General features: G+C 50.0%; 5 protein-coding genes across 10 annotated transcripts; 2 read left to right on the top strand and 3 right to left on the bottom strand.

Moving 5' to 3' along the window:
• Nucleotides 1-871: 871 nt before the first annotated feature.
• CDIPT (CDP-diacylglycerol--inositol 3-phosphatidyltransferase) lies at nt 872-9,230 on the bottom strand. Of its 2 annotated transcripts, XM_003418847.4 has the most exons (6): nt 9,051-9,230; nt 8,819-8,953; nt 7,939-8,092; nt 7,372-7,453; nt 6,927-7,008; nt 872-6,795 (listed from the first exon to the last, which is right to left on the bottom strand). In XM_003418847.4, the coding sequence occupies exons 1-6, from the start codon at nt 9,091-9,093 to the stop codon at nt 6,650-6,652; spliced, it is 642 nt and encodes a 213-aa protein (XP_003418895.1). In that variant the 5' UTR covers nt 9,094-9,230; the 3' UTR covers nt 872-6,649. The 2 variants fall into 2 exon arrangements, with proteins under 2 accessions (XP_003418895.1, XP_023414688.1); XM_023558920.2 differs by lacking the exon at nt 9,051-9,230 and having other exon boundaries at nt 7,939-8,106; nt 8,819-8,916.
• A 221-nt stretch (nt 9,231-9,451) lies between these two features.
• Nucleotides 9,452-13,605, top strand: LOC104846745 (putative protein T-ENOL). Of its 5 annotated transcripts, none has more exons than XM_064295819.1 (6): nt 9,452-10,053; nt 10,486-10,570; nt 10,966-11,113; nt 11,372-11,405; nt 11,592-11,649; nt 12,590-13,605. In XM_064295819.1, the coding sequence occupies exons 1-6, from the start codon at nt 9,791-9,793 to the stop codon at nt 12,623-12,625; spliced, it is 624 nt and encodes a 207-aa protein (XP_064151889.1). In that variant the 5' UTR covers nt 9,452-9,790; the 3' UTR covers nt 12,626-13,605. The 5 variants fall into 5 exon arrangements, with proteins under 5 accessions (XP_064151889.1, XP_064151888.1, XP_064151892.1 ...); XM_064295818.1 differs by having other exon boundaries at nt 10,963-11,113; XM_064295822.1 differs by having other exon boundaries at nt 9,452-10,233.
• A 645-nt stretch (nt 13,606-14,250) lies between these two features.
• Nucleotides 14,251-35,023, bottom strand: SEZ6L2 (seizure related 6 homolog like 2). The gene is made up of 18 exons (XM_064295817.1): nt 33,656-35,023; nt 32,601-32,732; nt 31,603-31,902; nt 30,478-30,617; nt 30,008-30,209; nt 25,615-25,800; nt 24,724-24,892; nt 24,015-24,178; nt 20,837-21,037; nt 20,242-20,380; nt 19,274-19,470; nt 18,937-19,131; nt 16,207-16,398; nt 15,900-16,091; nt 15,348-15,386; nt 15,077-15,194; nt 14,854-14,950; nt 14,251-14,362 (listed from the first exon to the last, which is right to left on the bottom strand). The coding sequence occupies exons 1-18, from the start codon at nt 33,732-33,734 to the stop codon at nt 14,333-14,335; spliced, it is 2,772 nt and encodes a 923-aa protein (XP_064151887.1). The 5' UTR covers nt 33,735-35,023; the 3' UTR covers nt 14,251-14,332.
• A 129-nt stretch (nt 35,024-35,152) lies between these two features.
• ASPHD1 (aspartate beta-hydroxylase domain containing 1) lies at nt 35,153-38,977 on the top strand. The gene is given in 4 exon segments (XM_010598509.3): nt 35,153-35,713; nt 35,716-36,600; nt 37,884-37,997; nt 38,722-38,977. Coding segments are annotated over 4 exon segments (1,182 nt in total). The 5' UTR covers nt 35,153-35,640; the 3' UTR covers nt 38,832-38,977.
• Nucleotides 38,888-53,852, bottom strand: KCTD13 (potassium channel tetramerization domain containing 13). The gene is made up of 6 exons (XM_003418848.4): nt 53,428-53,852; nt 51,831-52,000; nt 43,156-43,245; nt 43,014-43,066; nt 41,867-42,062; nt 38,888-39,911 (listed from the first exon to the last, which is right to left on the bottom strand). Exons 1-6 carry the CDS (start codon nt 53,669-53,671, stop codon nt 39,675-39,677), a joined length of 990 nt encoding a protein of 329 aa, XP_003418896.1. The 5' UTR covers nt 53,672-53,852; the 3' UTR covers nt 38,888-39,674.
• Between the last annotated feature and the right edge of the window lie 2,775 nt (nt 53,853-56,627).

The raw sequence follows: 56,627 nt of genomic DNA, 5'->3' as shown, positions 1-56,627 counted from the left end.
ATAGTCCCTCAGGCTTCCCTAGTGGTGTTCATTTTTCCTGACTGATCCTTTGAGGATGGGGTGGCAGATAGCTGCAGTGTCAGATAAGAGTGAATGGAAGCCTGTCCTAGAGAGGTAGTCACGGAGATGAGGGAAGTGGCCCCTTGTTCTCATCCTCCTCCTCCATCCTTCTAGGTAAAACTACTCCAGAGCCTGAACCTGAAATCAGCCTTCATCACTGACAGCTCCATTCCCATCAGTCTCTTCAACACGGCCTTGGACTAGCTTGGGGAAGAGTCTCAGGTTCAGCCCCCAGCCGAGAAGGTAGCTGGTGGGCGTAGGCCCCAGGAAAGCTTGCTTCTCCAGTGCCCTCCTGCCTCTCAAACTCTTGAGAACACCCACACCGTGCCTTAGCTCTGTATTGCAGTGACTAATAAAACTAAACATTTCTGGGCATTTAAACCTTTTCCTATTTCCTTAAGGTGAAACCCAAAACTAACTCAAAGGGGAATTTAGTAGTGGGGAGTATCCCTGTAATCTTGAGACAGTTACTAGGAACTACTGTCATTTGTAAAGTGGAGAGGAAGCTGAGGCAGGGAGAAGACTATCTTGAAGCCACACTGATAGAAATATGATTCCAAAGCCTTACCAACCAAGCCAGACCTGTCCTTTTGTTAGGTACTCAGCTTTCCTGGACCTTAGGTGGGGGAGATAAAGCCACAGGTGGGAAAATGGGGCCTGCCTGGCCAGCCCAGCCAGCCCCTCGGGTCGGCTCCTGCACTAGCAACATCTCTTCTCACTGCCAATTCCTCCTGCTGCCCAGCCTGGCCAGGAAGTCCTCTTGGAGGTCTAACCCTCCAGCTGCCAGTCATACATCCCTGCCTTCCACCTCCCATCCTTGGGGAGTTTCCCCTTGGCACCACCTGCTGGTCGAATTGTGCAACTTTCCGGCCTGTTAGCTTGTCCCTTCTCAGATCAGGGAAGATGACCTTGCCCAGGGGCAGTAGGAGCCAGAGTAGCTCCCTAAGCTTCTGGTCTGGGCTCTTTGGAAGCATGGAGGGAGGGAGCTAACATAACCAGTTGTTGTTAGCTGCCCTGGAGTTGACTCTCGACTCATGGTAACCCCATGTACAATGGAACAAAATGCTATCCTGTGCCTTCCCCATGATAGGTACGGATTGAATTATTGTGATCCATAGGGTTTTTATTGGCTGACTTTTGGAAGCTGAATGTCACGTCTTTCTTCCCAGCCTGTCTTAGTTTAGAAGCTCTGCTGAAAGGGGAAGGATCCAGCCTCGATCAATCTGGTTGCACAAGTGGGTGCTGCAAGGTGCACCAGCCCCTTCCAGCCAGTAGAGCTGTAAGTGCTAGGCCTGCCTGGTTGGTGCTGAAGGAATGAAAAGATTCCAGGGAAGGAGGGAGAAGCTTGGGCTTACTCACTGTGTGGTTAGAGCAGGCAACTCAACCTCTCTGACCTCCTTTCCTTGTCTATAAAATGGGCCAGCAATTCTACTGGGTAGGGTTGGTGTGAAGGTACAAATGTAATGGATGACTCTTTCTTAGGGTCTAATTCCTTTTTCCCTACTGGGGCCTAATACCATGGGCCTTCTCTCTTTTTGAGTTGAGTTGCATTTGTGTGGTCAGTGGCTTTACTCAAGCACGAGCTTGTTGAGGCAGGGTCCACAGCACTCAGTGGTGCTGGCTCAGTGTTTGTGGACTAGGCAAATGAGTCCGCCTCCACCCTCCCAAAGCTCTCCTGCTTTTCCCCTTACACTGTGCCGTCAAGTCGAGGAGAGGCAATTAATTTAAAGTTCTTCATCTGGTTTCTGGTGCATATTAAGTGTTAAAAGTTAGCATTGTTTATTACCAAGGGCCTCTGGGGATGAGTGACAACTAGGCAAGATTGGCCCAAGTGGATATGTGGTAGGTTCCTTCCCATCTCAGTCCCCGCTCCTATGGGCATCCTTTGACCTTGTCATTGCTAATAACCACATAACCTCTAAAACCTCAACCCTTGCTGTCTCATCCTCAGTTTCCAAGTAGCCATTTCTCCACCTCAAACTTCAATAATGTTGACCCCAGCCATTTTCTTATCATCTACAACCTCCTTTTCATTTCCATCTTTGCCCGGTTTAGATGGTCTATCAATGTAATCACTGACGTGAAACCTCCTTTAACTCCTTCGCCCCCTCCCCACCATGACACTTAGTGGGAAAAGCCCATACCTTCTTCTATCAACTAGCCTCTGGAGGCACCTGCAGCCTGCCCTGGACCTGACTAGCCACATGCTGTTGGAAGAGAAATATGCCACCTTGCTGATAGATCTCATTTGAAACTCATGGTAGCAAATTTCAAGGGAGGCGTAATAGGTCCTGACTGCAATTCTCTCTCGTGTGAGACTCCTCTTTCAGAACAACCATTCACACCTCCTCTTTTCACAACTCTCTTCACAACCTACACCTCTGCCCACTTTCTCTGACCTCATTGAGAAAATAGAAGCAAATTGGGCAGGAAGGCCCGCCCCCTCCCAGCAGCAAATCTAACAAACTGTTGGCATCTGGACTCCCTGTCTTCTCTCCTGTTCCCACAGAGGATGTGTCCCAGCGTCTCACCTCCCCCCGCCTCACCCCCCACCCCCATAGATCTCACCCCTTCAACGCCTTCAGGGCTGCACTCCATAGCATCGCCTAGCCTAGCCTGACTGCTAAATCTACCTCACAGGATTGTGAGACCCGATAAGGTAACATGGGAAACTGCTCTTTTATTGTATATATGAAGATGGGACAGACAAGATACACGCCAGTGACAGGCAAACAGACCTTGCTGGAAATAGTGGAGCTCGGTTTACATCAGAGCCAGATTCCAAGTTGGTCCCCACTGGGAGGAACACTTGTTACCAAACTACCCTTGAAAGTCTCTTAAATTGTCCATAAAATACAGTGCTGTGTGATCTCTGATTAAATTCAGCACAGCCTGTTTTTCTCCAGCACTGAGCTTTTGTTTGGTTGAGTACCAGGTAAAATAATTGATTTAAGGACTCGTTTTAAAAGAATCTATGTCTTTAAAGGGCAAAATCACATTCAGCATGGTCAGACGCTGCTTATCAAACCTATTTCCTCTTCTTAGGCCCACACACGGATCTATATTTCACAACCTCCTTGCACTTTGATGTGTTCCTGTGACTGAGTTGTAACCAATGAAATATGAGTGGAAGTAACACGTGTGAATTCCATGCCTTCCCAAGCCTCGTGCAGTTCTCCATACCCATCTGAGGGCATGATGCGAACAGGCAGGGCAATCTTGGAAGCCATGTGCTAACAATAGTGGAAACCTAAGATGGGAGGAACCTGAGTCCCTGAATCACAGCTTGCAGGAGATGCTTCCTAGTCAGGGGCACCTGACAGGCCTTTACATGAGTTAGAAATCAACTTCTACCAGGATAGAGCCAGTATACATTTTGGGGTTTGTTACAGCAGCTAGTGTTACCTTTAATCACACTATGAGACCTAAGACTACCTGAGAGAACAGCAGTTTTGGTACCCATTTCATGCCCTCTCTGAGGTGCGCGCTTATTGAGTGGAATGAGCAGATGGAATTTCTGCATGGTAGTTATTCCTTCTGTCCATAAGTGTATAGTTGAATTCCAAAAAGTTACACTGCACATACAATGTGACTCCACTGTGTTCCGAAATCAAAAATAGTGCCTCCAGGACCCAGTTCAGCGCAGACTTCCCCTATTCCCCACTCCCTACCTGAAACCCCCAAGGGATCACAGGTCACAGGTTCTGGGCTATAAACACAGGGTCTGTGCTCTGCAGGTTCCTCTTGAGCTCAGGCCAGCTACTGGACATGGGACAGAAGATAGTAGACCAACCTCCAGACCTCATGCGTGGGAGAGGGACTAGAAAGTCCTTCCCGGGGCCCTCAGTGCCTGAGGAGCCCCAGGGACACATTCTACTGGAGTGGAAGGTGCTCACACTCTCCTCCTCACTCCTAAAAGGCTCACATATAGTTGGATAAGTTAGAGACTTCTGATGTCACTGTAAGCACTAAGGAGCCAGTCGGGGCTGTGGGAGCTGGCAGGGCAGAGGACTCCCAGCTCTTGGGCCTCAGCAAGTGCTCAGGGGGTCCATCTGGCTGGAGAAGAGAGCTGACTCACAAAGGACTAAGGGAAGGAAAAAGAGCTCCAGAGCAGGAGCTGGGAGGACATCTTTCCCACCGCCCTCTCAGTGAGCAAGGTGCCCCTTATTTGGTCTCCCACCTTGACTGGGAGCAGGAAGCCAGACGAGGGCACACTAGAAGTTGGAGAGACAGGTCCGCTTTGTGCAACATCTTTTTCAAGCACAAATCTTTCCTTGCTACTGCCCTGCTTATAGCCCTTCAATGTCCATCCTAACTGCCCCCCCAAAAGAGGTCAGAGATGATTTGCTGAAGCATTGTTCAGAGTAGCAGGACTTTATGAAGTCATTAATGGAATACTATGCAGCCATTATGAATATTATGCTTATTATATTGATATGGCAGTGCTGAGTATTCTCAGTGTTAAGTGTGCAGGCTCTGGAGCCAAACTAGCCAGGTTGAAATCCTGTCAGGGACCACAATTTCCTGTCTGTAAAGTGAGCACAATAACAGATTACTATAATGTATAGTATATAACACAGTTCTGAGATAAAAGAACACAAAAAAGCACTTAGAACAGCGATAGCTTGTTAGCAGCAGAGCGGCGAATCTATAGAAGAATTTTAAAATATGGAAATCTGTTTAGATGTAAGGGATTTATTTAGACAAACACACAAGAAATTAGTAGTGGTTGCCTCGGGGGAGAGCGGAGAGCTTGAGGTGGGAAGAGACTGTTTTGTCATCCTTCTGCAGTGTTTGAAGTTTTATGTGAATATTTTACCTATTTAAAACAAAAATCCCTTTAGTAGCTCCGTGTGGCCCGTGCCCTACCAGGCTCCTCAGGCTGCCCTGCTGGCTTCTTCTGCCTTATCTCTCATCACCACCCCACCTCACCCCCAGCAGAATCTATCTACTTCCATTTCTGGTTTCCGAGGGTGATCTCTGGCCTCCCTGAGGTTGTATGCTGTTCCCTCAGCTGGGAATTCTCTCCTCTGCTAGCCCTTCCCTCCTCAATCCCTATGCAATTTAGGCTACCCACCCCCTTCTCCAGAACCTAAGTGAGGTTTCTACTCCCTAAGCCATCTGTTATCACTCCTGTGACCTCCAAGGGGGCTGGGAAGCTGGCTGCAGAGCTCCACACTGAGTCCCTGTGCCCAGTACAAGAGTTGAGGCTCAATACACATCGGCTAAGTTTCAACTCTTCTGGACACTGACTGCCTCTTGGCTGAGCTTTATGAAGATTAAATGAGTAACATCTGCAAAAGACCCCCAGTACAGGGTCTGACAGATGGGAGGCCCAGTATAGCTTTCAAAAGAAAGCAGGTGCCAGGCAGCAGAGAAAGCTCAGATAAATAGTAGGAGTAGCTGCTAGGGACCGATGCCCAGAATGATGCCTGGTATATGGCCAAAAAAAAGAAAACAAAACCTGTTACCGTCAAGTTGATTCCAACTCATAGCAACCCTATAGGATAGAGCAGAACAGCCCCACAGGGTTTCCAAGGAGTGGCTGATGGATTCAAACTGCCTACTTTTTGGTTAGCAGCTGAGTTCTTGACTACTGTGCCACCAGGGCTCCTCAAAATTGTTTAAAATTGCAGACTTCTGGGCCCATCCCTAGAGTACACTTTGAGAAACCAGCTGATCTATTCACAAATATTTACTAACCAGCTACGATATGCCAGGTTACGGTTAGTCTTCATTCGAGGCGTAGAGACGGAACAGAAAGTCTGTGCCCTCATGGAGCTTACATTCTAGTGTGGTAGAAAATATCAACTATACAAATAAATGGAGGCAATGTTATAAAGAAAATAAAGCAGGTGGGTAGAGAGGACATGGCATGTGCTTGGGTGGCAGAGAAAGCCTTTGAGGGCACCGTGGAATGGCAGGAAAGAGCCATTCAGCAAACTAGGGGCCCAGCTCCATCTTCCCTTTTTCCCTAAGGATCCCCTGGACCCAGGCCTTGGTCCAAGAGTATCGGCAAGGAAACAAAGTCCAGATAGTGAAGCTCCCGCCTTTATTATCAAGGCTTCCAGGTCCAGGGTAGATGGGAGAGAGGAAACTGCAACAGAGAAGGACCTAAAAGGCTCCTTCCCTCCTGGGTGTGGCGTCCCCAGGCTGCCTCTGGTCAGGGGTGGAAGCCTGAATCTCCTGCCTTTTGTGAACCTCGGCCCCTACATCATCTCCCTCACTCAAGTGTCCCTAAAATATCAGGCCAAGCCAGACCCCAGGGCTGAGTCAGCAGGGCGTGACAATGCCCAGTCCTCAGATAGGCCTCCTGGGGCCCCAGGGGCATCATCACCTGTATGGGTGGGGTCCCCTGAGTATCCTTCCTCAATTGAAGCCCAGGTCCTTGGTGCTTACAGGGGTGGGACCAGCCCTCAGGAGTTTGGAGAAGACAACATCACCAAAGAGAAGCTGACCCTCATCCCAGTGGGTTGGATAACACATTAGGAAGACATGAGACTGGGACCTCCTAGGAGGGGAAAGGGAGCCGTGTGGCACAGTGAGACTCCCAGGGCAAGTGGGCGCTGGGGGACTGGAAGATCCAGAGTCACTTTTTTTTGGCACGGTCTGCCGCGTCCAGGGCAGCCATGTTGCGGGCAGCTGTGATCAGGTGGATGATACTGATGACAGACTTCAGCAAAGCAATGGGGGCGGTGATCCAGAGGCCCATTCGGAAAAGACCCACGGAGCCAACTGCAGGAAGGAAGCAGGGGAGAGACAAAGAAAATGAGATGTGGGGATGGGCCTAGGAGTCTGAGGCCTTCACTTCCCTTGGCAGGCCAGAAGCCCCCTCCCACCCTCCTGCCCAGCCCCTTAGCTCCTACCTAGTGGTCCCTCGGAGAAATTGAACAGATAGAGGAGGCAGTAGAAGAGCTCATTTCCAGCACATAGGACGAAGAGAGCAGGCTGCACAAACAGCAAAAAGGCTGCTTAAGCCAGAGGGCAGGGCCATGTACCCTTCCCGCCTCACTCAGGGATAGGGAGCCCAGACCTTTAGGCAGGTAGGTAGTAGGAAGGGACATATGGGGAAAAAGGGGTGTCACAAGGGCCTCATTTCCATTTGCTGCCTGGAACAATTCATAGTCCCTTCCCACAAATCGTACTCTTTCTTCATGCCTCAGCTCACAGGCTGCTCCTTCCCTGGGAGACTGGGCTGGTTGTCCCATTATGCTCGCTGCCTCTCCTAACCTGGGACCAGGCCTCGGGCCAGGGCTCAGCAGAGGATCTGGCATCAGCTAAGTGAATAAGGGGAGGGGTGGAGATGCTCACTCTGGAGGTATAGTAGATTCGAAGCACCGGGTTTCCAGACAGGTCGATCATTTTGTGACTTTCACTGCCTCGGACCACAGAACTTGGGGAGAAAGTAGGACGAATCCATGAGTTTACATTACCACTAACATCCATCTATCCCTCACATTGATCCCATGAAGTAGATACTGGGAATGCCTCTATTGTACAGATGAACTGGGGCACAGATGAGAACCAGTATATCTTGTCCAAAGACACATGATTACCTAGTTAGGGGCAGAGTCAGGATTCAAATGCCACATTTGAAGGTTCTCATACCCTTCCCATGAGTTATTACCCATTTGAAATCCTGGACTATGCAGCCAGGAGGGTCTTAGGAATTGCCTAATTCAACTGTAAACAGGACTCAAGCTGATTCAGAGAGGAACAGGACTTGGCCTGGGTCCTTCAACAAAGCAGAGGCTAAAAAATGGAGACCTCTCAAGAAGTCTGAAGCCATCCCAGACACCCTCCCATCTAGTCTCACCCCTTCCCACCGTAGTGTCTTCTTTAACCTGTCTATCCAGGCAACCCAGAATGGAAGCAGACCTGTGGAGGTGCAGCCAGTGGCTGGCCACATCCAAGCTCATACTGAGCTGAAAGAGAAGGGTTGCTCGAGGGTACAGCAGTGCCAGGTTGACTAGCAGACACATGGTGGAGCAGCGGTCCGTCAGCATGTCCAGCATGGCCCCAAACCGGGTCCCTGAAAAATCAGGGCTATTAGATGGGAAGGTGCTGTTAGGGGCAGTGGACCCAAGATAGATGTCATAGTTGGTATATCACTCTGATGTAGCATCTAGAAGATTGAAAATGTTCACTATTCACTGTCTGGGAGAATAGCAGGCTGCTATCAGTGGGGTGAGAGGTCAACGGGCAAGGGTGCCATGGTATGAAATGAGAACGCAGGGGTGTGTGGAAGCAACAGTGTAGGAATGGGGGTGGGAAAGCTATCTCTACAATGCATCAATCCCAGAGCCAAGGCTCCAGGTCAAGACAGACTTGAAGTCTTAGCAGAAGTCTTAGAGGTGGGTACAGAGAACAGATTGTAAAACATCAGTCAATCTTCAGAAGCCATGGTTTCCCTCTCCACCCTTCCTCTAAACATGCCTTCCAGAATCCCTATTGCTTGTGTCTGCCACACAGTAGGCCCTCAGAAAACACTTGATGGATTCACATTCAAAGAGACTTTTAGCACTGCCACAGCCGTCCAGTCTTGCTATCCGACATCCCTCACAATCATTAAGTGCTTCTCAAGCACTAGCTTAAATCTCTTCTGATACGAAACCGGGCCACTCTGTTCTGACTTATATAGAGATGGGAATGACAGAGCCCTTCAGACTCCCGAGTTCCGGCCCACCCTGAGGTCCTGAGGAGGCAGGGGACAGGGAGTTGCTGGGCCCCAACGCTAGCTGGGAGGGGTGTCTGTCACCTTGATTAAGGGCTCGAGCAGCGTGTCCATCGAAAGCGTCCAGAAGTCCGCTGAGCAGGTAGAAGGATGAGGCCGTGAGGGGGCAGCAGGGCATGAAGTAGAAAGCAATGATGGCGAAGACGATCCGGGCATAACCTTGCAATGGTGAAGGGGGAAACAGACAGTGGGGTTCATGGAACCACCCCAGGCTCGTCGCCCTACCGTTCGCCCGAGCGCCGCGAGCAGCACTTACCAATGAGGTTAGGCACGAACAGGAAGATATTTTCGCCTGGCATCGCGGCAGCTCCCTTGCCGTCCCGGGCCCGTTCCAGAGGGCAGAGCTGTTCCAGCGCCACCGCGCGACCTCACCCTCCGGTTCGGCGCATCCGCCGCGCCAACTGCGTACAGTATCCCGCTTCCCCGGCCCAGCCCCAGCTGCGAAACCGCTCAGCCGGCTCGATCATGGGCCGGCCCCGATGTGCGCGGGGCGCAGGGGGCGCGCACACTCCGCCCGTCCGATGGGCAGCCCCGCGGGCGGACCCGCTTCCTGCCGTGGTTCTAGCTGCTGCAGTTGTGCTCAGCTTCCGGGAACCCACCGCTCTGCGCTCGTAGTTGCAAAATTAAAGAAAACAGCCTTAAAAAATGGCTGCGGCCCCTTTAAGATCTGGCCGCTTCCTTTTCCTCTTCTTCCCTCCGCCCCTTGGTGGCTCGTACCAAAGTACAGAAGGAGGAGGGGGAGAAAAGAACCATCGCCGCCTGGCAGAAGAAGGAACTGCAAAGGCGAGGGCAAAAGACAAGGAGGCCTAGATAAATATCTATATTTTCCTTTATACGGGGTAAGTGTTTTCCCGGAGACGAAGAGAAAGAGAAAAGATTCCTTCCTCTTGAATCTTGGCATCCCGAAGAGACGAGGTTATTTGGTACACTCCACAGCTTTCCTTCCCTGCCTCCTAACGCTGACCTCATTTGCTCTCGCAGCCTACAGGTTACGAAATGACGGCTAGAGAGTGGTCTAGGGCGGGGTTACTTCTTTGCGCGCCCCTAGTGGTAGGAGGGTTAGGTCCAAGGCTCCACTCTAATCTTTTCCATCTTCTCAAGCGTCTGGCGCTGGGGTCGCTGCCCTCAAGGAGGGACCTGGAGGGTGGTGGAGGAGAGGAGGGAACGGGGCATGCTGGGAAAATGACCCCCACCTTTGGTTCTAGAACCTTTAATACATCTCCTGACAACGGGCCTGCGGAATCTTCGCAGACACCAAGGTTTTTATAGCAACGGGTAGCAGTGCGGCCCTGGGTCCCTCTCTTTCCAACCTTCTTCCCCATCTCCGCCTCCCTGTCTCCTCCCCGACACCCCACCCGCCAACAAGCCCTGAAACAGCCGCCGCAGGGGTCCCGTCTCCCTTCGTGCCGAGTAGCTCAAGATTTCAACCTATCTGCCAGGTCCGGGGCGGCAAGTCGGCTGCCTTGGCTTGGGAGGGAAGAAGGAAGGAGAGCCCTGCCGGGAAATGGGGAGGGGGATTGTTACGCCCCCCAACTCCCCCGGAAGAATCTGGGACAGTGGGGACTGAGACAGCGGGGCGATTCATCTATAAGCCCTGTTTAAATCTGGGCGGGGGAATAGCGGTGGGATGAGTTTGGGGGTGGGGGAATTGGGCTAGTTTCTCAGTAAAAACAGGCTTCAACTGCTCCCAGGGGCATGGCATCCACTCCTACCAAGAATGAGGAGAAAAAGGGCAGCCGGCCGACCCAAGCTGCATCCTCCTTGGGTGGAGGTCAGGTGAGCACTGAAGGGAAAGACGAAAGGTGGAAGTGTAATGAAGTGGAGACCTCCTAGGTGGAGGCACACACCCCCAGCTCTGAGCCATGAGCCTCCAGCCCTAAGACCCCACCTTAGAGACCCTCGACCCAGAGACTCCCCAGTCCTGAGACCCCCACCCCAGAGACCCCCCAGTCCTGAGCCCTAGGCCCAGACCCATAGCCTCCATCACTGACCCTGAGGTCCCCAAAGACTGCCCCCAAGGTCCAGGGCCTTCTAGGTTAAATATGAAGGCCCAATCTTCCACTAGGAGACTCTTTAGACCCATATCCCCCAGCCTGCTAGCTCCCAAACCCAGAAACCCCAGGTAGGAGCTCTCAGGCCCAGCCCCTCTGACTTCTTCTTTTTCCCAGAAGGCTTCCTTATCCCGTTCGGAGGAATTTCTGACCCGGATTAGCACAGAACTCACTGATGAGGCCTTGTTTATTGCTGGCTGCCACATGAACCCTGTGCCCACCAAGGAAAAGCAGACACAAGACCAAGGGACTCAGATATCTAAACACGGTGATTCCCACCCCAGGACCACTGTGTCCAAAGACGCTTCCACACTCCTAATTCCAATCCCTGATCTCCCTCCCAACCATGGCTGACATCTCCCCCATCTTACAGCCAGCCCTAGGACTTACATACTGCCCTCTACCCACTAACCCAGTCCTTGCTCCTCACTGCCTGGCCAGCAATCCCCTAACCCGTTCTGCCCTAGCCACATCGCCTTCTGGCCATGGCGATAGTCATTTCTCTGACTGGGGCCTCTATTTCCAGTGTTCATCACCAAGACCCGAGGCACAGATACCCGGTGAGTGAGGCTTCAGGGGAGATCCCCTTTGTCCTGGGAGAAGGATGAGGAGCCTGTAGGGGAGAGAGCAAGGGTTTGACAACATCCCAGCAGGGTAGGGGGATTTTAAGCCATGCAATCCTATTCTGCCCTGACCCTTGAATTCAGAGCTTCTCAGCTCTCTCCCTTCTCTTCCGCCATCTCTAGCTCTGACAGAAATCGTACCCGTACCAAGGCACACCTCTTGCCATCCCCTCGTGAAAAGGTACATATATAATGTCCACGGATGACAAGGCCATTCAGTTATTCACCAAACATTTACAGCTCCCGCTTTATGCCAGTCCCTGTTTTAGGAGCTTGAGACACAGAAATGAATGATACAGTCTCTGCCCTTGAGGAATTCACAGTTTAGTGTAGGAACAGGCAAAGAAATGGCCAATTACAATATTATAATAGAAATGGAAACAGAAGAGCACTTATCCGAGCCTTTGTTGGGACAGGAAGGAAAAAGATCATGGAAAAATTCCTCTAGGAGGTGACACCTAAAGAAAGAATTTACTAAGAAAACAGGGTTGGTAGGGATATTCCAAGCAATGAGGATTTATGAGCAAAGGCACAAAGGTGAAACTCAGTAGAGTGAGTGTGTGTAGATTGGGGAGGGAGGGATAGGGGCATAGGTAAATGGGTGGATGGATAAATTCATTGAATGTCTATTAAACACTTTTACTGTGTGTCAGCACTGCTTTAGGGGCTGGAGTACAGCAGTGAACAAAACAGACTCCCTGCTCTCAAGGAGTTTAAATGGGGGGTGGACGATTAGATGAAAGAGAGATGAGTAGGTGGGTGAATGGCTGAGGGATAGATGGATGGCTCAGTAGAAAGATGGATGGGGAGTGGTAGTTAGGTGTGTGGATGGAGATGGATGGGGAATGGTAAATGGATGGGTAACAGGAGAATGGTGGGTGGATGGATGGCAGGCAAATGGTGAATGGAGATGGAGAATGGTGAGCGAATGGGTAAATGGATAGATGAATGAGGAATGGATGGGTGGAAAAAGAATGGTGGGTAGAAAAACAGATGAGTGAATTGGTAGGAAGGTGGATGGATTGGGGGTAGATAGAGGCTGGCTGACTGGGTAAAGGATAAAGGATAGAAAGACATGAACCTTGGATCTAAATAGACAAAAGATTCTTATTCTTTTCTAGGGACCTCTGCCTAGCAACTTGACATCTGGTGGATGATCCCGTCTCTTTGGTGCTGCTCTTGGCCGCTCGTTCTCTCCCCCATTTTGTCCCCCTGGAAGATGTCCCAAAGCTCCTCTTTCACAACTCATTGAACACCTCAGTTTTGGGGGGACTCCTGGTTGTGAGCAGCACCAACTCTGAAGCCTCCAAAGTGTTCCAGAACCAGCATGTATCTCTTCGCACTCAGCCAACAAGGATACCACCAGGGATCAGAGACTTTAATAAAGAGGGATCCTGTCCTCTCCGCAACTCGGGCAGTACCCAGTGTTGCTTCTCTGGAAGGCAGCATAACCTGGGGTAGAGAGGCCGTTTTTTGCTGGGGATGGGCAGATTATCGGAATAGTTCTAATTCAGGCAATTATCTAATACCCTGTTGGCAGAGGCGAGCTCCTGGTTCCAAACCCAGTCTCCTAGCAAACGCCAGCCCCTTAGGGTCTAGGCCTGTGGCTTCTGGAAGGGTCCACCCTTGCTTCCAAGGGGCCACCACTGCCACCAACATCAGTTTTGAGAACCCTGCGCCTTCGATCTCTGGGGCTTATGCTTATGGGAACATCTCATACCAGATTCAGTTCAATTAATTCGAAGAAGAGTTCTTTAGAGAAACGGACTATAAAGTCCTTACCATGTTCAAAAGTAGATGAAGTAGAAAAGGACACCCACGAGGGCACAAAACAACCCCATTGTTTATGAAATGCCGCAAATCTGTGCAATACTTGGTAGAAATGTAACAGTAAATATGCTTAAAATGCCAAAACCATGAAGGGAAAAAAAAAGGAAAGAAATGGTACACTTAAATTTTCAAATGGGGGTTGTATTTTAGGTAAACTGGTCAGGAGACAAACTGAGAGCTTTTGCCTCGTGCCAAATAGGGAGGGAGGAACTGCAGTCAGCTGTTTTCCAGCTACAGGAGCCTAGTTCTAGCCCATCAAGTCCTGTTGAAGAGCCAGCCGAGGCCCAGAGAGCAGCTTGTCCCAGCTAGCCCTTCACAGAGGCTGAACTGAAAGCCAGGCCAGCCCACTTGACACTACGCTGTGTCCAGTTTTAGATTTCCATCGTTTTTCCAAATTGTTCTCCTTTCCCAGCCCTTTCTCCAGAGAGGACACGATCAACAACCCTGACACCATTATTTGCCTCCCTACACCCCACCAACCCAGTTACAAAAGGTGATTTTCTGTTTATTGTTCAAAAACAAAAATCCAGAAGCAAAGATGGGGAGACTGTGAGTTGGGGAGAGCATAGGAAGGGGGCAGGGGATTGTCCCAGCTTTCCCCTTCATCCCTGGTCTTCTGACTCAACAAGGCCCAGGAGTCAGGCCTGGGGCCAGGGCATCTAGGAGTGATAGAGACTTTGTGCTCAAGGGAACTTTGGTGCTATCAGGTGGTGGGGCAGTTCTTGTAGAGTGCCTGGGCTGGAGAGGCCCCAGGAGTTCCAGGGGGGCTGAGTTCCCCTCCCAGGGTCCAAAAGCCAGTGATGGGCACGCAGGGTGGGGGCAGGCCCCTTGTCGGCAACTGAGAAGATGAGGCTTTGGGCGGCAGGATGCTGGTTTATTTACTGTAGGGTCTCCAGGGCCATCAGAGCGCCCTCATGGGACTGGGAGACTATTTACACAGGGAGGAGGGGAGCCAGAAACCAGGTCCTGAACTGCCCCCTGCCCAGAATCAGGAGGGAGAGGCGTCCTGGATCCTGTAACCTCCGTCTTGGGATTCAGATGGAAACTTCATACTCCCGTGTATCCTGGAGACAGAGAGAGGGAATCAGTTGCTGGAGTCTAATGGGGGCAGAGGAGGCAGCAAAATGGAAAGAAGCATCCAAAAGAGTGAAAGACCCACCCAACGCTGGTCACTGGAGATTCGGAGTCATGGGGTGGGGAGGGGACTGAATCAGGCCAATAGATGTGTTTGGTTTGTTCTGCAGTATCTTAAAATCATAAAAATCTAAATTTCTGGACTGTCTTAAACGATTGGGAGATCTTGCAATTGGGCCTAAGTTTCCACTTGACAACAATGGGCTAGAGGCGCATCCTTTAGATGGAGCACCAGTTCTCCAGTTAGCTACAGTACTCCCTACTCCCTGTCATTCACACCTGACTTGCTTTGTTCACGGACACAGCATATGTAGGCAGCTGAGTCTGAAATTCTCAAGACAGAGATTGCAGAGACCCTTGAGCGGAAGTTATGGAGTCCTGGAGCTGAGAGTTGTGCCCCAGGGGCAGGGGAGGGACTCACCCCAGCTTCATACAAAGGGTTGCTGAAGTCCGACTCCACAGTGATGGGGCTATAGGAGTGGGAGCCCGAGAAGCCAAAGAGGGATTTTCCCTGCAGCCTGGAAAAGTGAGGAATAGAGGGCTTAGCAACAGGTGAGCCCCTGAGCTCCTCGTATCCCCAGGATCCTGGGCCAGGCAGGCAGGAGGTCTGCTCCAGCCCGCAGCTCCCCGAGTAGGGTACTTACTTGGTATAGTATATATAAACACCACTGCCGAGTATAATGACCAAACCTAGGGGCAGAAGGATGGCCAAGGCAAGGTTCCCACCCTCCAGCTGCCGTGATGGGTCTGTGGTCTGGGTCACTGGTGGGGAGGAAGAGAGGCCAATGAGACAGAGCTGCCCTGGGCCCTGAGCCCTGGGCCTCACCCCTCTGGGGCCTGGCCTCCTACCCCCAGCCTCTGCCTCGCCCTCCCGACCTGGCCAGGGCCTGGGTCTCCACCTGTGCCTTCACTGACCTTCCAGTTTTCGGTTGTCCAGGAGCTCCTCATAGGCCACTGCAGGGAGAGGAGGGAGGGGAGGGGGACGGGGTCTGAGCCAGGGAGGGGAAGGATGCTGGGTAGAGGGCCAGGAGCCCGGTGGGGCTGGGCTGGAGAGCCTGGTTCTCTCTGCCCTTTGCTCAACCTAAACTTTCTCCTTCCCTTGGTGGGGGGAGGCAGGGGAGTAGTCAGAGCAGGGCCTTCTACCTCCTCCTCCAGACACCTAAAATTTCTGGGGGTCTGGGAAAGTCTGAGCCAGATTGTTAGAATTTGGGAAACAAGTTGACTCAGAGAGGGCAAGGGACTTCCAAACCAAGGCTCCCTCTACTACGTCCATTAGCATAATTCCATGACACTGAATTTCCCTAGGACTTCTGGATGCACCCTTGAGGATGACTACTCACAGGAGGTGAATGGGGAGCTCAGCAGGGTCACCCATTGGTCTCAAATCTGCTACCTGATTTTCCCAGTCCTATCACTCCCCCAACACTGATATGCCCCTCTTGCCTCCAGCCCTGTCTGCCCAGGCACCTTTGCAGAGCGGGGGCTGGCTGGTCCACTGCGAGGGGTGGCCAGGCACACAGGTGATGGTGACCTCGCCGATGAGCTCAAAGCCCTCATAGCAAAAGAAGCGCAGGGATTCGCCAGCCTGGTAGTGATGCTTGTATAAGGTCTGGTAGCCATTCTCTGGAACTCCGGGGTTCAGGCACGGCTCGTACTTCACTGCAGGGGAAGTGTCAGTCATGTGCCAGCTGCGCTATGGGCAGGTCCGATATGTGGCAGACAAGATTTCCCCAAGATCACCCACCACCTTTCCCAGAGTGTCCCTCAGACTCACAGGCGCACTTGGGTACGCGGTCGCTCCACTTGGGCGTGCCTGTGTCCCGGCTGTAGCAGGTGAGTACAGCCGCCCCCTCCAGGCTATATCCTGGCAGGCAGCGGTACTGGACGTGGGAGCCAACAGGGAAGCCAGCATCTGAGGCGGTGCGGTGCCCATTGGTGATTTCACCAGGGTCGGCACAAGTCATGACTGTTGGTGGGAGGGCAAGATCAGCTAGAGCCTTAATTCCTCAAAAGGTCTCCCAGAAGCTGAGAGCCTTGGGCATCTCCCACCTTGCCCACCACTTCCTCAGAATGAAGAGAGCAGGAGTTAGAAAAACAGAATTCAGTACATTTTATACTTCAGACTTCTCCCAGAAAACATGATGATTGGGGCAACCACAGACCCCTACCCTAGGGTAATATTCAAAATATTCAACCACTGTACCAGAGTGGAGCAGCTGAACACCAGCAGTGTTTGCCTGAATGGCAGATGGTCCGGGTCAGAGCAGCTGCTGCCCTCTTTAGACGGGCACATGGCGCTCCTGTTCCCCATCGTTCCTATCATGCCCAGCCACTTCGATCGTTTTACTGTCCGTCTGACCCCTGCAGGCATTTGAGTTTACAACTCCCCTGTGGGAGAGTCATAATCATAGCCACTTTTGTATCTAACTTGTGCCAGGCACCCTGCTAAGCATTTTATAGGCGCGATACCATTTAACCCTCATGATTCCAAGAGGGCAATGTCACTGTCATCTTCTTCTAACAGAACTCACAGTGGTCAAATGACTGGCCCATGGTCACTCAGCCAAGGAGTGGCAGAGCTAGGCCCTGCTCAGGGTCATGGCCATAGAGCACAGGACTGAGATTCAGCAGACTCGGGGCTCAGCTTAGCTTCAGGTTCAATGTGTCGCCTTGGGCAAGCTCCCTCCTGAGCCTCAGCTTGCTTCCTCCTTTGGGCCAGCTGAACTCTCATCAGGCCTGACATCCTATGAATCCTTCCAGGGATGGGGCGCTCATTCCTTCCTCAGGTGTCACCTATAAAGTTTTCTTTGTGTCCAGCCCAAATCTGGCTTCCTAAAACTTTCCCCCCATTGATCCCACAGGGCCACGTGGAAGACTGACAGTCCCACATCCCTCTGGCAGGGTTTCTAAAACTTGGAGAAAATGACAAGATGCCACCCCTTTTTGCTCTTCTAAAAGATAAATGCTCCTAGTTCTTTCAAATGCTGCCTCCTCTGTGAAACCTGCTGCCCCATACCAGAGAGAGTGAATCCATCCCTCTTCCCACTCTTCTTCATACATATAGCAGCTACCACTTACTGTTTACCTGCATCAGGTGCTGCAACAAAAAAATTTTCATGTTTCTCACAACCCCCGTTCCTAATTCACCTATGAAGCTGAGGCTCAGAGGTGTTAAGTACCTTGCCTGTAGTCACCCATTGGTTACTATTCTGTATTATCTGTAGGTATGTGTCCTGCTCACAGACTGTGAGTTCTGTCAGGGTGGGGAGGGGTCTGAACTCCTTCACTTAATCCCAACCTAGCAGGAGGCTTCAATGCCTGCCTTAAAATAAGCTAAGTTCTCACATTTTGAAAAAAGATTCTATGGAAGAATTCTGACCAAAAGGGGGAAAATGGAGAAAAGAAGTTCAAATGTCATGGAATCCAGATTTGTTGGAGCCATGGAGGCTGGGTAAACTGCTGAAATTAATGCCCTGAGATAATATTTAAACCTTAAACCAAAAACATCCCCTAAAGTCTTCTCAAAACCAAACAATAGTTAAGCTTAACTAGTAAAGAATGTCTGTTGCTTGAGCACTGAGCTGTTGTAAGACCTATCTATATGGGGTCAATCTGACAACCAAAACCAAAAACCAAGCCCCCTGCCACCTCGCCGACTCCGACTCATAGTAACCCTATAAGACAGAGTAGAACTGCCCCATGGAGTTTCCAAGAAGCACCTGGTGGATTCGAACTGCTGACCTTTTGGTTAGCAGCTGTAGCATTAACCACTAACACCACCAGGGTCTCAACAGCAACCCAAAAAGATTAGACAGGAAACTTAGGGGGCAGTGAGTTTTTGTTAATGGCGGAGGTACAAGCCTGAAAAGGAGGGTGAGAACGGTGGCAAAACTGGAAGAATGTAATCAATGTCATTGAATTCTACATGTAGAAATTATTGAATTGGTGTATGTTCTCAACAACAAAAATAAACTTAAAAAAATTAAAAGGTAAGTTCTCTGACGAGCCCTGGCCTTAGCAAAGTGACTCCTCAGAATGTCAGGGGTTGGGAGACTCAGAGATTGGGGCGGGGCCTAGAACGGGAAGGGCGGAACCAAGAGTTGATGGGGCGGGGCCCAGTGGGATGGGGGCAAAACCAGGTGTAGAGAAAGGTGGGACTCAGAGCAGTGGCAGAGGCAGGAGGGGTGGGGCGGGGCCAAGAAAAGACGAATCGGGACCCCGAGGAAAGGCAGACAGAGCCCACAACCATGGAACACAGAGGGAGGCAGCCGAGTAAGACGAGAGAAGGGCCCAGAGGGGACAGTTGCGGGACACGGAGTGCAAGGATGGAACCCAAAGGGCACAGGGAGCCTGAAGAAGACCCGGGCAGGACCCAGAGCGAAAGGATGGAACCCAGAGAGGACCGGGGCAGGGACAGAAAAGGACGAAGACAGAGCCCAGAGGGGATGGAGGCGGGACCAGATGAGATGGAGGCGCAGCACAGACCCGCAGGGTCCCAGCTCACTCTTTTGGCAGGCAGGCGGCGCAGCGCTCCAGGACAGGTCCCACTGGCAGGTAAGAATGTCGGACCCAAGCAGTTCATAGCCAGGCTCGCACTGGTAAGTAAGCACTGTGCCCCGGATCAGGTCCCCATGGGACGCCGTCCTCCAGCCCCACTCCGGAGGTGGCAGCTCAGGGCATGTGTCGTTCCTCGGGACCTCTGCAGGGAAAGACGGTGAGTTTGGAGGCTGTCTTTTGACTCAGGGCGCCCTTCCAGTCTCGCGGGCCTCGCCCCGGGGCGCCTTCCCGGGCTTGCTGGCCTGCTGGAGCCCTGCCCATCTCGGGACCCTAGCCCCCAGTACCTTTGAAGTGTAGCACGAACCCCTGGCCCAGGCCCGGGTTTGGGGGCCCGGGCGGAGCCTGGAACTGCAGCGTGAGGTCGGGCCCGGAGGAGAGGAGGCGGCGGCGCGGCTGAGGTCCCCGCAGTTGGGCTAGGACTCGGGCACTGGGACCATCCCCGTCGAATAGCGTCAGCATGTCCCCTTCACGCACATTCAGGCTGCAGAGAGTGGGGTCAGTGGCTACAACCGGCCCCTCCCATCCAGTTCTGCCTAATCCCCAAAGCGGTTCATTAGTAAACCCACCTACTCCCCAGCCCCACTTCGTACATCACAGATTTCTCGCCTTTGCTAGTCACTCCTAGTTCCTCGCGTTCTTTGGCTCCTCCCAGTTCCTGCTGCCCAATCCCCAACGCTACCCCTTACTAATTCTTGTCCTCTCCAGTCCCTCCTCCATCACCACGGATCCCAGCCTAGCCCAGCTCCAGCTCTGGCTAATCACAGGCCCGGCTAGTTACCACCTGGCACAACTCCAGGCCCTCCTGTTTTTTGGCTTGCACACTGTGGCTCTGTCCAGGCACATGACCACCTCCTACCAAATCAACTCAATGGATTCCCTGGTCCCCACCCTCACCTTGAGTGCTGGTGATGATGAAACAGCCTGGGCTTGGGTCCCTGGAAATCGCTCCAGGGGCAGCCACAGAAATCACCAAAGGCCAGAGCCCCTTTTTCATAAAAGCCCCTAAGGAACACTGCATTACCCCCACTTACTTGTCCAAGGTCACCTGACTAATAAGTGATTTGAACCTAGGTCGACTGGCCACCCCTTCTGCCCATCCTGAATCTTTTGCCCCCTCTTTCCTCAGACCATATATTCACTGAATCTTGTTTAGAAATAGAATAGCCAGCCAGGCTCAGGATGCAGGCTGGTCATCCATCATACCACACTTGGCTGAGCCCACACCCACACCCTCTACAGAACACACACATACATCTCAACTTGGAGCAAGATGCGCTTCTCCTCCTGGACGTGCAGGCCCCAAACGCAGTCCTGGCCAGGGCTATAGCTCTGGGGCCAGTCTGGAGAGAGGACCACACCAGCAGGCTCAGATAGCTCCCCTCCACACATGGCTGCGGTGGAAGAAGTGTCAGATTCAGGACCCAGGTGGGCATACAGCCTCCATTTCACCACAGTCCTCTCCTCTCCCAACCGTTCGCACCGGTGTGCTTCACATGTTTCCCATTATCTATTATCCACCTGTTTCTTGCTACTCCTAGGTCCTGTTGTGCCCAGTCCTTAGCCCTGCTCTTAATGAGCCCCACCGACTCCCCAGCCTGCCCATCACCACCATCCATGACTTAGCCCAGTTCCAGCTGCACCTCTTGAAGGCATTTGGGTTTGTCATCCCTGAATTCTGTAACAAGCCTACTAATTATTCAGCTAAGAAAACTGCTGAGGCTCTGAAAGGAACAGCATTTACCCAATGCTTAGATATGGAAGTCTGTCTCCTGAATGACCTTCCTAGTATCCCCAGTCCAGGAGGTAGTCTTTAGTCTGAAGGATGCCTTGGGAGATGGAGGACTCACCCTTACAGGCTGGCTCTGTGTCATTCCAATGGGGTTCTGTGGAATCCACACATTCGATGGCATTGGGGGGCCCAGGGGGCTCCAGGGCATATCCTGGGAGGCATGAGAAGGTGGCCAGTGCCCCTGGGCGATACTCAGGGTCCGTGGTGCTGACATTGCCATGTGCCAGGAAGGGGGCGAAGCAGCGATCCTCCTCAAAGGCTAGAAAGGAGTCAGTCACAGAAACTAAGTGCTGGGACAGGTCCCAGGGACCTCAAACTGGACCTCAGGCTGAATTCAGATGCGGTTTGGCCACTCAGTGGGTTTTTTAAAAGTTGATTGCCCTTGGACTTAACTTACACTCTCCATTTTGCCAAGACCCCAGACACTCCCCATTCTCACATTTATGTTACCTTCTTGGTCTCTGGAGGGAAATCCCTAGGCTAATCCAAACCCCAGCCACCATTCTACAGATGTGGGGACTCATCTGTAAAGCCAATTGACCAAGGTCACTTAGCTGGGCAGTGACAGAACCAGGCCTCCAACCTAGATCACTTGATTTCCAGTCACAGACACACGGCTCTGGAAACTGCAAAGTGGGGAGAAAAGGTGTCTTTGGAGAACTGGCTTGTGTAGGTGTGTTCTCTTGAAAATAACAGATCTGACCATCCCCGATTATCCATGCTGTTGCTAGAATCCAAAATTGCGGTGAATTCAAAAGCTACTCAGTTTTGACTTTGGGCCAAGCCAACAAAAATGAACACTTGTGTCCATCTACGGATGAATGGGTAAATAAATTGTGGTATATTCACACAATGGAATACTATGCATCGATAAAGAACAGTGACGAATCTGTGAAACATTTCATAACATGGAGGAACCTGGAAGGCATTATGCTGAGCGAAATTAGCCAGAGGCAAAAGGACAAATATTGTATAAGACCACTATTATAAGATCTTGAGAAATAGTAAACCTGAGAAGAACACATACTTTTGTGGTTACGAGGGGGGGAGGGAGGGAGGGTAGGAGAGGGTTTTTTATTGATTAATCAGTAGATAAGAACTGCTTTAGGTGAAGGGAAAGACAACACTCAATACATGGAAGGTCAGCTCAATTGGACTGGACCAAAAGCAAAGAAGTTTCTGGGATAAAATGAATGCTTCAAAGGTCAGCGGAGCAAGTGCGGGGGTCTGGGGAACATGGTTTTCGGGGACTTCTAAGTCAATTGGCAAAATAATTCTATTATGAAATCATTCTGCATCCCACTTTGAAATGTGGCGTCCGGGGTCTTAAATGCTAACAAGCAGCCATCTAAGATGCAGCAATTGGTCTCAACCCACCTGGAGCAAAGGAAAATGAAGAACACCAAGGCCACACGACAACTAAGAGCCCAAGAGACAGAAAGGGCCACATGAACCAGAGACCTACATCATCCTGAGACCAGAAGAACTAGTTGGTGCCCGGCCACAATCGATGACTGCCCTGACAGGGAGCACAGCAGAGGACCCCTGAGGGAGCAGGAGATCAGTGGGATACAGACCCCAAATTCTCATAAAAAGACCAAACTTAATGGTCTGACTGAGACTGGAGGAATCCCGACGGCCATGCTCCCCAGACCTTCAGTTGACACAGGACAGGAACCATCCCCGAAGACAACTCATCAGAAATGAAAGGGACTGGTTAGCGAGTGGGAGAGAGACGCTGATGAAGAGTGAGCTAATGATATCAGGTGGACACTTGAGATTGTGTTGGCAACTCTTGTCTGGAGGGGGGATGGGAGGATAGAGAGAGAGGGAAGCCGGCAAAATTGTCAAGAAAGGAGAGACTGAAAGGGCTGACTCAAGAGGGGGAGAGCAAGTGGGAGTAGGGAGTGAGATGTATGTAAACTTATATGTGACAGACTGATTGGATTTGTAAACGTTCACTTGAAGCTTAATAAAAGTTATTAAAAAAAAAAAAAATGAACACTTGTCAGACATTTTCGTTCTTGGCTACCTGATCACGCCTTAGCTGCAAAACTACCTGAAAGGTTAAGACTTAGGTTCCTTGTCTACAGATGAAGAATCTGAAACCCACAGAGACATAATACCCACAACTATGGAGCCAGGCCTCAAACCCAGGAATTCTTATTAAAAGACCAGCGCTCTCTTTCCTTTAGCACTCTTAGAATCTATCAAACAATTTACTTTTGCAGATCTACTGTCCTATTTCACTGCTACATAACCTGATGAGGTGTTATGTCAAAATCCTGCCCACCCTGAATCAGGACCTAGTGCAAATTCCATTTCTCCCATGATTCATACTAGAAGCTAACCCTTCCCATTTCTGTTTTGCTTGCTTTATCTCTTTCCTGCTACTGTTTGCACAAATCCTCTGCTCTAGCCACGCTCAAATTCTATTTCTCAAAATACCAGAAATTTCTATAGCTCCTCAACTTTGCTCACACTGTTCCTTCCACCTGAGATGCTCTTCCCCAATCTTTCTCTTTTAAAATATTCTCCTTCCTTTAAGACCTGGCTCAAATGCCTTTTCTCCCATCATCACTGACCTCTTAGCAGGAAATGACTTTTACCTCCTCTGAATGAACACAGCTTTCTCCATCTTGTCCACAAGCTACCTTTATTTTAGCTCATAATGGCTATAGCACATGGCTGTTGTTTCTATCTGCCTGGCATCTGTTTCCCCATCTTTTGGTCACAACACCTCTATTTTTCTTTTGGGAGACACATCAGGTATGACAATGTGATGTGGGTCTGACAATTACAACACCACCTGCCCCTAGCTTCAGTGATTGTTTCAGGCATAGGCATATGACCCAAGCCAGACCAATGAGAGCCTTTCTTGGCATTTTTGCCGATGCTGTCAGAAAAAAGATGTGCTTTCTCCTTCCCTCTCTGAGAACCTGCCTGAGAATGGAGCCAACACAGAGGAAAGAAGAACCAAGAGATTGAGATAACTGGTCTCCTGACTATGTACCTGGATCCAGCCATACCTGAAGCTTAATCAGAAAGACCACCTCAGGGAATTAGAAGGCAGCTGTATGAAGTGATCTTTGTAGTTTTAGGGTGAGGGAACAATTCAGCTTTCACAGATTCAAAACAGATGAGCAGTAATGGAGCATGCACTTGTGACTATGCCTGGCAGTCAAAAGGAGAGGAAGGTGCAAGGGTTAGGGCCTGGGAGGGGGAGATACACTTACCTTCAAATCGGAGGCTCAGCAGCAGGGGGTTGGCAGGTGTCTCTGAGAGCAGCTCCACGTAGAGGGACTGGGCATCACTAATGAGACCCCGTTCTGGAACATCATCCATGTCTGAGTCATAGATCACCGGGGATAAGGGACCACCTCCCGAGCGCACCATCAGCCTGGAACAGACAGAGCAGTGATTGGAGCTCTCCTCACTTATTATTATGTGCCATGCACCCTTATAAGAAACCCTTTACATGTTTTATTTCATTTAATCCTCACAACAACCCTTGAGGCAGATATTAATATTCCTCATTTTAGAGATGAGGAAACCAAGGCACAGAGAGATCAAGTAACTTGCCTCACATCACATAGCAAGTAGTGGCAGAGCTGGGATACCAGCTTGTTAGATAAAGAGTGATAATGCTGCTGCAGCTGGAAAGACTTTTAGAGCACTTACCATGTGCTAGGCACCGTTCTAAGCACTTAACATATCTTAATTTATCCTCACAGAAACCTTAAGAGGGAGATACTATTATCTCTGTTCTACAGAGGAATAAACTGAGGCACAGAGAGGTTAAGGGACTTGTCTAAGGTTGCCCACTATACTGCCTAAGAAAGGGGAAGAATTAAACTGTTTGACCCCTAGCCCAACTGGGATCTAACCCAGGTCTGTCTGACCCCCACTGTAACTTTCCTGCTGTCCTGAGGCCCAAAACTTCACCTGTCATTGTCCTCATCTAGTGAGACCCTTTCGAAGTGCAGGTGCAGCCGGCGTCCCTCGGCTGCTTCAATGACCCAGCGGCAGGTGAGGTTGGGCCCTGCTGCTCCCCCGGGTTCGGGGGACACAATGTGGCCCAGTGTAGCGTTGTGGATGGTGCCACCACAGGATGCTGTGGGCAGAGGGGGTAGGTTAAGGCCAGTCTGGGGTGACTTGTCCTCCTTGGAGCCCCAGCCCTTCTCAGACCCATTGTTGGAACTGTTGCATCCACCACCTTGGTTGGGACCTGGCCCAGGGATGCCTCTGCCTCACAGGCTTGCCCCAGAGGACAAGAGCTTCTCCAGGTCACCACCCATGAGGGGAATCAGCCCTGGAGTATAAAAGCCCCAGGATGGGCACCCCGCACAATGGAGATTCTGCTAACATGAAGACTCCCCAGATAGGGATAGCCTGCATGAAGACCCCCCGTGATTGGGACCCCATGATGGAAACCCCAGTTATAGGGATACCCAGAATTGAAACGCTCAGGAGAAAACCGTCAAGATGGGGACTCCCAGAATAAAGGCTCCATAGGATGGAATTCCCGAGGATGGAGACCCTCCAGATTATGGACTTGAGAATGGTTTTTCCTAGGATGAGGATGGCCTTAGGGAAGGGACCCCCAAAAATGATGACTCTCAAAATGAAAACTTTCCAGGTGGGACATCTTAGGAGATCCCCTGAGGACAGCAGCCCCTAGTACAAAGGGCTTCAGATAGAGACACTGGGATAGAGACTGTTCAGGGTAGAAACCTTTCAAGATGAATTTTTCCCAAAGATGGAGGTTCCCAAGATAGGATTCTCCCAAAGGGTCTCTGAGACAGACATCCCCACCCATGGTGGCAGAAGACTCACCCATGCAGCTAGGGGGTTCACCGCTCCAAGCTGGCCGGGTGCCATTGAGGCAGATAAGGGTCTCCTCACCCTGCAGCTGGTAGCCCGAGTCACAGTGGAAGGTGGCAGTACCTCCAGGGTGCAGGTCCGTCACACTCACGTCCCCATGGGCTGGCCGGGGAGGGAAGCCGCAGCTCAGGAGATAGGCTGGACCAGGCAGAGCAGGGAGAAGGAGGGCTTATTTTCCCATGCCACCCCGTCACCAGTCCCCCAGAGCTTGCTCTCCTTCTCCAGATTCCCAGGGGGGCACAAGCTAGCTCTATACTGGAGTCCACACTGAAGAATGAGAGCCTGATACGGGCACACCTCCTCACAAGAGGTAATATCAACATCCCTTATCTCTCCTAATCTTTGTCATTTACCCACTTTGGCCTCCATTTTACAGATGAGGAACCTGAGGCTCAGAGAAGTTATTCGGGATCCTGGCACTCATTTGCTTTGTGACCACAGGCAAATCAACTGATCACTGAATTCCGTCCACCTCTAACAATAACAAATAGTATTTGCAGGGCTTGTTCAGCTTCCAAAGTAGGTTCACTCAGTGCTTTTGAGGTAGGCAGAGAAAGACTCTGTGACCCATTTTCCAGATGTAAAAACTGAGGCTATTAAGTAATTAAGTGCCTCACAGCAATTTCTTCCCTCCACACACACAGACTTTCCTCCACTGAGGTGCAGTGTGATATTGTGCCCTTATCTCTCACCTAGGGAAGCCACATGAAGCTCCTTTAGGAGCTTTGACTATTTTGCCTTTAAAGAGCTTATGGAAATACTCAGTGCTCTCAGTGAAAGTAAAGTGCTGGGGAAAGCTTTGTTTCCCTTGAGGAATTGGTTTATTTTTTCCTTCTTGCAGTGACACATGCGTACTGTCCCTTTTCGCACTGGCTGCCAGGAAGCTCAGAACCAGACTGAGGCTTGTCCCTAGCAGCAGGCCTGTACAGCCGCCTGATGTCAAATTTTTTTTTTTGATTGATTCTATACAGTTGTATTGCTTGCATTATTCTTGTAAGCCTCCTAAAATCCTTGTGTAATCAGATGGGATAAAACAAACAATAAATAGAAAGTGACTTGTCAGTAAATGATGACTCTCAACTGGATCCTACAGAGCTTTGTGTGTCTATGTTTCAGAACCAGGCAGAGCTTATCAAGAAGAGCTTTCTGGAGGAGGTGCACCAAAACCAGGACTCGAAGGAGAGGCAGGCTTGGGTTAGCAGAGGACTTGGGAGACACTACCTTGCCTGGGCTTTGCTTTCTCTGACTCACCAGCCCTGAGTGATTCTATGAGACACCTAGTCCCTCCCTATTTCATAACTCAACAAGCATTTCCTGGGTGGGCAGTGGGAACACAGATGAAAAAGACCCAGGCTTTGACCTTCAGGAGTCCACAGTTTACTGAGTTAGATAGATACAAAATGAACCTTCTAGAACACAGTGATTTGCATAATAATCCCATTACCCTCAGTTGATTCTGAAGCATAGTGACCCTATAGGACAGAGTAGAACTGCCACATAGGATTTCCAAGGAGCGGCTGGTGAATTCGAATTGCTGACCTTTTGGTTAGGAACCACGCTCTTAAACACTGCACCACCAGGGCTCCCATTTGCATCATATAGGCTCTGTAATGATTCTTAATGGTCTACAGAATCAAGTCCAAATGACGTTCAAGGCCCTCCACAACTGAGTCCAATCTAGCACCTCCAGCTTTGGTTCTCAGGACTGACAATCTGTGTATCCTACACATCAGTTTTGTGACTCCTTGAGGTCCCACCTCATGCTTTTGCTTATACCATCGCCCCTACTTGAAAGGCTCTCTCCTCCCGCTTTCTCAGCTTTCAAGTAGTAACTTAAATATGACCTCTTCCACGAAGCCTTCCTGACACCTTCCCTCCCTAACAGAGGTAGTTGCTCCCTTGACTGTACACAGTCCAACATGCATAACCCAATCATTACATTAACCACTGCCTATTGTTTTCCCCAGGAGATTGAACTCAGCCTTATTTAACTTTTGTTTAATTTTTGGTCTTCTAAAAATCTAGTCAACTGATAATTGATGCAGCCACAAGGCAGTGTGGAGTGGTTTAAAAGCACTGGATTTGGAGACAAGGAGACCTAAGTTCCAGTCCCAGCTCCACGACCTATTAGCTGTATGACTTGGAGCAGCTGACTTCACCTCTAGGGGCCTTTCGCCTGTAAATGGCAATAATAATTCCTGCCACTGAGGACTGGCCTGAAAGTTAAGTTAAAAAACACACGCAAAGCACCTGGTACAGAGAAAGTACTCGGAAAATGTTAATCACCTAGCCCTCAGCCTTAATTCATGACTAACTGGGAGCCAGGGATTCTGGGGTCTGATTTCTAACTCTGCAATGAATTTGCAGGTGGCTGAGCAACCCACATAACTTTTGAGTCTTTTTCCACCTCTGAGAGATGGGCTGACTACAGCCATCCCCCAGGGTTGCTGTGAGAAGCAAATGAACTAATGGTTGGTGAAAGGGCTTTGTAAATCGGAGAGTTTGCTGGACTTGGGGTGAGGGGTAATGGAGCCTCTGGCCTTTCAGAGAAAGTAATAGGCTGCTGTGGACCAGAGGCCCCAGTTAGTGCAGACTGAAAAGGGCTTAAACAGAGCCTCGCCAGGGTGCCAGGAGCAGCTGCAAAGCAGGGAAGACTGAGGCAGGTAATGAGGGCCAATTTATGCAACAGTCCTGCTCCCCCAAATGTTCCCCTTAGCCTCTGAGTCCTATTTTAAATGCCCTGGGGAAGTGGCTGCTTAAAGAAGACAGCGTGGAACCATTTCATTAGGTATATCTGAAGTCCGGCCCTAGGCCCGGGGTCCCCAGGGTCTGCTCATGCTCCCCACCAACTAGGCCCACTGCCACCAAGTACATGCCCCTAGCTCACTGGCCTCTTTAGAAATAGGTCTAGCATTGGGCACCTCCATCTTGCTCACATGAGCCCCTGGGGCAGGTTCTGAGCCTCAGCAGAAGCAGGAGAGAGAGGCTGGAGGGGACGTGAGGAAGTAACACAAGTGTCTGGATATGCTCCCCAAGGGACCTGGGGTCAGCAGAGCTAACTAGGGGCAGCGTACATGGAGCCAGGCAAGGCCATGAGGTAATGCGGCACTGACAGCAACATGCGGGTCCTTCTCTGTTTCTGAAGAGCACAGGAGAAAGGATCTTGGAGACTGGGAACAGTGGGCCAGGCCCCTTGCCTTAGGCATGCATGTACGCTAGAACACACACTTGCACTGCAGAAGGTTCCTATACACCCAGGTGGGTATGAATGTACCCGTGTGTGTAGGTCGTCTGGGGGTCGGTGCTCATGAATACAGTCCTACACGGATATATATCTCCCCCTGCCCCACAGCTCCCAGAACTGTCACTCTCTGAAGGCTTAAAACATTTCAAAATGCCTCCCCCTCACTTGCAAGATGAAGTAGTTTGAACTCATTACTGAAGCAGATAAGGCCTTCCAGGGTCTGAATCCAACCTGCCTCCTAGACTGGTCTCAGCCCACTTCTCTACCACTCCCTGTGCTTTTACTGTGACCTTTTACTGACTGACACCTTTTGAATTCTCACTGCATACCAGACATTGTCTTAAGCACTTGCCATGCATTAACTCATTTGATCTTCCTAACAATACCATGAGGTTGGTATTATGATCCCCATTTTTCAGATGAGACTGTGAGGCACAGAGAGGTCAGTAACTTGTCCAAGGTCACACACTAGGAAAATTCTGTCTTTCATGCTGAATTATTTCAGTTCCTCAAGGGGTCGTATTTCTCTCCTCTCTGGTCTTGGAATATGCTTTTTCATCCATCTAGACACCTGCCTTCCTCTTTCCCTCCTTCCTTCCCTTCCCCTGACTAACTCATCCTTTAGAGCTCCACCTAGACATCACTTCCTCCAAGAAAGTTTCCCTATCTTCCTTAGAAGAAATTTAGGTTCCTTTGATATTTGCTCCCCCTGCCTGTATTTCTTCCATCATTGTCCTTATCTCATTGAATTATAATCAACCTGATTACCTCTCTGTCTCTCTACCTAGATTCTGAGTCCCTTGAAATCAGATTTCTACCTGGCTGTTCATTCCTCTCCCCAAGGCTAACACAGGGCCTGGTCCAAAGTAGACACTCAATAAACCCTTGTTCAGTGAATGGATGAACTGCCACTTGGATGGGTATATACCCAGACATAAGTCTGTGAGTGGTTAGACAAGTGTGTATGGGTCTCCTTTGAGGGTTCTGCTCCCCAGTGCCCCAGTCGGGCGAAAATTCCCCAGCAACTCCCTGTGCTTGGAGAGATCCCAGAGCTGTCCCCTGTGCCCAGTGTGGCCCGTGCCCTTCCACCAGGACCCTCACCCTGATAGTGGATCCTGAAGCCACTGCCTCTAGGGGACCGCGGGCTCTGGAAGTGCAGGAGCAGCCGGTTGGTTGGGCTCCGAAGAACCTGTCCTTCTCCCAGCATAGAGGAGTTGGCCAAGAGTCTGGGGGCCAGGCCTGGAGATCCCCCACCAGCCAGCACCAGCAGTTCCTCCTCCCGAGACAGGTTCAGCGTCTGCACCTATAGAAACCAGCACAAGTCAGTCAGGGTGGGTGACTCCCTAAGACCCCTGCCTTCCCTTTCTGTTTGTAGTGGCCCAAACACCACGTTGATATTAGTCAAATTGTAGGACTCCAGGAGAGTCTTTGAGATAACCTGAGTCAGAAAACAGGCTGAGGGAGGAGTGCTGCCACACAGCCCAGGTTCTCTGGCTCCCAGACAAAACCTGTGAACGCTCCTGGGCCCGGAATAAAGGATGTGGGTGTTTCAGATGCTTAGGTCCAGTTACCTGGATCTCAATGCCGTAGCCAGGGTAGACGTGGATGCTGTAAGTGCAGTCCAGGAGCCCCAAGGTGCGGCTGGCAGTGCTCCCCAAATCTGGAGACTCCACATACCCTTCACCCTCGGAGATGTTGTTGTTACACAGAACTAGAGGGATAATAAGTGGCTGGAGTTGAGAGAACCCCTGTGCTCTTGTCCTCCCAGCCAATCAACTCCAGAGGTCCTTAGGTGTCTTCTCCCCAGCTCCCATTACCATCGTTATCCAATGCCCTTTCTCTCATCTGGGCCCAGAACTCCCTTCCCCAACTGTAAAACAGATAAAACACATAGAAAGATGCCTGGCACATAGTAACCAAACCAAACCTGTTGCCGTCAAGTCACTTCTGACTCATGACGACCCCGTGTGTTACAGAGTAGAACTGCTCAATGGGGTTTTCTTGGCTGTAATCTTTACAGAAGCAGATCTCCAAGCTTTTCTTCCGTGGCACCGCTGGGTTTGTTCAAACCGCTAACCTTTATGTTCGTAGTTGAGTGCAAATCATTTTACGCCATCCAGGGATCTTGGCATATAGTTTTTGTTGTGTGCCATGGAGTCGATTCCAACTCATAGTGATCCTATGCCCCAGAAGGTTTCCTAGGCTAAATCTTTACTGGAGCATGTGATCAGGTCTTTTCTTCCGCAGAGTGGCTGATAGGTTCAAACTGCAGACCTTTTGATTAGCTGAGCTCTAAACCATTGCATCACCAGGACTCCTTTGGCACATTAACCAAAACAAACCAAACCATTGCCATCAGTCAATTCCGATTCACTAGCTACCCTACAGAACAAAGTAGAACCGCCTCATAGAGTTTCCAAGGCTATAATCTTTACTGAAGCAGACTGCCACATCTTTCTTCCTTGGAGGGGCTGGTGGGTTCTAATGGCCAACCTTTTGGTTAGCAGCCCAGCGCTTTATCCACTCCACCACCAGGCACAGAGTAAGAGTATATAATGTTAGCCCTTATTAGTATTATGCAGACATCTCTCTCCCATTTGTACTGTACTCAGAACCCCTTTTTCCACATATTCCCAGAAGCCAGCTCCCCCATCCAAACCTAGAATCCTTGGACACTACCCTTTTAATCACCTCACCTGGGCTGGTCACTGTGGTGGTGACAGTTGTCGTGGTGATGATGGTTGTGGTGGTCTCCTCCTCCCCTCCCTCAGGACTGAGGGGTGGGCCTGGGGAGGCGGGGCTGGGCAAGGGTGGGGCTGTAGTTCCTGGGGGTGGGGTCAGCAGCTCTGGCGCGGTGGGGCCTGCCCCCCTGGCCCCCTTGGGGGTCACGGCTGTCGTCAGAGGCCCTGTCCCTGGCTCAGTGGCCCACAGCAGGGAGGGTGCTGCAAGAGTCTGGCTGGCTGGAGGGGTGGCTAGTGTAGGGCCTGGATCAGATCCTGGGACAGTGCAAGGAAAGTCAGGGTATGTGAGGAACACATTGGAGCCCTGGGTGTGGGTCAAGGCTGAAGGAGACTGGGGGTCCCCTAATGAACACAAAAGGCCTCCCCGCAATCTGTTGGCCCCCCATCTTTCCCCTCCCTATCCAAGCTCCCCGCCTTCCCTCCTCCCAAGGCTTCCACAGCCCGACCATCACTCCTCTCTTTGCCTCCCAGCTCTCAACCCAGGCCCTTCCACCCCAACTGTCTCCTTGAGCCTCTTTCTCAGCCTCCCCGTTCAGATCTGGCTGTCTCCTGGTTACTCCTTTCTTCTCTACGTCTCTCTTTTGCACTCTCTGGAGCTCTTTATTTCTCTGTATAGTATTCTTTTCTCTCTTTGATTTTGTTGCTCTGCTAGTCTCTCTCTGGATCTCTCTCTCCCACCATTATTTCTCTGAATCTGTGTGGTTCTGAGCTTCCATCTGTCTTTCTCTGTGTGTGTCTGTTGTTCTGCCTGTATCTTGATCACCTTGTCTCTATTTCTCTGGCCCTCTGACTGTCTATACCCTGTCTGATTCTCTCCAACTGTCTCTCTGTCTCCCTCTGAATTTCAATGGCCTTTTTGGGGAGTCTCACCCCCTTTTGCAGTCTCTCTCTCTTCTAGCCTGGCCCCCCAAATCTCTCTGTCTCTATCACTTCTGCCACGCTGGGAGCCTCACCCGGCAGGTAGCCCATCTCCGGGCCCCTCCTCAGCAGGGCCCCATGGAGCAGCTCAGCCAGGGCCTCAGGGGCCACTGTGGGGGTCTCACTTCCAGGGTCTAGCAGTGTCTCCTCCTCCGTCAGGGGCAGACCTAGGAAGTGAAGTCGTGTGAGCCCCTCCCCTTCCTCCCCCAGCCCCTCCTTTCTTTACAAAGGTCCTTTCCAGAGCTCTTCCTCCTTTCTTATTCAGTCAGCTGGGCCTTCAGGGGCTCACAGGGTCCCAGAATGGGCTGAGAGCCAAGATTGGGGGAGGGGATCCCAGCTGCCCCTCCCACTCCAGTGCTCCCACTCTGCCTTTCACCCAGGCTGCTGGGCCTTCAGTAAGCACGTTGGCTCTTATGGTCCTTGGACAGCACTGCCAGGGCAGAGAGGGGGCATCAGTCAGTGCTGCCTTCCTTTTCACCTCATTGGCACTCTCCCCCAACCCTGGGGCTCTGCGGAAAGTCTGGCCGCAAGCGCCTCCCAGCCCTTGCTTCTGCAGTGTCCCAGCTTTCTGTCTAGGTTTCTCTGTCTTCAGTGTGGCATCCCTCCTCTCTCCCTCTCTCTCTCTGATTATCTGCAGTCTCTGTCTCCTTCTCTGGAGTCTGGTTGGGGGTCAGAGTAGGGGACTGAATATCTGGTCTCAGAGCTCTGTCTCCGTCCATCTGTCTTTGTCCCTATGTCTAAGATCATTTGTGTGTGCAGCGTCTGGCATCTCTCCCAGCAAGCACCTCCATCTCCGACCCAGGTATCCAGCGTGGTTCTGCCACGTCCGCAGACACCCCCCGCCCCAACTTCCCCAGCCCTCCTTCCTGGATTTAACCCCTAAGATGCTGCTAAAATCTTCCCTCATTCATTTCTCCACTGCTTCAAGATGAGGGGGTTCGGGGCTCTGGGAACAAGCCGGAAAGCCTTGTCAGGCCCCTTCCCTGTCCGCGTTGCCCATCTCCTCCCCCGCGGGTGTTCAGAGAAAGGAGGGCGGAGGTCCCCGCTGGAAGCCGTCCCCGGGCCCGCCCCCACATCCCCTTGTCCTTACCCTGAATCCAGGGACAGCTCAGCAGAATTAGAAACAGCAGCTGGGGAGGCGGCGGGTGCTGGGCCCTGGGGGTCCCCATGGCGACTCACCCAGATTTCTCTCCTCTGCGCCTCTCCTTAATAATCTAGTTGCCACCTTTCCTCCGTCTCCTTTTATCTTTCCTTTAATTTTTTTTTCTCCTTCTAGGGGTCACCAAAGGAAGACAATTTTTGTGCTCCTAGGATGGAGGGGTGGAATTGGGCTGGGGGGCGCCTAGAGGCCCCCCTTGCCCAACCTCTTCAGTCTTCTGCTCCCCGGTCGGTGGTAGAAGGGGGCGCGGCTCCGAGTGCAGGGGGTGGGGCCGAGAGGGCCGAAAAGGCTGGGTCGCCCGGGTTACCCTCTTGCTTGGGCGCCTGGGTCCACCGGGCTGGCTGAATCTCCAGCTGGGGATGTGGGGAGGGGCAAAGCGGTTTCCGGAGCTCTGGGGTGGGGTTGGAAATCCGGAGGATCTCTACTGGGCTCTAGCAGGGCTCTGCGGGAGAGGAGTGGGAAGGGGAGGGGGTTGCAGAACCGAGAGAGTCGAAGCTCGGGCACTGGGGCTGCGGGAGGCAGAAGCTGAGAAAGGTATGGAGCCCACGTCAGATCCTGGGGACGGTCGAGGGGAGGGGCCTAGGATTTATTTTTTGGGGGGAGGAGGAAGTGCAGAAGCAGGAAGGAGGGACCATTTGAGCGAGGACCGTAGCCCTCACTCCCGCGGCCCCTAGGGGAGGCAAAGGAAACTCTCCGGTCCTAGCAGTAATTACGTCCCCACACCCCCTACCATTCCAGCACATCTGGAATCTGAATGTCCTCTTCCCAGGGCGCCGAGAGGCGGCACAGCTGGGTTCGCACCTGCTCTGGCCCCCCAATATGCCCCCTCCCCACATCCGGACCCTTCATGGGACTTCTTCCCCTTTACAGAGAGGCTGATGAGGATCGGGCTTCCCCCTCCCCCAGGAAAATGGCGAATTTCCACGTTCGTGAGAAATCTAGGGTGACGGGACACGGCCTGGGGAGACCCCTGCTCTTACATACAACTTGCCCCCGGCCAGCTGCCAGGCGCCTTCAACTGATTTTCTCTGCTGGGCTCCCTCACATGCCTCTGGAGTGCGCTGTTTTCAGCACCACCAGCATGCGGACAGCTCTCTTCTCGGCCCCGCCTGAGCAAGCCCGTCGGCGATTGGCTGAAGCCGCTTTCGCTGTCGATCAGGCTCACGCCCAGGGCGGGCTCCTGTGAAGGCGAAAGGGTAGAGGAGTCACAGGCTGACTGATGGGAGGACAGGGGGTAACCGATAGGCCACGGCATCCCAGGCCCAGGACCAGAGGGCCAGCCCTGTCAGTCAGTCGGCGAGCTGGCTCCGCCCCTGAATTTGTCCCGCCCCCGCCCAGGCCCCGCCCACTTCTTTTCGCATTGCGGGCGGCTGGAGGTTGGTGCAGTGGCCCCTGCTGCCCCACGTGGCGCCCTGTTGGGGTGGGAGGGGGTGTGCAGATCCCGAGACGGCTCCCCCTGCCAAGCCTGAGTTGCGGCTGCCTCAGGGCGGGGGCGAGGGTACCTAGTTGAGAGGGCTGCGGGTAGGGTGACGTCAGGGTGAGTGGGAGCCAAGGAAGAAGCGAGTAGAAGACAGGGAGCGAGAGAGAGGCAGGACCGGCGGGCCGGGTCGAGAGAAGCAAGAGCAGGAAGGAGAGAGGGGGGAGGAAGGAGAGAGAAGCCGCTGCGGAGGAAGGCAGGCTGCGGGTTCCCGGGGCTGCAGCTCCAGGTGGAGTAGGAATTGCTGTCCAGAAAAGCTAGAAGGAAAGGACAGAGAGAAAGACAAAGCAAAAAAAAAGGGGGGGGGGGCGAGTGGAGGGAGGAGAGGAGAAGCGGAGACTGCAGGAAGGGAAGAGAGGAGAGGGAAGAGGGCGTTAGAGGGAGAGGAGTGGGAAGGAGAAAGAGGGAGAAGAGAGAAGAACAGAAAGGTTAGAGGTGTATGAAGGAGGGGAGAGGGAACAGAGGGAGACACACGGAGGAGAGGGGACCCCAGAAGGAGAGAGAGAACCAAGAGTGGAAATGTGGAAAGGAGACAGCCTAGGGGGGAACCAAGGAGCAGCTGTGGAGGGGACTGATGGAGAGCTGGGAGGACAGGGGAACCCGGGCCTGGGGGACACACCAGAACTCTTGGCCAGGGCCTCCCTGCCCATCATGCCCCTATGGCCACTGCCCCTGGCCTCTTCAGCCCTTACCCTGCTCCTTGGAGCCCTCACTTCTCTTTTCCTCTGGTACTGCTACCGCCTGGGCTCCCAAGACATGCAGGCCCTGGGGGCTGGGAGCAGGGCTGGTGGTGTTAGTGGTGGGCCTGGAGGGTGCTCTGAGGCTGGCAGGCCAAGCCCAGGGAGCACTGGAGACCCTGGGGAAGGACGCAGGATGGAAGGCCTAGTGAGCCGTCGGCTTCGAGCCTATGCCAGGCGCTACTCCTGGGCTGGGATGGGCAGGGTGAGGCGGGCAACTCAGGGAGGACCAGGCCCTGGGGGAGGGCTGGGGGCCCTGGGTATTCAGCGTCCAGGCCTGCTTTTCCTGCCAGACCTGCCCTCAGCCCCTTTTGTGCCACGGGATGCCCAGCGGCATGACGTGGAACTCCTGGAGAGCAGCTTCCCTGCGATTTTGCGTGACTTTGGGGCTGTAAGCTGGGACTTTTCAGGGACTACCCCTCTGCCTCGGGGCTGGTCCCCGCCCCTGGCCCCTGGGTGCTACCAACTGTTGCTGTACCAATCAGGGAGGTGCCAACCCAGCAACTGCCGCCGGTGCCCAGGGGCCTATAGGGCACTGAGGGGGCTGCGGAGCTTTATGAGCGCCAACACCTTCGGCAATGCTGGCTTTTCTGTCCTCCTGCCTGGGGCCCGGCTTGAGAGCCGCTGTGGGCCCACCAATGCCCGGGTCAGATGCCATCTGGGTAAGTAAACGCTGCCTACAGACAACCTCCTTTGCCTTCAGGATTCCCTCTGCAGGCCCTCCTCTCTGCCACCAAAGCTCTGTACACTGTGGTTCTGCAATCTTCCATGACCCGGTATTGCCCACAGTGGCATTTCCTGAGCTTCAGTTATCTGCAAACCATCTTTGTAAACTTTGCCATGGCCGTTAGCCACCTGTCCTGTTTCTTCACATCCGCTCCACTTCTCTTTTGTTCTACTTATTCAGTTAAAAGAAATCTTTGTACAACTGTAAATGGTAGATCAGTATTGCTTGTCCTACTCATAAAAACAATTTTAAACTTAAAAAATTCCCAAGCAACACTTGTCTAAGCCAGCTACACTCTAAGTTTTAAAAGGAGCAATGTTGGGTGATGTGTTAAAGCTGTGGTAGCACCAAACAGTAATTTTCTTTTTGATGCCTTAAAAGATTGTGGGAAAAAAGAAAAGAAGGAAACAACTTCCTGATTGTAACTTAATGCCATGACCTTGTGTGGACTAAAACCATTGTCTGTGCTGCTAGTTCGATGTGTCCTACACTTTGGGGCACACTGGCCTTTGGGATCAAGTGCAGATATTTTCTCTCCTTGTCTCCCCTGAGATATTTTCTCTCCTCGTCTCCCCCATTTGTCCTCCCCTGCCCTTGCTGCACTCATGAAGGCCTCTGGCTGATGCTGGCAGAAGCCTGTGCATGTGCCGTATTCTCAGCCTAGAGCGCCTTTCTCCCCTCATCTCCTGGAAAACTCCTGCTCAGCCTTCAGGACCCAGATTTTCCAGTGCCACGCCTCCTCTGGGATGCCTTCCTTTCCCCACCGGTTGAGTTGGCTGCTCAATTTTCTCACAGCATTTGACCGTGTCCTGTCCTCTTGGGGGCAGGATGGAGTCAGTTATCTCTCAGGCCTCCACCGGGAGACAGGGCCTCACACACTGTAGGCTCAGGAACCCAGGAGGAGATTCCACTTCCTTCAGGAAGTCTTCCCTTTTCTCTCAAACAGAACAGACGGAGCTTTCCTCTGCATTTCCACTGCCTCCTAGCACTTCTTTCTTCCAGTGCAGTATTGTAATTGTACTCAGGTCACCTTCCAGAGAGCAAGGAGGGGTCACCACAAAACCTGGCATTTAACAGACCCTCCAAAACCAAACCAAACCCACTGTCATAGAGTCAATTCTGACTCATAGTGACCCTATAGATCTGATTATCGACTAAAACAGGATAAGCCCCTTGGATAGAAGCAGGGGTGTTGAATGCCCAGGTGTCTTCCTACAGGCCTGAAGATCCCCCCTGGCTGTGAGCTGGTAGTTGGTGGCGAGCCCCAGTGCTGGGCTGAAGGGCACTGTTTACTGGTGGATGACTCCTTCCTGCACACAGTGGCGCATAACGGTAAGGGGGCTCCTATCCCGCTAGGAGCGATGAGGGACTAGAGTGAAAGGGGAGTAGGCTAGAGGGCTGCAAGATCAGGCCCAATTGGCTTCCTGTCCTGGCACGGTTTTCCAGCTGCATGACCTTCAACAAGTGACATAACCTCTTCAGCCACCTGTGAAATGGAGCAACCACCTTCTTTATCAGGTGACTGCAAGGCTTAAATAAGTTAATGTAGGTACACAGCAAAGTGGTTCACAGCACAGGACCCTGGGCCTGGACCACTTGGGTTCCTGTCCCAGCTCTGGCACTTATTAGCTGTGTGACCTTGGGGAAGTTACTTAACCTCTCTATGCCTCAGTTGTTTGTATAAAACGGGCATAATTATGGTGCTTCCTCATAGTTTGGGGATCTGGTGGCGCAGTGGTTAACAGTTCGGCTGCTAACCAAAAGGTCAGCAGTTTGAATCTACCAGCCACCCCTTGGAAACCCTATGGGGCAGTCCTACTCTGCTCTATAGGGTCGCTATGAGTCAGAATCAACTTGATGGCAATGCGTTTCTTTTTTTTTTTTGTATCTCATAGTTTGTTCTGATGATTAAGAGCTAATACATATAAAGGCTTAGGACAGTGCCTGGCACATGTTTGCTGTCTAAGTGTTTGCTTTTATGAATATTTGGTGAGTGTTCCTGGCATGTAAGTACTTACGTCAGCTGCTCTCCTATCTCCATTCCCATGTGCCCTAGGATCCCCTGAAGATGGGCCTCGAGTGGTCTTCATTGTGGACCTTTGGCATCCCAACGTGGCCGGGGCTGAGCGCCAGGCCCTTGACTTTGTCTTTGCACCAGACCTTTGAAGGGAGGTGTTTCCTTCAGACACCCGGGCTGGAGAGATGCTGCACTCAAGGATGGCTTGAGTGGTAGCCACTGCAGGGGTGGGGTGAACCCTGAGGGTGGGGACCAGAACTGGCCAGCAAGCACGAAATACAGATTTTGAATCCTCTCCCAGCTCCTGACTCCTTCCTTCTCTGCAACCAGGCCCAGGGAGAGGCCTAGGGCAGGGGCTTGTGTCTTCGCCCATGTAAATAGCCAGGTAGCTCTTTAACATGAACCGTCTTCCTGTCCCTTTCCCTAGGAGCCAGCACCAGACCCTCACTTCAACTTTATTCCAATAATTTAATAGAAAATTAAAACAATAAATAATATGAAACAGATTGAGAAGATAGCTGAGCTGGTACAGGCCCAGGCCGGCCTAGTACAAAGCCAAGGAAGTGGGGAGAACTGGTGGAGAAGGAGGGGGAGGCAAACTACCCTGCACAGAGGTGGAAAGGCGGCTCAGAAGGTGGTGGGCGTTATCCAGGGCTGGGCTGACACTCTGGCATGTACAGTGTACTAAAAAAAGAGAATGAGAATTACAAATAATTCTAACCCAGCTAGTGGGGGGAAGATAGCAGGACAAGAATGGGGGTGAGGGGACAAATGTCAGCCTTCTGAAGGGCCCTGAGGGGAGGGTCTGGAATGTACCGTGTTGTTAGCAATGAGGTGGGAACGAATGGAAAGGACCCAAGTAAACTGTACCATGCAATGAAGGGACAAAAGGGAGACCCACGACTTGGCCAGCAGAGCCGGGGCAAAGGTCTGGAACAAGAGGGAAAGAGAAGGAAGGACTGGAGGCAGAAGGCAGGGAGAGGGCTTAGAGGTCAGTCCTTGAAGACAATTTGTTGGCCATGAGGACGCTCGTCATGGGTGATGTGGCGCCGGACATGGATCCTGCGGACACGGTGCTCTCGGTTGTCCTCATCTTCCCCTCGGCCTGCCCCGCCACCTCCAGCTGCACCCCCTATGGCCTCCAGGAGGGCCAGGTCTGGGTCCCGGGGAGTCTCGTAGATCAGGATGTTCAAGGTCTCCTCAAAGATCCGGGCCTCTGGGAATTCCACCTGTAAAAGGCCAGCAACCCCCAGCTACCCTCTGGTCCAGTCACACAGAGCCATCCCCCTCCAGCCGTTTGCACACTGGCACACCTCCTACCCTTTGCAGTTACAGGTCCTTTGGCCTGGACCGTCCTCTGCAATTTCTTTACTCTGCAAAGTCATACTTGCACTTCAAGGCCCAGCTCTGAAGTCAAGCCGAGTTATTTGCTGCCAAGTTTCTTGGTATACTCTTTCACTTGGCAAATATTTACTGAGTGACTACACTGTGCCGGGTGCTGTTCTAGGCACTGGAAATACAACAGTGAACAAAACAGACAAAACTCCTGTCCTCAGGAAGTTTATATTCTAGGGGGAGGACTCAGACACACACTTGATGAAATACATACTAAGTCAGATGATAAATGGTATGGAGAAAAATGTGGCAGGGGAAGGGGATGAGGATGGTCAGGGCTGGAAGGCCTCCCTGAGGTAACATTTGACCAGAGACCCAAGGAAGGGAAGGAGCGAGCCAGGTGGAAAGCTAGAGAAGAGCCTTTTGGGAAGAGGCAACAGTATAAAAGCTCTGTGGCAAGAGTGTGGAAACCCTGGTGGCGTAGTGGTTAAGTGCTACGGCTGCTAACCAAGAGGCTGGCAGTTCAAATCTGCCAGGCGCTCCTTGGAAACTCTATGGGGCAGTTCTACTCTGTCCTATAGGGTCGCTATGAGTCGGAATTGACTCGACGGCAGTGGGTTTGGTTTTGGTTTGGCAGGAGTGTGCTTAGTGTGTTATTTGAAGACCAGCAAGGAGGCCAATAGAGGGAGAGTAGAAAGGAAGAAATAAAAAAGGTGGTGGGGGGGCTCCCCCATTGTGAGGCTTTGGAAGGATGTAATGAACACAGCTCTTAACCAGCTGTATTCTAACTATTGGCTTATCTTCCTGAATCCCCAATTACAGAAGAAGCTTCTTGGAAGCTGGGTTGTTCACTTATTCATGCATGCATTCAATAAATGCCTCCTAGCTCCCACTGTGTGACAGGGGCTGGGTTAGTTCTAGGGAGATGAGAAAGAAGAAGACAAAGCCCTGCCCACAAGGAGCAAACACCCTGCTGCTGAAGCAACCAGACAGACTACAATAAACACTGTGTCTGGCCAAGAAGGGAGTGACCAACTTGGTCTGGGTTGTTAGGTTAAAAGTTCATAAGCAAAGGTGTCCAAAAGAAAGTGATGCTTGGCTTGGGTTTTAAAGATTAAATTCAACTTCATTAGGCAGACAGGGACAAAGAAAAAGAATTTCAAGAAGGAATAGAGTGTGCAAAAGCAGAGAGGTATGAATAGCATGGGGTCTTAGACACTTGCAAGAACTTTGATGCATCTGAGGCACTTCCCTCATATCAAGGTCAGAAGGGACCAGACTGGTGAGATCTGTGGGAACCGGATGACACAAGGCTTGCGCTTGACTTGGCACTTTTTCACCCTTGTTGGCCTGGCCTGGTGCAGTGCTGTGCACAGAGTAGGTGCTCAGGAGGTATTTGCTGATAAATGCCATGTTAATGACTCAGGACTACAAAGCCAGACAGTGTTCTAAGAGCCCATCTGGCCCTGAGGTTTTAAGACCTTATTTGGGGTTGTGGATCTTTCTCAGATTCTAACAACGACTGTAGACTCGCTACACAGAAAAATGCACATGCTCCCAAACCTGCATACTGTTCCAGGGGCCTGCAGATAGCCCTGAAACTCATCCAATGGCCGGCCCCACATTAAGAGCTCACTGTACTCCAGCATCCTCATTTCACAGAGAAATGGAGAGCCTCAGAGGTTAAGGTGACTTGCCCAAGGTTACACAGCCAAGACCCCATAGTCCCAGCTCCTGGCTCCCAGGGACGGACTTTCTCTGGCCTGATCTGCTGAGCTGCCTTTGTCCAGGGTCCTGGTCTGGCCCACACACCACCCCCCTGCCCCCCACACCCTGAATCCCTTCTGACCTTGGTCTGCTTCTTCTCCGTGGCATAGACAATGGAGGTGCAGCACACCTCGGCGATTTTGCGGCCCTGCCCGTAGAAAGACCAGCAGCAGATTTCATCCCCCAGTACATCCTTGAGGAAGAGCAGCCGCCCGTGGAAGCGCAGGGCCAGTTTGTCAAACAGCTCGATGTTCTTAAGGAGGTTGTCATCTGAAGTGCTGAGGACCAGGGGGCCAGGAGCCTCAGCATGACTGATTCTCCTCCCTCCATCCCCCACCCCGCCAGGGATAAAGGACCAGGCTCCCTGCACTCTGGTCCTGCCCAGGGGTTTGATGTCTGGCAGGGAGCTAGCTCCCTCCATCCCAAAGCCAGACTAAGCGGACCTCAGATGGGACGCAGCATTTGTGGAGCAAATTCCAGCACAGCAAAGCGGCCACGCATGCAGCCTCCAGAGCAGGCTGCCTGACGTCCTGGCGCTACTACTTTTTAACAGAGTGACCCTAGGCATGTTATCTCACCTCTCAACCTCCTGTCTGTAAACTGGAGATCAGAGCAGAACCCACCTCAAACAACTGTGAGGGTTATATGTAATACAGGTAGTCCCCAACTTACAACATACTTGAGTACAACTGCCCTCTTTTGTTGTTGTTGTTTTCTTTTCTTGGCTTACATAACTCACGTGAGTGTAACTGGAGAAGCAGGAAACACTGACATTGAAGCTGTAAGCTTATATGTAATGTTTCCAACCCCCAAAGACAAATAAAGATCGAATTTATAAAGATACTGATAATAAAAGGCAATAATACTAAAAGCTAAAGAAAAAAAAAGGAATTCAACTTACATCATTATCAACTTATAGGGAGTTATGGGAACCAAACCCCGTCCTAAGTTGGGGACTACCTATACATAGTAGGTGCTTACCACAATGCCTGTTGTAAAATAAGTGCTTATTAAATGCTGGCCATTATCATTTAACTCCAGGTTACCACTGATAAAACTGAAGCTCAGAAGCGAAAATGACCTGCCCAGTGGAAGAGTGGCAAGCAGAGCTGGGATCTGCACTCAGGCAGGCATTCTTTAGTCTATGTGGCGGCCCGCCCCTTGGGCCAAGGGCAGGGCCGTGCTGGGTCCCAGGATTCCACCCGGCACACCCCCCAGGGGGCGGTCACCTGGTGTACGAGTACTTGTTGTTACTGCGGTTGTGCAGAAGCTTCACCACCGGCTGTTGGGGGAGAGAGCATGGAAAAGGATGGGGGTCAGGCTGCAGAAAGAGGCCCTCAGTCTCCACCCTACAAGGCTCAGGGGCCTCACCTTGGAGGTGCTGGCCAGGAGCTGCTGCTCCTCCCGGGGAGATGTCACCGTGGGGATGAGGCACAGCGGGGACAGGTTCTCCCTTTTTTGCTGGGGAAGAAGCGGAAGGTGGTTAACAGCACAACCAAAGGCCACTCCCCTACTTAAAAGCCTGCAAAAGCTGTCTATTGTCCTTGGGGGAAAAAAAAAATCCAGACTCCTTAGAGGGGCACATGCCCTACAGGATCCAATCTCTGTTGATCCCTCTGATCTCATCTCCTCTGCACCCCCCTTGCTTGCTGGACTTCACGCCCACTGGCTGCCTCTTTCCTCACAGTCCAGCTGTGCCCACTCTGGCCCTTCGCTGCTCTCTTTCCCTTGAAAGCTCCTCACTCAGCTCTTTGCACGGCTGGCTCCTTCTGACTCAGATCTCAGCTCAAATGGTGCCTCCCCAGAGGATGCCAGTCCTCCGCGCTAAGCTAAAACAGCCTCCTCTACTTCCTCCCTTTCACATGATCAGTTCGTTTTCTTCACAGCACTTTTCTCATTTTTTGTCTATCTGTTTATGGTCTGTTTCCTCCCACCTAGGGAGTAAGTGCCTAGCCCACAGTGGATGCTCAGTAAATATCTGTTGAATGAATGAACCTGGGTGGCACAAGGTTGGAGGCAGAATCACGACCAGACACATGGGCTTCTTTTTCTTCTCTCTTCTAGAATCTTCATGTCAAAACCCTTTCCACCTCTTCCAACCTAAAAACTACATGTGCAACCCTAATACAAATTCCAGATTTTTTTTTTTTTTAGAAACTCACAAAGCTTATTCTAAAATTAATACGGAAAAATAAAAGTCTACCATTACTTAGGTCAATTTTTAAAAAGAAGAGCAAAGAGGAGAGGCTGATCCTACCAGGTATTAAGATACACTGAAAGTCATAATACAAAGTGTGGTCCTGGTGCAGAAACAAAACAATGGAACGGAATAGTGCTCATAAACAGACTGGTATATATATGAGAACTAGATATTTATAAAGGGTATACCATAAATCACTGGGAAAGTATCTGTTGTGTGTTAGCTATTTATTGCTGCATAACAAATTACCCCAAAATTCAGCAGCTTAAATCAATAACATTCATTATCTCACAGTTTCTGTGGGTGAAGAATTCAGGAGTGGCTTAGCTGAGTGGTTCTGGTGTGGAGTCTCTCATGAAGATAATAGTCAAGATGTCAGCCATGACATGTCCTCATGACGTGGCAGCTGGCTTCCCCAGAGCAAATGATTCAAGAGAGACCAGGGCAGAGACTGCAGTGCCTTTTATGACCTAGCTTCAGAAGTTACACAGCATCATTTCCTCAATACTGGCTACAGAGACAGCCCTGTGCAGCATGAGAGGAGACCATACAAGGGAATGAATACTAGGAGGCAAGAAACACTGGGGGCTGCCTTAGAGGCTGGCTCCACAGTCCACCCTCTGGCCCCCACTGATTCATATCCCCATCACATGCAAAATATACTCACCCCTTCCCAAGGTCCCCAAAAGTCTCATTCCATTATACCACCAGCTTGAAGTACAGATTCTTGTCATATAAATAGGTCCAAGTGAGGGTGGGGCTCCTTAACTACAGCTCCTTAAGCACATTTCCTCTCAATCTGAAGATCAGTGAGCCTCTATACATCCAATATACAATGTGGGGTAGGCATAGGATAACCACTATGGGCACTCTTGTTCAAAAGAGGGGGAAAACAAGAGGTACATAGTAGTCACTGGTCTAAAGCAATTCTGAAATCCAGTTGGGCAAATGTTGTAAGTTCCTTGATTCCTACTCCTGTTCAGAAATGATTCTTCATGGTTCTTGGCTCTGCCCTGAGTCATCCTTCCTTTTCCATGAAAGGCAGTCTCTTTGCAGCTCCATACTTTTCTCAGCCTGCTTCCTGCCTGTAGAAATTGGGAGTCCAAAGTCGTCTTTTCCTTTTGCACTGTCATTTTCCCTTTCAGTTGAAGTTGGCAGTGTTTCTGCCACTATAATTCTCTTAAAATTTTAATGGATGTCTTGTGAATCTTACTGGGCCTTTCTTTCTTAGACAAAAGCCACCATCTACAAATCTCTGTGAGATAAGTCCTTTTCTTTCTTGGGCTTGTATTAAGATTGCTGAGAACAACATCTTTAACCTCCTTAAAAAAAAAAAAACCAAACCCGTTGCCGTTGAGTCGATTCCCACTCATCGTGACCCTATAGGACAAAGTAGAACTGCCCTATAGGGTCTTCAAGGAGCCGCCGGTGGATTCAAACTGCCTACCTTCTGGTTAGCAGCCGAGTGCTTAACCACTGCACCATGAGGCCTCCTTCTTAGAAGCCCTATTATTTGACTGAATAGTTCTCTGATGCATTCCCCCACCTCTCTGCCCCCAGGATTTTACAGCTATATTCTCAGTGTCATCTTTACACCATGTTTTCCTGAGAATGCCCTGAATTAATCTTTGGGAGCCATTTAATTTTAATATCTTTTGTTATCTGGAAAGGCTGGGAATTTTCAAACCCAACAATTCCCTGCTCCTTTTTATTCAGCAGTTTTTCCTTTAGCTTACCCACTCCTTTTTCATTTTACAATATGCAACAAAAAAGCAAGTGGTACCATTAACACTCTGCTTGGAAATCCCCTTAGCTAGATCACTCAATTTATTAAGTTTTCTACTTTCTACATTACCACAGGTGACAATGTTGCTAAACTTTCTGCCACTACGTAACAAGGATTCTCTTTCTACCAGTTTCCAATAACATTGTATTCACTGTTCTTTAAACCCTCACCTGCAGCCTCCTCAAAGGCCATCACAGACATCTATTAAAAGGCTCTTCAAAGCTCTTTAGGCTTTTCCTAACACTTTGCTCAGCTTCTGCCCACTTCCCAGTTCTAAAGTCACTCCCACATTTTAGGTTTTGGTTATGGTAGAACTCTACTTCAGACAACGAAAATCTGTATTAGTTATCTATTGTTATGTAACAAATTACTCCAAACTTAGCAGCTTAAAACAGTAATAAACATTTATTATATCACACAGTTTCTGTGGGTCAGGAATTTGGGGTTGGCTTAGCTGGGTGGTCTTGGCTCAGGGTCTCTCATGAGGTTGCAGTCAGGATGTCCGCCAGGGCTGCAGTCATCTGAAGACTTGACTGGGCCTTGAGGATCCACTTGAGATGGTCTGCTCTTACAACTGGCAAGTTTGTGCTGGCTGCTGGCAGGAGTCCTCAGTTCCTCACTAAGTGAACCTCTCTCTAGGGCTGCTTAAGGGTCCTTGGTTCCCTCAGAGTGAATGATCCAAGACAGTACAAGACAGAAGCTGCATGTCTTTTATGGCCTAGCTTCAGAAGTCACACATCATCATTTCCACAATATCCTATTGGTTACATAGGTCAGCCCTATTCAGTGTGGGAGGGGGTTAAACAAGGGCCTGAATGAAGGAGGCAAGAATCACTGGTGGCCGTCTTAGACACTGACTACTGCGGACTGTTTAGTAGATGGTACTGGGAAAGCTAACTCACTCTCTATGAGGGACAGAGGAAGTTAAATCCCTTTGCAATTCATATTTGCAAAATGAATTCCATATAGATTAAAAGACCTGCACCTGAAAGTAAAATTATAAAGCTAAAGGAAAATGTAGCATAAAACAAAACTGCTTAAATAAGACCCCAAAAGGATACATCATTAGGCAAAAAATATTCAGGGGTCTGACTACTTCAAAATCAAGAATTTTTCCAGCTGATAATGGAAATTGTGATTTTACAAATAATCCTACACAAAAAAGTTAAAGAAATGATAAAATTATAACAATTATTCTACAACCCTAGTGAAATTATTTTGGCAACGATAATCGATTTGTGATTGACAGGTAACAGATGTTCATATGGTACCCAAGTAACAACACCCAGCAGATCACTTTAGAGTTGGCAACAAGGAAATGTAACTACAAAGGAGGATCAAACCACCATCACCTGAAGGCAGGAACCAAATCTGAGCATCACTAATGGTGGGTCATATCAGCAACATTAGAGGTCTCTCAATGTGACCACAATATGAAATACGTAACATCACCTAAAATGTATTCTAGTCAAAATGTTTAATATCAAACCTTTAATTTCTACTTCTAGACTTTCAGGGTAGGGCACAGTAACAAAGCAAATGATACCGTGAGGAAAAAAACAGCCAAATTCAGATGGTGGGTCACCGTGCAGGACAACTGGAGGTCTCTTTAATAAGTCAGCATGATGAGATAAATGGACTGTTTTAAATTGAGAGACCTAAGGAATGTAACAACCAGATCCAATGTGAGGACCTAGATTGGGACCCTGGTTTAAGTAAACCAGCTGTAAAAGACGTTTATGAAACAACTGGAAAAATCTGAATATGGCCCGGGTATTAGATAAAACTTTATTGACATGGAAAGATGGCAATCATTAACAGGAACAACAAAAAAGGGCAGATTACAAAACAGCACATACAACATGACCATATTTTGGCAAAAATACACACATACACACACACACAGGAAAGGACTTGGAAGATATATGGTGCTTTTTATTTTTTACGTTTTCTAAATTTCTACAATGCATATGTTCTACTTTAAAAATAACAAATGGTTATTTGTGACTTTTTAAAAATCAAGAATTTCTATTCAACAACAAATGCCACAGACAGGTGACATTCTAAGAGAAAATATTTGCAACATCCCAAACCGACTAGAAATTATTATCTAGAACAGCCTTTCTCAGCTCGGGGTCCTCATCTGAATCTTAAAACCCAGAAAATAATCTGAGTGACTGTTTTCTCAACTCCCCCAAAGAAAGTAGGTAAATAGTGCCATTCTGGGTGCACAGGAGAAAAGTTAATTTATTATGTACAATAAGCACCTTAGGGTAGTAGGCTTAAATTCTGTCTAGGAAACTGGGTTGCAAAAGACTGAGCTAAAATATGCAAGAAGCTCCTGCAAAGCAAAAAGAAAAAGGCAGGAAACTCAGTGGAAAATTTGGTAAAGAATATGAACAGGCAGTTCACAGAAGGGGAAACAAACAAAAAAAAAAGGCTAGTGAGTACACTTGACCTCATTAGTAATCAGAGGCATGCAAATTAAAATGAGATCACTCTACACCCATCGGATTGGCAAAGTCAGAAAGCTGGATGATGCCATGGGTTGTTGTGGACCCTTGTGAGCTGCTGACAATGAGTAAACTGCTACCATCAATCTGGAGAGTAAACTGATAACACTTAATGAAATTCAGTATGCATGTGCCCTGTGATACAGAATTCCTCTCCCAGCTACAAATTCGAGAAACTCTGGCACAGGACCACAAGGGACATGTTCAAGGATGTTCACTGTGGCACTGTCTGTGGGGTCAGGAAGTGGAGGGGAGGCAGGAGGTGGGGAGAGACAGGAAGTGGGAGGCAATCTAGGTCTCCAACCTCAGGAGAATGTATAAATAAAATGTGGCAAATGCACACCACAGATTCCTGTAGAGCAGTTAGAAGCGAAGAGCTAGATGTACATACAGCTGCATGAATGATCTCAAAAACGGTGCTGCGTAAAAAAAAAACTAAGGAACAGAACACGATCCACTGCTCAACACCATTTAGGAAAATTAAAAACGTATATAAACACAAAGCAATGCTTTAGCTTTTCAAGAGTACAAACATACTCCAAGCACATGTATCAAAACATTACAAATGGAATGTGTACCTCTGGATAGAAGTGGTGTGGGAACGAACAAAAAATGTAAGAGAAAGGGTCTGCATAGGCCAATGACAATTAGGTGCCATAAACTGAGGAGAGCATGATGAATTCAATTCTCTGTACCTTCTTAAAAAAACAAACAAAAAGAAAACCCCAAACAAGCAAACTCCAGATATGTGGAGTGGGGATGGGAGGAGGCTCAAAGAAACCGGGAAAGGAGGTGGCTGGAGTACAGAAGAAAAAGCACTGTGCTTGGGAGTTAGATAACCTGGGGATGAATCTGAGCTCTGCTGTTTACTGGCTCTTTGACCCACTTTCATTCCTGTTTGAACCCCTGTGAATTTGCATTTCCACCCCCAGATATACTGAATCAGAACCTACAAGATCCCCAGGTCTTACACGTATAGTAAATCTTGAGAATTTTGAGAGCCACTCTACTAGGGTGGATCTCTGCTGGTCCCTGACCAGCAGCATTAACACATTGCCTGGGAACTTGCTAGAAAAACAGGAACTGGAACAAACGGGTTGGTTTGAAGCTTTGACCATGGAGGCATCACTCAACCTCCTTCATGTTTCTTTTTGTGTCAAACACGGGGAGAAGATGTACATTCAAGTAGAAAGTAATTGCAACACTGTGAGCTAAATTTAAAGCTAGAGAGCAGGACTGCAATTTCAACATCATCTAGTTCAGTGTTTTTCTGCAAGTGGTAATTCATTATTAATGGGTCATGAAATCAGTTTAATGGGTCTCAACCAGCATTGAAAAATAATTAGAAGAAAACAAAATATATCAGAACGTATTCCACTAAAGATACCATTTTATAAAACTTATTTGGGTTAGGAAACCCTGGTGGCACAGTGGTTAAGAGCTACGACAGCTGTTAACCAAAAGGTCAGCAGTTCAAATACACCAGGCGCTCCCTGGAAACCTATGGGGCAGTTCTACACTGTCCTACAGGGTCGCTATGAGTTGGAATTGACTCAACAACAACAGGTTTGGCTTGGTTTGGTTTATTTAGGTTATGTTTATGTGGATATAAAATGTATTTTTTTTCTTAGATTGAAGTCAAAATGTTTGAAAATGTGGATACTGTCCAAAGGAATCCTATATTTTTGGGTTTTAAGAGCCAGTACGTACTGCATGTGGGAGAAAGACGTGGCAGTCTGCTTCCATAAAGATTACAGCCTCGGAAACCCTATGAAGCAGTTCTACTCCGTTCTATACGGTCGCTCTGAGTTGGAATTGACTCAACCGCCAACAGGTTTAAATACTGCTTAGGGTAATAAAGGACTTGGAAATAGACTGTAGTGATGGCTGTACAACTTGTTGAATGTAATTAATGTCACCAACTTTTACACTTAGAACTGGTTAAAATGGCAAGTTTGTGTTATAATTTACCACACACACACACACAAATCAGTAAGTATCCCCCAAGACAAAAGAGCATTGTTCACAGCTGCCACTTTTTAATACATAAAGGGCATTAAAAAAGAAATATTCTCCTCTTACCGCTGTATCATGAATGGCATGAGATCAAAAATTATATCATTAAAAAAATGTTAACATTGTAAAAATAGAATAAAAGGCTTTATGTAAAACTCACAACAGTGTGCTTCTTATTCTATTTTTGGAACATGATGACACAAAACCAGAGATGGGAAGTGACTGACCCAAGGTCACTCAGCCAGCCATGGGAGAGCTAACCCTGAACCCATATGTCTGGGGTGTGCTTTCTAAACTCTGCTCCTCAGGGCCTTACGGGATGCACAGAAGTGCCTCAAGAGCTTGGTGTTAGGTAGAAATGGAGTCTAACAGCTGGGACTGGAACCTCCAACCCTGTTTTATCAGGAACAGCTCTGCTTCTGTGAGGTTTCACTTTATTTCAGAAAAGGCTTTCACTACTTAAAAATAAATAAATAAATAAAAGAGAGAGAGAAAGAAAACCGGGGTAGACATGGGGCAAGCTGTTTCCCAGGAAAGGACAAGATCATGGAGATCATTATATTCCAGTTTAAATTTAGATTTCTTTTCCTACTGGTACTAGGGAGTTAGTTAGGATTTCTAAGCAAGGGAGAGAATAGACTGGGCTTGTGCTTAAGGATAATTACTCAGGTGGTAGTGGATTGGCTGGGTAAAAACAGCAAGCAGCAGAGAGCAGTCGTTTAACCATTGCAATAGTTCTGGCATGAGGTGGTGAGGGGGGCCCTGCCTGAGACAGCAGGAAGGGAGAAGACATAACCTCAAATTCCCTGGGGTCACAGCCAGTAAGAGCCAGACTAGAAGGCAGCCTCTCCAGGCAGTACCCTACATCTCCTTTTTTCTGTCCTAATATTAAGCACTTAACTGCTAACCAAAAGGTCAGCGCTTCAAACCCATCAGCCACTCTGGGAAGAAAGATGTGGCAGTCTGCTTCTGTAAAGATTACAGCCTTGGAAACCCTATGGGGCAGTTCTACTGTCCTACAGGGTTGCTATGAGTCAGAATCAATTCAATGGCAATGGTTTTTTTTTTGGGTTTAATATCTAAAAAGGGGAAACCCTGGTGGCGTAGTGGTTTAGTGCTACAGCTGCTAACCAAAAGGTCAGTGGTTCAAATCCACCAGGCGCTCCCTGGAAACTCTATGGGGCAGCAGTTCTACTCTGTCCTATAGGGTTGCTATGAGTCGGAATCGACTTGATGGCAACGGGTACAGTTTTGTTTTTTCTTAAATCTAAAAAGGGAACTTGGGGGCGTAGTGGTTAAAGCACTTGGCTGCTAACCAAAAGGTTAGTTGGCCAAACCCACCAGCCACTCCGAAAGAGAAAGATGTGGCAGTTTGCTTTCGCGAAGATTACAGCTTTGGAAACCCTATGGGGCAGTTCAACCCGGCGCTATAAGGTCACTATAAGTCGGAATTGACTCGACAGTAGTGGGTAGCTCTCCCAGGGCCATGGGCATAGGGGTGGGACTCAGGAGGTAGGGGAGGGGCCCTCACCTGCAGGGCCAGCTGGCAGTCCTCAATCAGGCCCTGTACCAGGTAGTAGCGTGCTTCGCCTAGTAGCTCCCCTAGTTCTCTGGTACTCTCAGGTAGTGGCACAGACCCGTCCCGCAGGTAGTTGAGGATTGTACCAAAGTGGCGGCCGCTCCGGTCAATCAGCACCCAACCTGGTAGGGTGGAAGGAGGCAGGAGGAAGGATGACTTTGCTGGGGGGCCTTGGAACTACTATGTTTTTTATGAAAAAAGGATTCCAAGGTTATAAGGAAGTCTGAATTCTGATCCGCCCCAAACTTTTGTCACATTCAAGAAAATCCTTTAAAACATCTTCAGTCCCATAGACCCCTTTTAACATTTCCAGCCACAGCGAATCAATTACCTTCCAAGTGTATTCTGTGGTCAGAAGGTTCTCAACCATGAGAAAACTGTTATAGAATTACCTTATCAGTAAACTTCTAACCTGTCTTGTTGATTCTGATCATCCCATTTACAATGTCTATACCCTGGTGGCATAGTGGTTAACTGCTATGGCTGCTAACCTAAAGGTTGGCATTTCAAATCCGCCAGGCGCTCCTTGGAAACCTTATGGGGCAGTTCTACTCTGTCCTATAAGGTCACTATGAGTCAGAATCGACTCGACTGCACTGGGTTTGGTTTTTCTGTTTATACCCACCCTCCAGGCTGCTACCATCTTAACTTTTATTTACAGTCTTCACAGAATGTATTACTATCTGCAGTTACATATATATATATATTGTTTACTTGCTTATTGTCCCTCCTCTCCAAAAATGTAAATTCCATGGGAGTCTTGTCAGATTCCTTTACCAATGTATCTCCAGCATTAACTGACACTTCACAAATACTTGAGTAAATGAATTATTCACCTTTTGTGTGCCACCTCCCCAACTTTTGTTTTTCTGCTCTCACAATTCTTGTCAACCTCTTCTGAATTCCACCCTCCCCTCAAATTTTAATGTCCTACCTGGGCAGTGAGGCCCAAATCTGAATGAATGGTAAGGTAACTGCCAAGGAGAACTGTCCACCCTTAATTTAGGGTCCCTGGCAAACCCAAAGCAGCCTTCTCCTTCTACAATCTGCATTTACAGACAGATTCCTAAAGTGTATAGGAACCTGTGTTAGGAAGACACAGACAGACAAGATCTCCAGGCTGGTGTTAGCAGTGCCCAGGCATAGATGAACAAATGCTTGCGGAGTTGGAAGAAACTGATGAAGGTGGCCTGGAGGGGGTGCTGCTGGCAACAAGGCTGGTTCCCAAGTCGCGGGAGCTGAGCGGTGAAGGGTAGGAGAAATGGGGGCGGAAGCGGGTAACGTGGTGGAATGAGGACTGACTTACCGCAGCGCCTGCAGGGCTAGGGGCTCCGTAAGTGTTGGTTACTGCTGGGGGTAAAGGATAGGAGAAGGAGGGAGATTATGAATGAGAAAGGGAAGATGAAGTGCGATGTGGGGGCTGGAGAGAGGCGAGAATGAGTTGACTGGACTGCACACAAGAGAAGGGGCGTGGGGAGACTGGGCGACGAGAAGAGTCGGGGGGAAGGAATCTGGGGAACGGAGCATGGCACAAGGGCGGCGTGCATACCTCCAGCGTCTGTGAGCACTTCCACGCGGCCGCTAAACATGGCTTTAAGCATGGTGTCCTGTCCCGTGAGGGTGCGCAAAGTGGTGTAGTGCAGCGAGCCGCCCACGTTCAGCTTCACGTACTTGCTGTTCGGGGTCAGCGGACTGAGACCGTAGGCGGCGGAGCCAGGCTCCAGACCCGAGGGCTTCGCGACTTCCAGTGACGGGTCCGCGGCCGCCGCCGGGCCCGAGGCCTCGGCCGACATGCCAGGTGGTGGCGGTGGGCGGCGATCCCGGGCTCTCTCTGCGCCCTGCGGCCCGCTGCCAAAGACCCCCGGATCCCGGCCCCTGAGCCAGAGCGCTCGGCCCACACGGCCACAAGCCACCGCTACTAGGCGACACTGGTCCTCAGCCTCACCGCGTCCGCCAGGCCCGGAAGCCGGAGCCCAGCATCTGCGCAGGCGCGTCAAGGCCCCGCCCCTGACCGCGGGGAGCCGAGTGCGGAGCATGCGTAGTGGTTCTGGAGGGCTGCGCGCCGGGGGCCAGCGAGGGTTCCGGTGCTTGCAGCTCAGGCCCGGGGGCTTCTCGCGAGTCCGGGAAACCAGAGCGAGAAGGCACCCAGGATAAGCTTGCCTGACGTGGAATACTACGTTCCGGCCCGCGTTTGTGTCTCTGATCTCAGTCCGCTTCCCGGGCTTGAAGGGAACATGGATGCCCAGAGAGGGGAAGGGGCTTGGGCAAGGTTTCCCGCCTCCCAGACTCACGCGCTTGACAGGCTGCGATGAGAACTGCGAACGGGACACCAACGGTGGCTCTTAAAGGAAGTCGAAAGAGGCTGGTCTCCTAGAGAAGGTGGCAGGGGTGCTAGAGCCTGCAGCAGGGACGGACTACCCAGCAACCAAACAACGTTCAGGGTTACTTGTGTTGTCTGATCTGGAGTGCACAATTTCACCTGGTTTTCACTGGTGAAATTGTGCACTGCAGATTAGTGAATAAGCACAAGTAAGTCTATGCGTACCTTGCTTACTGGTTAATCCGCACCTGGCCTGAAGGGTGTGAGTAGGTAGGTCCCTTAGGGAAGGCCTCTCTGAGGAGGTGATTCTGAGCTGGGACTGAGAAGTGGAGATGTGAGGGAAGAGAGTTCCAAGCAGAGGGATCGGCAAATACAAAGGTCCCTAGGCAGGCACAATCTTGTCACACAGTATTTGAGGAGCAGAAAGAATGTCAGGGTAGCTGAGCAAGGACCTTAGAATCCCAGATAATGTCATGAGACCTAGTGCCTGTAAAAGATTACTCAATCACGAAAGAGGAAATGAAATAGGAACACAATGTTGACAAAATGTGGTGAGAAGTGTTATTTTCAGACCTAATCAGCATCCAGTTTAGAGGATAACAATTACCTGAATGTCTAGCAGGGGGATTTACTGGCGGGAAAACTAAAGACAGAGTTCTAGTTTCAATCCAGCCACCAGTTCACAGAGTGATGCTAGACAAGTCGCTTGTCTCCGGGCGTGGTTAGCTTCTTTTTTGCTTAGTAAGATGGTGCAAATTTAAATGCCTGCAGAGGACAGGCAGGAACGTAAATAAATGAAGTTAGCCAGTTATAAGATTTTGGGAAATAGTGGGGCTTGTGGTGACTTGGAGAGCTCATAGTCTACCAAACCAAAAACGCTGTCGAGTCGATTCTGACTTATAGTGACCCTATAGGACAAAGTGGAATTGTCCCATAGGGTTTCCAAGGAGCGGCTGGTGGATTTGAACTGCTGACCTTTTGGTTAGCAGCCAAATGCTTAACCAGTGTGCCACGGGGGCTCCTGTTCTACCAAAAAAAAAAAAAAATTTTTCGATGAGTCAATTCAGACTCATAGTGAGTCTATAGGACAGAGTAGAACTGCCCCATAGAGTTTCCAAGGAGTGGCTGGTGGATTTGAACTGCCAACTTTTGGCTGGCAGCCAAGCTCTTAACCATTGTGCCACCAGGGCTCCATGCTACCAAAAACAAACAAACCAAACCGGTTGCCGTCAAGTCAATTCCGACTCATAGTGACCCTATGGGACAGAGTAGAACTGCCCCGTAGGGTTTCCAAGGAGCACCTAGTGCATTTGAACTCCTGACCTTTTGGTTAGCAGCAAAGCTCGTAACCACTATGCCACCAGGGTTTCTGTTCTACCAAAACAGTTTGCTAATTCTGGTTTTTCAAGTGTAGCTAGAGAGAGAAAAAAGCAGCTGTTGACAGCTGGGAGTTGGTTTGCACTGTGCCTCTAGAAGCTGTGGTGTTGCTAGGAGCTGGCCTTGCACTCATCGCTAGGCTGTGGTGTTGTTCTGTTGAGCATAAACAGTTTCACAGAGCATCAACATCAGACAAAGCCACTCTCTGATTGATGGATCCAGAAAAAGACCATTCTGTAATCATGTCTGAACACAAAAAGAGGATATTGTTCAAACCACGAAAACGACCAAACAACCCTTTCCACCTGCAGTATGAATTATTGCTGCTGCTTTTATTATTATTATTATTATTGTGGTAAAATACATAGAACATAAAATTTACCGTTGTAACCGTTTTTAAGTGTACAATTCAGTGGCATCAAGTACGTTCGCAATATTGTGTAACTATCACTACTAATTGCAGAACTTCTTCATCACCCTGAACAGAAACTGTACCCCCTAAGCAATAACTCATTACCCTCTCCCTCCACCTCTGGTAATTTCTAATCTACTTGATGCTTTTATGACTTTGTCTATGCTAGATATTTTATGTAAGTGGGATCAAACCATCTTGTCTTTTTGTGTCACTTAGCATGCTTTCAAGGTTTATGTTGCAGCATGTATCAGTACTAAATTCCTTTTTATGGCTGAGTAGTACTCCCTTGTATGTATATACCACATTTTGTTTATCCATTTGTCTGTTGATGGGCACTTGGGTTGTTCCCACCTTTTGACTATGGTGAATAATAATGCTGCAATGAATATCGATGTCAAGTGTCTGTTTTAATTCCTGCGTTCAATTCTTTTGGGTATATGCCTAGGAGCAGAATTGCTGGATCATGTGGTAATTCTTTGTTTAACTTTTTGAGAAACTGCCAATCTATATTCCACAGTGGCTGTACCATTTGCGCCAGCAATGCACAAAGACACTAATTTCTCCACATTCTCTCCAACACTTGTTATTGTCTGTTGTTTTAGTTTCGTCTTTTTTCCTTTATAATAACCATCCTAGT

The sequence above is a fragment of the Loxodonta africana genome, chromosome 12 (assembly GCF_030014295.1).
Source record: "Loxodonta africana isolate mLoxAfr1 chromosome 12, mLoxAfr1.hap2, whole genome shotgun sequence".
Taxonomy (NCBI): Eukaryota; Metazoa; Chordata; class Mammalia; order Proboscidea; family Elephantidae; genus Loxodonta; species Loxodonta africana.
The sequence above is the reverse complement of the archived record's forward strand: the minus strand, read 5'-3'. Positions and strand labels throughout refer to the sequence as shown.

Excerpts from the sequence above, each read along its gene's own strand:
- CDIPT (XM_003418847.4), bottom strand. The coding sequence starts at position 9,093 with ATGCCAGGCGAAAATATCTTCCTGTTCGTGCCTAACCTCATTG. Across the intron at positions 7,454-7,938 it reads CACTGGCTGCACCTCCACAG|TTCTGTGGTCCGAGGCAGTG; the intron begins GTCTGCTTCCAT and ends TTTCTCCCCAAG. Across the intron at positions 7,009-7,371 it reads GAATCTACTATACCTCCAGA|CCTGCTCTCTTCGTCCTATG; the intron begins GTGAGCATCTCC and ends CTGTTTGTGCAG.
- LOC104846745 (XM_064295818.1), top strand. The coding sequence starts at position 9,791 with ATGACGGCTAGAGAGTGGTCTAGGGCGGGGTTACTTCTTTGCGCGCCC. Across the intron at positions 10,571-10,962 it reads CCTCCTTGGGTGGAGGTCAG|AAGGCTTCCTTATCCCGTTC; the intron begins GTGAGCACTGAA and ends TCTTTTTCCCAG. Across the intron at positions 11,406-11,591 it reads ACCCGAGGCACAGATACCCG|CTCTGACAGAAATCGTACCC; the intron begins GTGAGTGAGGCT and ends CGCCATCTCTAG.
- KCTD13 (XM_003418848.4), bottom strand. The coding sequence starts at position 53,671 with ATGTCGGCCGAGGCCTCGGGCCCGGCGGCGGCCGCGGACCCGTCACTG. Across the intron at positions 43,246-51,830 it reads ACTGCCAGCTGGCCCTGCAG|CAAAAAAGGGAGAACCTGTC; the intron begins GTGAGGGCCCCT and ends CTTCTTCCCCAG. Across the intron at positions 42,063-43,013 it reads AACAAGTACTCGTACACCAG|CACTTCAGATGACAACCTCC; the intron begins GTGACCGCCCCC and ends CCTGGTCCTCAG.
- SEZ6L2 (XM_064295817.1), bottom strand. The coding sequence starts at position 33,734 with ATGGGGACCCCCAGGGCCCAGCACCCGCCGCCTCCCCAGCTGCTGTTT. Across the intron at positions 32,733-33,655 it reads GAGCTGTCCCTGGATTCAGG|GTCTGCCCCTGACGGAGGAG; the intron begins GTAAGGACAAGG and ends TTCACTTCCTAG. Across the intron at positions 15,195-15,347 it reads GGACAACCGAAAACTGGAAG|TGACCCAGACCACAGACCCA; the intron begins GTCAGTGAAGGC and ends CCTCCCCACCAG.